This window comes from Pogoniulus pusillus, chromosome 3 (genome assembly GCF_015220805.1).
Source record: "Pogoniulus pusillus isolate bPogPus1 chromosome 3, bPogPus1.pri, whole genome shotgun sequence".
NCBI lineage: Eukaryota > Metazoa > Chordata > Aves > Piciformes > Lybiidae > Pogoniulus > Pogoniulus pusillus.
Window position 1 is genome coordinate 22552066 of NC_087266.1, and position 72089 is coordinate 22624154.

Consider the following 72089-nt stretch of genomic DNA (forward strand, 5'->3'; position numbering starts at 1 on the left):
AGCCTCTCCTCGTAGGGCTGTGCTCAAGGCCTCTCCCCAGCCTCGTCGCCCTTCTCTGGACACGCTCAAGCATCTCAATGTCCCTCCTAAACTGAGGGGCCCAGAACTGAACACAGTACTCAAGGTGTGGTCTAACCAGTGCAGAGTACAGGGGCAGAATGACCTCCCTGCTCCTGCTGACCACACCATTCCTGATGCAGGCCAGGATGCCACTGGCTCTCTTGGCCACCTGGGCACACTGCTGGCTCATGTTCAGGCGGGTATCAATCAGCACCCCCAGATCCCTCTCTGTCTGGCTGCTCTCCAGCCACTCCGACCCCAGCCTGTATCTCTGCATGGGGTTGTTGTGGCCAAAGTGCAGCACCCTGCACCCGAAGTCTTCATCCTACCTGCAGATTAGAACGTGTGGTGTGCTCATCTCTGCCTGGATTAATACCAGACAATTAGCACATCCCCGCAGTAACTCTGCAGAGGCACCAGCTGGAGGGATAAATTACAGCCTGGGAGCTGACTTCCCAAACAAGCCATGGCAGGCACGGAGCCCAGGCTGGGGCTGGAGCCCAGCCAAGCGAGGAAGCGGCGCTGCTGCCCGTGGCTGTGGGGAAATAACAAGTGCCATTCTCAGTAACTGTTTATGAAAAAAGACAGCAATATGTTTTCATGTTTCAGTGCAATTGGAATGAGTCCTCTTGACTTTGCCAGAGACTGTTCTTAGATGTGTAACAGCTTAAAGTGAATGGCTTTGGCCATAACTTTATGTGATTATAACTGAATGTCACTTTATTTATTCATCAAGGGGGATTTGTCGGTGGAGGAATACCACATTTTGAATTCTCATTGGAGAGAGAGGTGCTGACAACTGTGCTCAGGTTTTTAGCACCTAATTTGCAGCCTGCTGGAGCTGCACCTGCTCTCATTACTCCTGATTGCAGCCTCGCCCTGCTTTCTAAAGACGTAGCACAATGTTTATAAACCCCTTCCTTGAGAGTTTGCTTCTGAGATTTTTTATGTTGCTGCCAAGCTGTTCACCTCCCCTCGGAGGACAAGAGTGGATATTTTGACCAGGAAAAAGGAGATGGGGGATGCTGAGGAGCCGTTTCCTCCGAGGAGGTGGTTAGCAGCCCTGGGGGAGCCATCGAGGCAGCTGTCGTCTGTGGCAGGAGCAGCAGCATCCTGTGAGCAACCGCTGCTCAGCAAGTGACTGGAAGACTCCACCTCTCTTCACCAAATACCAGTGTGTCAAAGTGGAGTGTTGTTTGGATGGATGGTAACAACTCCCTGTCAGAAACACGAACGTACAACTTTCCAGGGGTCCATTGGTAGAAAACTGGAAATTCTCAGCACTGGCTGTGCACTCTTCATTAGGCAGAAAGCATTCCTCTAGCAAGCTCGGTTTGTTATTGCAGGAGAGATGAGATAGGCCTGCTGTTAGACCCAGTGGTAAGACAGCTGTATACAGAAAAGCAGCTGCAGCACACGCTTTGTTTTGCTTTTCCTCCTAGCTTTGCCCAGCGTCTGCTAGGTTTCATGGGTGATGCCGTTTGGGCAAGCTGCTCTGTGCTAAAGCCATGGGTCATGGCAGGGTGGCTGAGTGATGCACTCTGTGACTGCCTCCCTGGAACTAACCCCCACCTTCCACCAGCATGGCTTATGTACAGAAACAGGAGACCCCAATATGCCCACTAAGCAGTACAGACTACTGAAATAGAGATGCATTACATGGAGTTGAGAATGAGGAATCTCATGGCTATGCTGGATGTTAGGAGGAAGTTCTTCCCAGAGAGAGTGATTTCCCATTGGAATGGGCTGCCCAGGGAGGTGGTGGAGGCACCGTCCCTGGAGGTGTTCAAGAAAAGCCTGATGAGGCACTTAGTGCCATGGTCTAGTTGATTGGTTAGGGCTGGGTGCTAGGTTGGACTGGATGATCTTGGAGGTCTCTTCCAACCTGGCCGATTCTATGATTCTATGGCAGATGGAAACCACCATACACCAAAGGAGGAGGAAAGAAAAGGAGAATTAAAGATAGTACTGAACTGATTTTACCACTGTTGGAACCATAAAAAAATGGAAAAATACCAAGCCCAGTGTTGATGATCACAGAAATATTCTGGCTGGAAAAGAACCTCAGGATCACCAAGTCCAACCAATAACCCTACTCTCTAAGGTTCACCCTAAACCATATCCCTAAGCACTACATCCAAATGGCTTTTAAACACATCCAGGGTTGGTGACTCAACCACCTCTCTGGGCAGCCCACTTCAATGCCTGAACACTCTTGCTGGAAAAATATTTTTCCTAATATCCAGTCTAAACCTACCCAGTCACAGCTTGAGGCCATTCCCTCTTGTTCTATCACTATTTACCTCTGAGAAGAGACCAGTACCAACCTCTCCACAATGTCCTTGCAGGTAGCTGTAGACAGCAATGAGGTCTTCCCTCAGTCTTCTCTTTTTCAAATTAAACAGCTCCAGCTCCCTCAATCACTTCTCATATTTTCCAGGCCCTTTACCAGCTTCGTTGCCCTCCTCTGGCAAGAAGAGAGTAGCTGGAAGAGCTAGTGCTGGAAGCTGGAAGAGAATAGATTTAGACAGAATTAGGAAGAAATTCTTTCCAGTGAGGGTGGTGAGATGCTGGAACAGCTTGCTCAGGGAGGTTGTAAATGCCCCATACCTAGAGGGGAGCCAGGTTGGCTGAGACCTTGAGCAACCTGAACTTGAGGTCCCTTCCAAACCAAGTTATCATTCTATGACTCATGCTGTATAAACAGGTGGCAATAACCACATCCCCTCTACAATATCAGGCTAACACAGTAACTCACTAGGAGATATAAATGGATATCAGCAATGCAAACTTAAAATAAGAAAATGAGGAAAATGATGATATTATTAGCAGCAGCTACAGTACATCAGATGACTTTACAGGTGAGTTTCAAGGATGATTTTGCTTAGGAAGGAGATAATGAAGTGATCCTGCCAACGCCGTTAGTTTACAAGTTGCTAAATGTTAAGCAGGGCACTCTTATTACACATGAATGAAGAAAAAGGGAAAAGCTATTGTGACTTTGCTAGGAAAATGAAGCTTATATGATTGTCCAAGTCAATGTGCAGATAGAGATGAGGAACAGACCACTGACAGGTAGGAAGTGTTGAAACTTAAGCATGTGGCTTTTGTACAGTACAACAGAAACACAGCACAGGAGAGAGGATTTCCAGGCTGAAAACGGTTACTGGTAGCATCTTCTCTGGCAGGTAGTATTGCTCAGGACTTGGAGAAAGGTAACCCCCTGTTACATGGACTACCTTGAGCTGGTGAATCTGCAGCTCTCAATGGTGGAACTCAGGAGTCACAAATCATATGATGGCGCTGGGGGTCAGACTTGAACCTGCAACAGAAACAACCTGCTGCTGAGCTCAGGCAGGAAGAGGGCAAGTACTTCTAGTCTGAATACAAAGGGCACAAGTCTCAGATTCACTCCAGAGGAGGAGAGACAGCAAGAGGAGAGCAAGACTGAAGATGTTAGGATGAGTTGAAGAGTAGAATTTGATGGATGCAGGCATCTGCTGTGAGATGGAGGTAGAGTTTGAAGTGGGGGAACAAGTCATATGGAAAATGAGACTCAACACACATACAGAAATTCAGCCAGAGTTGGAGACATCAAGGTGAAGGGAAACATGGTGAAGGAGACACTAGTCAGATGGTTGGGGAGGGAACTGCTGTTTCAGAATTAGAGGTGATCTGCAGGAGTAGCTGGGTGAAATTTATGTCTCTGTGGTACAGAGAAGTCACATTAAGTAATAATAGTGATTTAGTTTTAAAACACAGAGAACGGAGGCCAGGCTGTTCTCTGTGGTACATGGTGGGAAGATTCAGAGATGATCATCAAAAATTGGAGAGGGAAGTTTAGACTCACAAGGAGAAACTTCCACAGCAAGGACAGCCAAGCAGTGGTACAGGCTGCCCAGAGAGTCTGTAGTCTCTGCCTTTGGTATTTGCAGGACTCAAATGGAAAGAGCCCTGAGCACCCAGGTCTGACCACAGACAGTGTCTGAATGCGGCTTTGGGAAGGAAATAGTTCCTGCTCTTTCATTAACCAACTGTTTAATCGCCCAGAATTAAAAGTAAACAAGAGGATGGCATGAGAAAACAATTAAATCAACTTGCCATGGGCATGGGACAATGGGTGATTGAGTGGGAAACGATCTCCTCCAGCCTAGGGAGTCAGCAGCTTACTCCAAGGTTCTTGTAAAAAACTCTCTGTGATACCCACTTGCTATCTCATACAACTCATTTCATAACAAAGTGTTCAGAACACAACCATCTTATCTCATGCTCTGTTAGCTCAAATGCCAGGTTTTTAGATCAATCCAAAGTTTCCAGTCCTTCTAGATACTGGTAAATTATCAGCACAAAAAAAAACCCCACCTCTGCTTCTCCTTCACATTAAAATCCAGACAGCTACAAACAAGCCCTGAAGAATGTTATGAAGTTTGTGAAACCAAGGGCACAAAGGAGAGAAATGAGATGAAGGCAATTTTAGTCCAACCTTCTAGTGCACACACGGTGACACTTAGACTGAAGCCACTGTAGCCTGTGGGGAACTTAACAATCACATCAGCCTCAAGATATTTCATAGTCATAGTCATTTATTTATGTTGTCTTAAACCCTGTATCCTGGTGGGCTAAGGGCTCCACCAGGTGGGATCTCCTGCCACTAAAGAGCAAAGTTATGTTAGCATAGTAAAGTTATGCTCAAGCCCTAAAATCAGAGCTCCTCATAAAACTGTCTGCTGAGCTGTCAGGCAAGTAAATGGATTGCTCTCTGTGCTCTGCAGCAGTTTCACCACGAGCTGGTGAGTTAGTCCCACAAAACATTTCAGCTTTCACTGGTCTTTGGTTTCTAACAAAGTGATCTTTGCCGGAAGATTTCTGTTCAGTTGTAGCTCTGAAGTCACAAGTGCACAAACAGGAGCTGACCCTTGTCAGAGGCAAGAGCCATACCCCATTAGTGGATTTTACCACTGCCTTTCATGCTTTGGTGACCTTCATTCTGTTTAATCAAAGAGGAGGATGAGATTTGAGAAAATTGAGGCTCATTCCATTGGTGTTCTGAAGACCAGGAGTAGCAGGATGGATTTGAGCCAATGTCCTACGGGAAATTAGCACAGGGCTCAGAGTGCCAGGGTGTTATGTTTACTGTGATGAGTGCTGCTTGGTAGGTGGCCCACTGCATACTTAACAAGCTGGAACTCCTTCAAAGCTCCCTCGTGTAACCACGTAGTTTGCCCAAGCAATTTGCTGGATTTCATTTTTGACAGGGAAAGAGAAACATGTTTCAACAGCACTAAACTCCCTTTTCTCACAATGCCATTCTTGCAGCCCTGCTTGTAAAAGTGTGTTAGCACTGACACCAGGGCAAGTTTTCTCCTCACAACAGCACTCTAAATAAAAAAAAATCCTTAGTACACCATTCGTCATCAGTGACATTCCTAGTGACAATCTGATACTTTACAGATACTGTATGTGGTGCTACCCTGCCAGGACTGGTCTAATAAGCCCAGGTACAGGGTGTACTCTTAATCATAGAATCATAGAACCAACCAGGTTGGAATAGACCTCCAAGATCATGCAGTCCAACCTGGCACCCAGCCCTACCCAATCAACTAGACCATGGCACTAAGTGCCTCATCCAGTCTTTTCTTGAACACCTCCAGGGACAGCGACTCCACCACCTCCCTGGGCAGCCCATTCCAATGGCAAATCACTCTCTCTGCAAAGAACTTCATCCTAACATCGAGCCCATACATCCTCTGGCACAGCTTGAGACTGTGTCCCCTTGTTCTGTTGCTGGTTGCCTGGGAGAAGAGACCAACCCCCACCTGGCTACAGCCTCCCTTCAGGGAGGGTCTCTTAATGGGACCACCTACTCTCTGCAGTCAGTATCACAGTATCACAGTATCATCAGGATTGGAAGAGACCTCACAGATCATCAAGTCCAACCCTTTACCACAGAGCTCAAGGCTAGACCATGGCACCAAGTGCCACATCCAACTTTGCCTTGAACTGCCCCAGGGACGGCGACTCCACCACCTCCCCGGGCAGCCCATTCCAGTGTCCAATGACTCTCTCAGGGAAGAACTTTCTCCTCACCTCCAGCCTAAATTTCCCCTGGCGCAGCCTGAGGCTGTGTCCTCTCGTTCTGGTGCTGGCCACCTGAGAGAAGAGAGCAACCTCCTCCTGGCCACAACCACCCTTCAAGTAGTTGTAGACAGCAATAAGGTCACCCCTGAGCCTCCTCTTCTCCAGGCTAAACAATCCCAGCTCCCTCAGCCTCTCCTCGTAGGGCTGTGCTCAAGGCCTCTCACCAGCCTCGTTGCCCTTCTCTGGACACGCTCAAGCATCTCAATGTCCCTCCTAAACTGGGGGGCCCAGAACTGAACACAGTACTCAAGGTGTGGTCTAAGCAGTGCAGAGTACAGGGGCAGAATGACCTCCCTGCTCCTGCTGACCACACCATTCCTGATGCAGGCCAGGATGCCACTGGCTCTCTTGGCCACCTGGGCACACTGCTGGCTCATGTTCAGGCAGGTATCAATCAGCACCCCCAGATCCCTCTCTGTCTGGCTGCTCTCCAGCCACTCCGACCCCAGCTTGTAGAAAGTCAGTCCCAGGGTGAATCCTCAATTGCTTTTTTATGAACTCATGGATTTTGATGAATCTGTTCCATAACCATAATGTTCAGTTTACCTTGTTCATGAGTATTGTAGTGGAGAGTGGCACAGGCCCCAAATGGCCGTGTTTACAAATCTATTCATGCCCTGACGTGCTGTCCCCCTGAAAGGTGCTGCCCTGCCTAAGCTTGGGGAAAACATATCAAGGGGGACAAAAGAAGCACGGTAGCCCTGGTGCCTTCGAGTCTGGGTTGCCTGCTTGAAGGTTGAAGTAAACACATTATGTAAGCTCACATGCCTAGGGTGGGGATCTGCCTGAGCCCTCTCCATATTTGGGGGTACTGGACCCGTGGACTTCACCTTATTGGGTATGTTTTGGCCTGCTGCCAAGCCCTTATTGGACAGAATTGTGGCTAAGAACCACAATCTCGGGGTCATACCTCATAAAAAGACAATTCAGTGTTCCTGCCTCCTCTCTCCTCTCCTCTACCACCCACCGCTCCTGGCCGCTTCCAGCCACTTTTGGGGCCACTGCTGCTGCATGATTCCAGCCCACGGCACCTCGCACCAGCCCAGGGAACTGACCAAGGTGCTCCTGGCCAGCCGCCGCCCCAGCCCTTTGTAACCAGCTTGGCTGTGCCTGTGGAATCCTCAGACAGCGCGCCCCAATCATCCCTGACCTGAACTATTCAAACCCACGAGGGTTAGCAACGTGGCTTTGCTGCACATATTGGGACCATCGGGACTGACTCCAGCCAGTGAGTAACTGAGCAAACTCGATTTAAACCAGCACAGACTCCCAGTAATTTTACCAGTGGCACTTTCCTGCCACAGACTCTCTTCCTAAATCCTTTCAAACCTCTGCTAAATTCCCAATTTTGCTGTATATAGACATTCTGTAATATAATTTCGGAACCACATACAAAGAACTTGTGTGGGGTAGCTGTAAATAAATTTGGGGAAGGGGGGATTCCTTGTGTATAGAATATTAAATTATTTAAACCCTTTTAAATTCAGCCTCATATTTCATTCCCCCATATTTCATTCCCCCAAAACCCAGACAAACCCCTTCACAACAGTATGTATGGGGCACGTCCTCTATGGGACCACTTGCTCTCTCCAGCCAGCATCGCTTGGGAGCCACTTGGAGGTCAGTTCCAGGGCAAATCTTCAGTTGCCTTCTCATGAACTCATGGATTTTGATAAATCTGTTCCATAATGTGATGGTTTGGGCATTAACCCACCCCCCCACACTTTGTAGGTACCCAGCTAACTCAGATGGGCCTCCAGGAATATAAATGAAGCTATTTATTTACAGCAGCAAATATACAAGCAGCTATTTACTATATATACAGTTATATACAGAAATATACAAAGGATAAATAATACAAAAGCACAACTCCCCTCCCAGAAACCTGAGTCCCCAGGAGGGGTTCTCAAACCACCCCAACACCTCCCCCTGCCCTCCCAACCTTACCCCAGTTCTCAGGAAGAAGAGAGGTGCAGCCAAGAGGTTAGGGAGCAAGGTTAGTGGCAGCGAGGTTAATGAGATGCAGCTTCGTCAAAGCCCAGAAGCAAAGTGAGACACAAAATGGAGAATGTTATCTAATGTTTACTTCTTCTTCCCAGACTTCTCAGTGTGACTGTGAGAGAAGGAGACACAATTGTTTTCATTTCACTGCCCATTATCTATTTCTTTTCACCAAAACATTCCAGCTTGCTTCAAACTAGCACACATAAGCATAGTATTTTGGTTTGCCTTGCTCTCATGGGACAGCACTGATCACGGTTTATATGAAGCTGAGTACACATGCTGTGTACAGTGGCCAGTATCCCTCTTTGCTTACCAGTCCTAACCCATCAACAGGAACACCAGATTTACCTTTGATTCTCAAGGCTGTTTGACAAGAGCAGAGGAGATGCATTAGGGAGAGGCCAGTATTTACATCTGGCAACCAAAGCATGATTTACAAAACAAAACCCCCCAAACCAGTCAGCTGGCCAGTCTGCAGCTCCGAATTTTACTTCATTAACAAACATCATCAATGTTTATGTCAGTATTTTATGAGAGGCATACACAGTTTCACAGGACTGTATGCATGTGTTTATATCTAGTTTATTACATGCCATAGAAGGGGGCTCTCCCTCTCAAATAGCATGTGTGATTATCAAACAAAAAAAACCACCTAAGCTATATAGGCTAAGAAAATAGAGTAAGCACAGTTAAAGAATCATAGAGTGGTTTGGGTTGGAAGGCACCTTAAAGATTATCCAGCCTCACCCCCTCTGCTGTGGGCAGGGACACCTTCCACCAGATCAAGTTGTTCAAGGCCTTGTCCAACCTGAACACACCCAGGGAGGGGGCACTCACAGTCTCTCTGGGCAACCTGCTCTGGTCTTTCACCATCCTCACTGATTCTATATGTAACAACAGAGCTACCAAGTGAGCTGTGAGCGAACTAATCATATCCACATTAGGCTGCATTTTTCACCTCGGGTTTCATTTGCAACTCATTCATCTTAATTTATAAAGGCATCCAAATTTATTGTGAATGTTTTCTGCAAGCTTGAGATACCCAACGGCATCTGAAGGAGACCAGATTAAATTCTTGTGAAAGATCTGTGCAATTAACTGAGCACAGTGAAGTTATGGGCAAAGGCTGTTTTCAAAAGACTATTTAAAGAAGATAGAACTTACCTTCCACACATATTACATGAAAGCTCTTCCTGTTTGTTAGTATTTTTGTATGAATGGCATTAAGCATCCTGAAGCACAAGTCTGTGCTCACATAGGCATGAATATGCTATGCTGTGATGCCACACTTGAATGTTCCCAATGTTTTGACCGTTGCTACTACCAGCTCCAGTGATTTTAAAGAAAAATTAGGATTTAAGAATGTAAAAAATCCTTTTCAGTTATATGGGACTGTAGCATTTCATCATCACCATTATGCATGAGATGGATTCTTTACCTTATGTGAAGCTACTGAAAACTTATGTTACTAAATTAGGCTGAAATTGTCAACTCTGTGTAAAAGGTTAGGCTTCTAGCTCTGTATTAAGCATCTATGCTATAGTGACCTGTTCAAAGACGTGTTGCTCATTGACATTTCAAGAGGCTTTCACTATTAACAACAAAAAGTATTAAGAGTTCAGAAGACAAGTAGAATTTTCATCCATATTGAGACAATTAGCTTCAGGCAGTTGCACTTCAGAAGCATTTGTTTTTAAATGCATAGCCTGTTTTCCAGTATAAAAGTAGCATTTTGAAAACATCTATTTTTAGATACTGAAGTTTAAGCATTTGCATGCCTGCATTCAGCTTACATTTGCACAAACATGTGAAAATGTTTGGGGCTTTTTTTAGTTCCTCCTGCTGTTTTAGTAGAAACATTCAAGAACTGACAAATTCACAGCAGAAAATCCCTCAAGTTTGCCATTAGCAAGAGTCAGTGATTTACAAATCATTATCTTGACATCCACAACATACCCATTTGCCAGTTAAATGGAATGCTAATGTGACAGCTGACTTCTAATCTCCACATCTTCCTTACTGTATTAAAAAAATAACAGCAGCAATGGGAAACCAGCATTGACACAAGAACTGTGTTTAGTTCTGGGCCCCTCAGTTTAGGAGGGACATTGAGATGCTTGAGCGTGTCCAGAGAAGGGCGATGAGGCTGGTGAGAGGCCTTGAGCACAGCCCTACGAGGAGAGGCTGAGGGAGCTGGGATTGGTTAGCCTGGAGAAGAGGAGGCTCAGGGGTGACCTTATTGTTGTCTACAACTACCTGAGGGGTGGTTGTGGCCAGGAGGAGGTTGCTCTCTTCTCTCAGGTGGCCAGCACCAGAACAAGAGGACACAGCCTCAGGCTGCGCCAGGGGAAATTTAGGCTTGAGGTGAGGAGAAAGTTCTTCACTGAGAGAGTCATTGGACACTGGAATGGGCTGCCCGGGGAGGTGGTGGAGTCGCCGTCCCTGGGGCTGTTCAAGGCAGGATTGGACGTGGCACTTGGTGCCATGGTCTGGCCTTGAGCTCTGTGGTAAAGGGTTGGACTTGATGATCTGTGAGGTCTCTTCCAACCCTGATGATACTGTGATACTGTGAACTTTAAATCACCACACTTAATCACCTATAAGAATTATTAATCACAAAACATCAAACCTAATTTCAATGAAAAACATCTCCAGTCTCAAAAATTCATGTAGACCTTGCTCAGCAAATGGGATTTTTACCAGTAAGTCATCTTCATTGCATCAGCATCTCCAAGACAATGCTTGGGGAAGAGATGTTGCTTTTTGAGGGTCCCTATGCTCTTATGGAACATTTGAAAGGTTTATTCTCTCAGATATTCAGGACCATAAATCTTCAGCACTCCTTGCTTCTGCAGGAATCACTACAACTCTTGCACCTGTGGTCCTTATTGATAAAGTATTTAAAATACATAACTCTGATTCAATTTCATAATTGAGTGGATGTTTGTCATCTCCCTGCATGCTGACCCCTACAATATCACCCTCAACCAGACAGTGTAATGCTACTCTTAATACATAAACAGCCATGAAGCATCAGGAAGTGATTTCCATCCACTCTGCCAGCAATGTAAACTGCGGTTGGACCACGGTTTAATGACACAATCTCCATGAGCAGATGCTAAGTGTTCCTCAGTTAGAAACCACCAAACAAGAGCAAGTCAGATCAGAGATGACATGAATATAACACCGCCACAGATACACATAACATCTAGGAGCTGCTGTACCTGTTGCACGTAAGTGGAAGCGCGGGTGACCAGCTTATCCAGCCTCCTAGCCAGTCACGGAATCATAGAATCAGCCAGGTCGGAAGATCATCCAGGCCAACCTAGCACCCAGCCCTAGCCAGTCAACCAGACCATGGCACTAAATGCCTCAGCCAGGCTTTTCTTGAAGACCTCAAGGGACGGTGCCTCCACCACCTCCCTGGGCAGCCCATTCCAATGGCAAATCACTCTCCCTGGGAAGAACTTTCTCCTAATATCCAGCCTATACCTCCCCCGGCACAGCTTGAGACTGTGTCCCCTTATTCTATTGCTGGTTGCCTGGGAGAAGAGGCCAACCCCCACCTGGCTACAACCTCCCTTCAGGTAGTTGTAGACAGCAACATACCCATTACTTCTAACATTGCAAGGAATGCTTTGTAAGATAGACTTTTATGTGCACTTCCTGCAGATGGCTGTAACAGCAGACTACAGCTGACTCAGTGGCAGGTAGGCAGGCTAGGGTCTCCCAGAGATTTGAAACATGCTTTCTCAAAGGCAAACATCAAAGTGGGACTGGGCCATTCAGGACTGCGGAGAACGACTCTGTATCCCCCAAAACCTACTATTTCTCTTTTTAGGGGACACATGACAGTGGGGTTTTCACATTTTCTTTCCCACTTTCCACAAACTGAAGTTGCCATTTGTGCAGTTAGACAAATATTCATGAGCTGTAACTATGTGCATTACTTATGGGAGCCTGCCATTGAATAAAGAACGGTGTCTTCTGATGCGTGTAGACGTATCCATCATACAGCACAAACTGCAGAAGATACCATTTTGAGGGCATGCAAGCTCAGACTGCCTCTATCAGCCTGCACTATCTACTTTTAAATTTTTTTTTTTCTTTTCTTTTGAGACTGGCAGGCTGGTCATTACTTTCAGAAGATTTCAAGGCTCTGGGGCTTTTTTTTTTTCTCATCTCATATCATTCTTATTGAGCTTTCAGTATGATGTTGCTTTAAAAAGTTACCAAATTAGGCCAAAAGCAGTGTTTGATTGCTTTGTATTCTTTAACAATTATTATTATTCACTGAAGCACAAAATTACCATGGATTGTATTTTTTAGTGCCCAAGTTCTATTTTAACCTTCCCCCCCCACCCCCCAATTAAAAAAAAAAAAAAAAAAAAGGAAGCATTATCATGCACAAAATCCCATAATGAAGAAAGAAGGACAATTTAGGAACTATTGTCATTTTTTGTCTCATTCCTTATCTGACTTTTTTTCCCCTATGTACAATATATAGGAAAAAGAGAAGCTAATTTGTGGTGTGATATATGCGTGGAACATACATCTTGATCTCAGCCTGTAATCCCTCCCCCTAATGCTTGCAATTCAGAGAAGGTTACCAGAATAGCTCCAAGTGCAGGGTGCTGCACTTTGGCCACAACAACCCCATGGAGAGATACAGGCTGGGGTCGGAGTGGCTGGAGAGCAGCCAGACAGAGAGGGATCTGGGGGTGCTGATTGATACCCGCCTGAACATGAGCCAGCAGTGTGCCCAGGTGGCCAAGAGAGCCAGTGGCATCCTGGCCTGCATCAGGAATGGTGTGGTCAGCAAGAGCAGGGAGGTCATTCTGCCCCTGTACTCTGCACTGGTTAGACCACACCTTGAGTCCTGTGTTCAGTTCTGGGCCCCCCAGTTTAAGAGGGACATTGAGATGCTTGAGCGTGTCCAGAGAAGGGCGACGAGGCTGGTGAGAGGCCTTGAGCACAGCCCTACGAGGAGAGGCTGAGGGAGCTGGGATTGTTTAGCCTGGAGAAGAGGAGGCTCAGGGGTGACCTTATTGCTGTCTACAACTACCTGAGGGGAGGTTGTGGCCAGGAGGAGGTTGCTCTCTTCTCTCAGGTGGCCAGCACCAGAACGAGAGGACACAGCCTTAGGCTGCGTCAGGGGAGATTTAGGCTCGAGGTGAGGAGAAAGTTCTTCCCTGAGAGAGTCATTGGACACTGGAATGGGCTGCCCGGGGAGGTGGTGGAGTCGCTGTCCCTGGAGCTGTTCAAGGCAGGATTGGATGTGGCACTTGGTGCCATGGTCTAGCCTTGAGCTCTGTGGTAAAGGGTTGGACTTGATGATCTGTGAGGTCTCTTCCAACCTTGGTGATACTGTGATACTGTAATTTTCTAACAAACAAACAAGTGACTGAATACCTAGCCTACACATGGCAAAATCAGATCCAGAAAACGTTCTCAATCCTATCCAGAAAAAAGGAATGGCCAAGCTTGTTGCCTTCCATACGCTTAAGCCAGTGCAGTCCCGCTGAAAGCAGTGTTTCGTGTGATTCACTGAAGGCTCTCGGCAGCTGCTCCACAAGATTTGTTGCCTAGCTAGAATACACTGTCTTTAGCAAACAGAGAGATACCTTCTTGGTATTTACTTCCCAACAGGTACCTGCTACTTGTTCTGTTAGATCTCTGTGCAATATCATGTGTCTGCACTGAACTCCAAGCAAACTCAAAACTAATCTGTAGGGCATCTTTTCACAGAACTGATGTTTCCATTTTCAAAGATACTTCTACTTCTGTAACAATCTTAGGGGGAAATGTTGAATGCCTTTCAGAAGCTCCTTAAAAAAAAAAAAAAAGAAGAAGAAGAAGAAAAGGGAATACTAAAGGTTGAGTCTGTTCAATTCTACGACTCCAAGGAAGTTATTTATAGTTGTGCTGGGTTAGAGTGGATCCCTCCCCCCGGAAAAGTAAATTCACTACGACTCAGAATTTTGGAGAGTCAGAGAAAATATGAAGTTGTATTTTTGTACAATTTAAACTAACAGTATGAGAAGAATAAACTACTACAGAAATATCATAACCTTAAGGAAGTTAAGAAAGGGGTCAAGTGACAGCGAAGCAATAAAGCAGCAGCCAAAACAGCAGTGGGGAAAGATAGCAGCAGGTGCAGCAGAAGCAGCAAGGGGAAAGGTACAAGCTGTGCTTCCAGAGATACAGCTCTTGATGCTCCAATGAAATTATATTAGCTTATCCATTGTTGCCATTATATAGCCTATCCCTAGAACATTCACCTCTCCACTCAGAGCTTCCACTTCTACATTTCTGTTCCAAATTTTTTTTATGTCTGAGCTGGAAATCTAGCTCAAATGGCCACAATATTGAAGAGTACTTTCATCAGAGAGGCACAAGGAGTAAAAGACAGAAGAGCTCCACGCGTTTTCAGTACAAAAATCTTAAACATTGATTTTGCCTCTGAAATACAGTTCAGTAAATTTAGCAAACATTGCCTGTTGCTGTCTTCCTTGAGATGAAAGCTGCAGAGAGGAGAGTGACACGACGTAACATTAGGATAATCAGCTTCGAGAAACACAAATGAGCACACATGAAAGGATGGAAGTAGAGCTGCAAGTTGCTAGCACATCTCATGAGAGCTGATTAAAGCAGCCATCACAATAAAGCAACATTTAGCGAAATAGAGTGAAGTAACAATCACAGCTCAAAGCAGTTGATGCGTTAAGATGTGATGAAAATGAAGTTCTGAACACCCATGAGATTTTTAGTCATCCATGGATATTGACTCAGTTAATAATACAGCATGCTAGTAACTATTTGGAGATCTTCAGGGTTTTCCTTTTCCTAACAAAATCAGCAAGAGAAAATGTGAAAATGAATCCTGGTGAACAAATGAAGCTGCTTTGTAGATCAGATTACTAATAGATTATATTCCAGTTGATTCACATAGATGCATAAGTTGTTTCTGGAGAAGCACTCATTAATACAATTATATCAACCTAGCAAATTCTTGTGCAGACGGACATTTCAAATGTAGGCTTAAGTAGCAAATTAAACACAAACACAGAGGCAGGACTTTTTATGAAACAACAGAAGCCTGGAATGACAGCAGCCTTTAAAACCCCAAACACTAGAAATCAGCATGAAATCTGTGTTTTGGGGAAACACTGCTTTTACATGTACCTGTTAGTAAATAATGGCAAAGCTACTTCTCCCTGCTACAGACCTCGCTGTGCATTTTCTCTCCTGGATTATACAACCTGCAGAACACAGATCAAGCCTGTTAGTAAATAATGGCAAAGGTACTTCTCCCTGCTACAGACCTCGCTGTGCATTTTCTCTCCTGGATTGTACAACCTGCAGAACACAGATCAAGGACACGACTGGTGATCCTTCTGTAATTAAAGCTTTCAAATGCTGCCAGCGCGAGTCCCATGCAAAGAACTAGGTAGAAAGTGCTTTGCCCTTTTCCTGAGCCCTCACAACCTCTTAGGCAGGCAGCAATCACAAGCCATTAGAGAGAAAGAATGCATGTAATTTATTTGTGCTTCTGTGAAGAAGTGGAAATTGTTACTTGGTTCATTTCAAAACTGGCGATGTCTGTAAACAATCCTCCTTTTTATATCTGACATATTCTTACACAATTTCTCCCACAGGTATTCACCAACCTATGACTCTGGGATTTAGCCTAAAAATTATCTCACTTAAAAATACAAATCATAGAATCATAGAATCAACCAGGTTGGAAGAGACCTCCAAGATCATCCACTCCAACCTATTCCCCAGCCCTATCCAGTCAACTAGACCATGGCACTAAGTGCCTCATCCAGGCTTTTCTTGAAGACCCCCAGGGACGGTGCCTCCACCACCTCCCTGGGCAGCCCATTCCAATGGGAAATCACTCTCTCTGGGAAGAACTTCTTCCTAATATCCAGCCTATACCTCCCCTGGCACAACTTGAGACTGTGTCCCCTTGTTCTATTGCTGGTTGCCTGGGAGAAGAGGTCACCCCCCACCTGGCTACAATGCCCCTTCAGGTAGTTGTAGACAGTAATAAGATCACCCCTGAGCCTCCTCTTCTCCAGGCTAAACACCCCCAGCTCCCTCAACCTCTCCTCATAGGATCTGTGCTCCAGGCCCCTCACCAGCTTTGTTGCCCTTCTCTGGACATGTTCCAGCACCTCAACATCCTTCTTGAATTGAGGGGCCCAGAACTGGACACAGTACTCAAGGTGTGGCCTGACCAGCGCTGAGTACAGGGGAAGAATAATCTCCCTTGTCCTACTGGCCACACTGTTCCTGATGCAGGCCAGGATGCCATTGGCTCTCTTGGCCACCTGGGCACACTGCTGGCTCATCTTCAGCCTACTATCTATCAGTACCCCCAGGTCCCTTTCCTCCTGGCTGCTCTCCAGCCACTCAGTCCCCAGCCTATAGCGCTGCTTGGGGTTGTTGTGGCCAAAGTGCAGAACCCTGCACTTGGCCTTGTTAAATCTCATCCCATTGGCTGACAATTCTGGACATTTTTAAACATACTCCAGTTTATTTCTGCCTTAGCACAGTCTATCATTAAAACAAGATTTCAGAGATCTTTGTATTTAAAAGATGAACCTTTTGTTTGTTTGCAAGGCAGCTGACTTGCATAGTTCAATTATAACAGGCAGTGGCAAAGCTACTGCAAAATGAACAACCCTTGAATACAGATTACACAGAATATTAATTTCAGTAATAATTATTTGGAAGCTTGCCTGTAAAGAGCCTAATGTATTATACATCTCACGTTGTGCTGTGAGAGGTTAGAGGACTTTGAAGCCTTATGAGACAGACACCATATAATGTGCATACTGCATTATCAAGAGGGAACACAAAGACAGGATTTCCTAAGACAAGCAAATTTAACATCAACCCAGGGAAAGGTGGAGAGTTTGGACTGTAAACACACTCTGAGAGCAAAGAAGTCATATGTGGATTATTTCATCTTCTAGGAAAAAAAAAGAAAACCCACAGAAGTATCTGCAATGTAATACTGCAGCCCACAGTAGGCTAGCATGTACTGAAAGGAAGTGTTTTGCTCTTACACACAAAGGTAACTGAAGAGACACACCTGCTGCTGCTTTCATCTATAAATACAGATTGTTGTTCTCAGGCAACTTTTCAGTTTCTTTTCAAAGAAACCAAACATCCCAAACCCCCAGAAGAAAATTAAAGAAACAAACAACCAGCCCTCCCCCTCCCCAAACCCTAACCCAATCAATCAACCCATCACTCAACCCCTTCTGGCATCCTCAGTTGTTGGTGTGTTTTTCAACAAACACTTTCTGAAAGTCACTACTCAGTTTTTCAGCTCAAGCTCAATTCTGTCAATGGCAGCAGTGAAAAGGATACAAAAATGTCACCTCTTCACCTGCGTAAGCAAAGTGTGTGCAAGAAAACCCACTGTCATTCTACATTCCATGCTGTGGAGGGATGTGTATGCAAAGGGACAACTTCTAATTTTGAATGAAAATTTAACAGGGACTTTACACAGAAAGAGGTAGGAAAAACATAACGAAGTTTTGGTAGATGAAGACTGAAGATTTAACCTATCGAAAGTCTTTTAGTTACAAGGATGTGCTTAATGATAACACTGCACATGACCATCTTAAACATACAGCTGAGAGACTGCACCAAATAACACCTTGAGTGCTGTGTCCAGTTCTGGGCCCCTCAATTCAAGAAAGATGTTGAGGTGCTGGAACATGTCCAGAGAAGGGCACAAAGCTGGTGAGGGGCCTGGAGCACAAATCCTATGAGAGGCTGAGGGAGCTGGGGGTGTTTAGCCTGGAGAAGAGGAGGCTCAGGGGTGATCTTATTACTGTCTACAACTACCTGAAGGGGCATTGTAGCCAGGTGGGGGTTGGCCTCTTCTCCCAGGTAACCAGCAACAGAACAAGGGGACACAGTCTCAAGTTGTGCCAGAGTAGGTATAGGCTGGATATTAGGAAGAAGTTCTTCCCAGAGAGAGTGATTTCCCATTGGAATGGGCTGCCCAGGGAGGTGGTGGAGGCATCGTCCCTGGGGGTCTTCAAGAAAAGCCTGGATGAGGCACTTAGTGCCATGGTCTAGTTGACTGGCTAGGGCTGGGTGCTAGGTTGGACTGGATGATCTTGGAGGTCGATTGGATAGGGCTGGGTGCTAGGTTGGACTGGATGCTCTTGGAGGTCTCTTCCAACCTGGTTGATTCTATGATTCTAAGATCAAGTTCCTTTAACTTTAATATGAAAATTATGGAAGTAACTAGAGGCCTCAAGTACTCCAGGTTTAAAAGTCTACAAACATCACCACAATAGTAGTAACTGATCAGGAAGACCTCCATCTGTGTATGATCCAAATAATGCAGTAATGTAATAGTGCTTGTGGAAACACCAAGACAGACACAGGAACAAGCCAGGATGTTGTATCTAGCCTCAACCTGCTGCTCCAGAAGTATGCAGTCATACCTGCCAGTCCCATGCAGATGTCAAAGGGTATTGCAGAAAACTTGAAGCTCTGCTGAATCCCATTGTGCTATGCCACCTAAAGATAAGCAATCTGATTTAGGACTATCTTCTGAAAACACAACCCAATTTAAGCATTTATACAAGCTCCTGAACACCTGCAAGTCATCCATGCCATGAAAGGCTGTGAGGTTGTCACAACTGTAAGCATGGCAGGGTATGAACTGTTTGTAACACCATAAATACATGCATTGATTACCAACAGTATACTGCACACACTCCAAGTAAAGAATGACTTGATATCAAACCATACATGGGCATTGTAACCAGCTGCATCTTCTTCTGTTGCTGGATTCCTATTTTTTGGTCAGCCTCTCTTACATGTTAGTGCTATAAACACTCCTATTTTAATTTCTGTTTCTCCTCCCAGAAGGTGGTGTTCCAACAAATCCTTTGGGTAACTCTGATGCATATTCTATAGCAAGGTATAAATTCTGTTGAACAAATGGAAGAGTGTTTCAAATTACACCTCTCTCCTCTACATCAGAAACCGAAGATGTACTTCAAAGTTAATTCTAGAAAAGTGTATCACCAAGAGCACAGGTTGCACCAAACTATTTTCCACATGAATGCATCCTGAAAGATACATATTCGTAGAATCACAGAAGGCACTAGGTTGGAAGGAACCTCTACAGGTCATCTAGTTCAACCTCCCCGCAGTAAGCAGGGACATCCCCAAATGCAGCAGACTGCTGAGAAACCCATCAAGCCTGACCTTGGATGTCTCCAGGGATGATGCCTCCACCGCCTCCCTGGGCAACCTGCTCCAGTGTTCCACCATCCTCACAGTAAAGAACTTAACCAATGCAGCAGCATATTTCAACAGGTTCCTCCCTCCACGGTTCAGGGCAGTTAGCTACATACAGGAAATTCCAGACACTTTTTAGGTTTAAAAGGCAGCTGGCTGACCACTCAGGCTCCACAAAGGATACAATACCTACCTTTAAAGAACATACTTTATTTAATAGAAGGTTTTTGCTCCAATATACAAAATAAGGGACTGTAGTCCCAACTGACATTTACACAGCAAATAATTTCCACCATTTACAACAACTGACAACTTTCCCACACTCCCCACTCTATTACAGCCAAGAAAAAAATCCTATAGTATTTTATATACCCATTAGTTATATCTTGTTCTTCCCTGACTCCTTTTAAATTTGTAATTTCTGATATCAATTTAATTAGGAATTTACATTTATTTCAGCTGCACTAAAAGAAAAATGAAATATATAACTTGGAATACTATCTGGAAAATTCTATACAAATAAATGTTGGTATCTTATAAAAATACACAGCAGGAATATAACCAGTGAAACAACAAAAAAAGTTTTTCATTTTATTAGGGTAAAAAATATTTAGCAACTAGCCTCAGCTTTTAACTACACAAAAAAAAAAGACAAAAAGGTCAAATAGTTTCAATTAGCAAAAAGTAATGTGACAGTTCTTTGACAATACTGTACCTTTAGTATGCAAAGGACTTCATCCTTCTAACATGCACCCTTTTACAACTGATTAATCTGGTAGCCTTTTTTGAATTAAAGCTGAAAAAAGGTTTTAAAAGTACTTGAATTCTTCAAGAAAAATCCAATCGTATTTTCTGCATCTCCCACAATGTTTATGCTTTTCTTTACAACGCTGGTAGTTTAATCATTGTACAGAATTTTCTATAAAAGAATTCTAGCCAAACCGAGGCTTAAGAAACTTTGCATTTTACAAAAGCAATTTGTTACAGTGTGACAGTTGCTAAATAGTCCAATTTATTTAGTGACCCTGTTAAAGATTTGTTGAACTGAGAGAATAGGTGAAGTCATTTCCTGAGCTAAAAGATACAGGTAAGTAAATAGTCAGTTATAGCAGCAGACAGGAGACATTCTTTTTAAAAGTTGTAACAGTGTCAAGAAAATAACCTTAGAAAATTACAATAATGTAAAACCCATTAGCTGAAGAGGGAGTGACACAGACATCCCAGACCTGATTGCCATCATCTGGAATGCACATCCCCAGGACTTTCCAGAAATTACATTCAGCTACTGTCAGACTATGTACTGGTAAATGAAACAACGCCAAATCACAACAGTTCACATTTCTCACAGAACAGGTGTTTTGTCAGGATTTAATTCTTAATGCTGTTTCATAAACCTAAAGCAAGGTAAACTGTCTGGTTTTGGAAATTTTCACTATACACAACTTAAGTATTATTACTTTTAAAGGAATGTGGTATCCTTCAGACTCATGGAATCCCAAGCCTATTTCTCCTTATTACTAAGATTTAATTTAAACCTTGACTGGGTTTTGAGATAATCACCCATGCCATTGGGAGTGGAAGTGGATCCATTTTTACAAAAGGGAATAACGTTCTTCAAAATGGTTTATATTGATCCAAATCATTCTAATTTGCTTTGAGTGTGAACCATTAACAAAGTATTAAAGAACTACAGACCAGTATGCCATCACTGCATCATCCTTTTCTTATCGTATGCATTCTTACCATCTACTATGTCATATTTTGGTCACTTCCCTCCCCCCCCCCCCCCCCCCCACTCATTAATGGAAAGAGGATATTGTAATTTAATTCAATATAGTACTTCAATAGCAGTTCCTCCAGAAGGAAATCTCTCCTCTGTACTATTCATTTTTTACAGATATGGTAAGCATTATTTTTAGAATTCATATTGGTGCTTCTTCTTTAACTTTTAGACATCTGTTTTCATCCAAATTAATATATAACATTTCCAATACTTGTTAGAATAAAGGACAATACAGAAGTTACAATAATTTATAAATAAAAATAAACTACTACAAACCAAATCTTTCCCCATACGGAGATTAAAAGCCATAATCTTGACTGATTGTTCCCGATCACACATTATATATAACGTAAGCTTCTTCAGAGAAGCAAAACATACTTGCCTCCCTGACACCAGTTTATTATCTTCAGTTAAACTACTACCATCAAGAAGGCAATTGTGTTGAGCCCAGATCTTCTTGCTAACATGGTAACCCTCCCAACTTTGTTCTTTTAAACTCGAGCACAGGAAACTAAGTTCACAGAGTCCTTCACCTTTTATACACAAAGTCTGTATAAAATACAGATTTCTAATGCTCTCGTTGCACCAATCTGACAGTGCAGTTAGAACCTGGCTGAAATTCCACTGAAGTCCATATAAGGTTCTCCAGTGACTTGAATGGGCTTTGAATTAGGACCATAGAGATAGCATTACCTAACAGAAAGCTCCTGCAAGAATGGCTGGTATCTCTCTTTTTGCTTATGGGATGGAATAGAGATGCACAGTCAGCATGAAACCTGAGCAAATAAAATTAAAATGATACAAAGGTTTTAAGAATCTCAAACTCTTTGCTTAGTTGTGTGCAAATTATGCTACTGCCCCGGGAGCTCTCTGCTTTCCTTTCGTTCAGTGCTTGCTCCAATCCAAGATAGAGAAGATGTGTGGGGCATAAAATTCTCTCTTCACTAGCAGCTCCTCCTCAATCCCGAGACTGATAGAAGAGGATGTAACCAGATTCAGAATTCTTTGAGATGTCTGACGTCAACCCGTAGAATTCTTCAATAGCTTGTGCATCAATTTTCTGTATGTAAAAAACCCAAAATTTAAAGTAAGCAAACCTTGAATATAGGTGACATTAAATCCCACTCCAAAAACTGTGGCAAAAATAACTGTCACATAATTACACACAGTAATAAAATCCAGATGATTCTCACACATCTTATGTTTCCCCTCTGTCATGAACTGCACAGAAGGTAGTGGCTATAGATATGAATTTTAAGTACTGCATGAACCTGCTACTGAGTGCAATCTTTTGTGCACTGCTTACTCAAATTTCACACAGAAAGTTTTAAATACAATGCTACCTCACTGAGACTTAAGAAGAACTCCCCTGTTGGTGAGTTCACTGATCAGATGAGGACAGACTCATGCTCAATGCCATGGAGTCAGCTATAAATACTATGGCCGAAGAAATAAAGGACGGTGTGAAACAACTCAAGGAGGAATTAAAAACCTCTATATCCCAGTTGGAGAAGGACAATGACCTTTCCCCTTTGCCATCTGAGTGGGTACATGTCTCAGCCATCAAAGACAGGCGTCCTCCCAGAAGACCAATTCAAGCTAACTCCATTAGAAAGAGACAACAGCCACGTGGGTCTCTTTGGATAATCTTATGTGACCAATTTGGTGAAAACATGGGTAAGTGGGATGGGAAGCCTACCCCACTTCTGAAAAGAGCGAGAGAGCTGCAAAATGACAAAACCAGAAGAGTAGTTGCCTCAGTTTCCCCAAGTGAATCAAACAGTTCTAGCAATGAGTGCTGGTTTGAGGCTAATTGGAGTATTTTACTAAGAGAAATTAAATTCTTAGCTGTGAGAAGAAAGAACTCATTCTTCTGCTGAGAGAAGCAAGTAGTCAAAATACAAGGCACTCACTTCTCACACTTCTGAGTTAATTCTCGGTTCTCCTCTGTCGGTCTGAGTGGTTGCATCTGCCTTAGCTCTTTAATCCAATCTAACCTTTACCCTCTAACCTCCTTGTCTTTTTCTGACATCTCACCTCGGATCTCTGCAGATTTATCACATGAGATATACAGGGACTGATGTGGCTATTTCTGAGGGGAGGGAAAGAAGAGGAAGGGAGGAGGTTTGGGTCTGGAGCCTCCTGGGCAGTCTGACTGTTTTGGGAGAGATTCTGTGTTTCTGTATTACTTTTAACTTGTATATAACTGTAAATAACCATGTATATTGCATACCTGTATGCTTGTATATTGTGCTAAGCTGTGAATATAAAGCCGAATTCCTTAACTTCCAACTAGCTGAGTCTAGTCTGTGTGAATTCATTGTGTGTGGGGGTGGGTAACTCCCAAAACATCACACTATGATTCAGATAATAGCATTAAACACTGTGCCAATTGTATGTGCAATGGTCAGCTTTGGGGGGGGGGGGGGGGGGGGTGTGTGCCTCTTACTAAGCAGAGGACAGGGACCAGGAAGATAACAGAAATACACTGGAACATATGTATTAGGTGGCCTAGTACCTTGAAAATTCAGAAATATAGGACTCTACTTGACACAGGTGCTCAATGTACATTGATGCTCTCAAATCATAAAGGAGTGGAATCTGCTACTACTTCTGGAATTACAGGAGGGTCTCAAGAACTGACAAGGTTGGAGGCAGAAATAAGTTAATTGGGAGTGACTGGCAAAGGCAGGCCATCGTAACAGGTCCAAATGCACCTCCCATTCTGGGAACTGACTTTCTGAGAGAAGGGTGCTTCAAAGATCCCAAAGGTTATAAATGGACCTTTAGAAGCTGTTGGAGACAGACTGAAGTTATCTGTTAGGCCTGAGCTCTCAGAGGAGTCTGCATTTGTTAGACAACATAATATAGAGGATGTGGAGCTGCCAATTGCCACTCAAACCATACATCACAGGCAATATAGAACAAACAGTGACTCTTTGGCATGTTGGTATGAGAGAAAAGTCCAGGGCTACATAAAACTTACCTCAACAATATCATCATCAAAAAGTAACCAAAAATCATGACTCTTCACTATTGCAATATAATGTCCTCTGTTAGGCCCACTGTAAAATAAAGTTAGAAAAGAATAGAGAAAGTAACACACACATATATAGAAATGTGTTTCATTAAATTGTGCTTTTTGCCTTATAGAAAAGCAATACTTAACAGCAATTAAAATGGCTACCACCATCCTCACTTCAAGAAAGACAATGAGTTGCAGGAGCATGCAGAGAAGGGCAACAAAGCTGGTGAAGGGTCTGTAGAATATGTCTTATGAGGAGCAGCTGAGGAACTGAGCTTGCTCAGACTGAAGGAAAGAAGACTGAGGGGAGAGCTTCTCACTCCCTACAACTACACAAAAGGAGGTAGTAGTAAGGTGAGTATTGGTCTCTTTTTGCTAGTAACAGAAAGGAAATGGCCTCATGCTGAACCAGGAGAGATTTAGATTGGATATTATAGAAATGTCTTCTCTGAAACTGTTATCAAAATCTGGAACAGGCTCCCCAGGGAGGTGGCTGAATCATCATCCCCAAGGTGTTTAAAAGATGAATGGATATGGTGCTAAAGGACATGGTTTAGCACCAGACTTGGCAGAGTTAGATAATGGTTGGACTTGATGGCCTCAAAGGCCTTTTTTATACCTAGATGATTCTATGATTATGGAAAAAAAAATCTTTTTGTGTAAGTGTTATTACCTTCCACAATGAACTACCACAGCCACAAGGTCATACATTCTGTCAGGATTGGTGGCATCTCCTGAGGTGTTAAATAACCGAAGCTCTAAAGGAAAAACTACTCTATAAGAGAGTTTTGTGTATCGATGCAGCTGATCCATGTATTTAAACCTCTTCAAATGGAGAGCTAGAATCATAGGCAGCTTTTTTACTTTCATCCTGAAAAAAATAAACCAGAAAACCAACAGTATTTCCCACATCCATCCAAAACATTCAGCTGAACACCTGCCTTACTGAAGTCTTAAAAAAAAATCTACAAGTATTAAAAAGAACAGCCATGATGAATCCCCATAATAATTTAGACATAATGACTGCATTTATAGAATTCAATTTTAAAACATAACTACATACAGCTTTTCTGAGTTCTCAAAAACTAGATCCTACTTGGTAAACAGTGGAAGTATAGCAACAAAGTTGTTCCAGAGATCCTATTCCAATAGAATTTTTCAGCATACGAGCCAAGACAAACAAACCTTGTTACATATGTATTAGTCCAAGTTTCCATATTAAGCCATTCATTTAACATTGCCAAGGGATACAAATAGCCTACTTTTATTCACCTTACCTCATGCTACTCAAACAAGACAATGCTGTGCTTTAGTACAGTAATTTTGTACAAATGTTGCAGCATTACTCAATGACAGTCAAAGCCAGAAAGCGATAATCTAGTTTTACTGAGGGCTCACTGGCCATTTTCCCTAGTCTGAGGTATTAAGATCTTGCATCAACAGCTACAAATCCTCATCAGCCAACCATAGCTGACCTGGCACAAAGCACAGACTTCCACTTTCTGGTCAATAAATTTGCCTGTACTAACAGAGCAACCAAACTAGAGTGCTCTGCTTCTTGGCACAGGTAATTGCCTTAGATCAGCACTGTGCTGAATTTTTCAGACTGCCTTCAGACTTAAAAGGCATCTCAAAAGTCTCGACAATACAGCCCAGGTTTCAGATGCATCTACTGAGATTGTATTTTCAAAGTGTTGGGAAACAGGTTTGTAGAAGACAACCCTTTTCCAAAAGATGGGGAGCTGGGTATAAAATCCTTGAAAACTCACCTTCCTTTCCCTTTTCTCATTACATTTAGTCTGATAAGAACCTGTAGGAAAGCCTACTAGAATAAAAATTTTCTTCATGGCCTACAAGAGAACCAGGAAATGAAAAAAAAAACAGGAGAAGAGCAGAAACATGACAGAAGCAATTATTTTCAGGAAGAGTTAAATTTTTATTATGTTACTGAGATATAGATACAGTTTCTGCTCTATTTTTTCCCCAGAATTAAGTCCTCTTCTCATAATACAGGTATGTTTGATAATAAGAGCTGTTTCACTGGTGAAAAAATTCATCACACCACTTTCACAAATTGAATAGCCACTATCACAGATAAAGTACATGTTAGAGAGATGGAAGAGACCAAGTGCCCAAGTCCTGCACCTGGGTCAGGGCAATGACAAGCACCAATGTAGGCTGGGCAGCAACTGGCTTGAGAGCAGTCTTGAGGAGAGGGACTTGAGGGTGCTGGTGGACGAGAAGCTCAACATGAGCCACCAGTGCGCACTTGCACCTCAGAAAGCCAACTGTATCCTGGGCTGCATCAAAAGAAGCATGGCCAGCAGGGAGGTGATTTTCCCCTTCTACTCCACTCTGGTGAGACCTCACCTGGAGTACCACATCCAGTTCTGGGGCCCCTATTACAGGAAAGATATGGACATGCTGGAACATGTCCAGAGAAGGATGATCAGAGGGCTGGAGCTCCTGTCCTACAAAGACAGACTGAGGGAGTTTGGGCTGTTCACTATGGAGAAGAGAAGGGTCCGAGGAGACCTTATTGGGGCCTTCAGGAAAGCTGCTGAGGGACTTTTTAGGATGTCAGGTAGTGATAGGACCAGAGAGAATGGAGCACAACTAGAAGAGGGTAGATTCAGACTAGATGTTAAGAAGAATTTCATCACCATGAGGGTGGTGAGACACTGGAACAGGTTGCCCAGGGAGGTGGTGGAAGCCCCATTCCTGGAGGTCTTTAAGGCCAGGCTTGATGGGGCTGTGAGAAACCTGATCTAGTGTAAGGTGTCCCTGCCCATGGGAGGGGGCTTGGAACTAGATGATCCTTGAGGTCCCTTCCAGGCCTCTACAATTCTATGATTCTAAGAAAATTATTGACCAGTGAAACTGGAGTTCCACATGGCAAGTAAAATATAAACAATAAAAGGTACCTTTTTATAATATGGTAGTGCCTCTAGTACACGTTTAAGTCAACACAGCTTACATTGGCCAAGGATCACATTACCTCCCACACAGAAGAACAGCTAAGGCAACACAAAACAACAGGACAGACCTGGCTTTGCAACCCTCTAATACATGCCAATTAGTAAGCTTAAGCAATGTGTGAAGACAGGTTTTGCAGATGAGATATGCCAAAAGCCATGTGCTGAATCTATAGTAAACCACACAAACAGAATCAGTGATACAACCAGTAGAGCACGTCAGTGTCCCCACCCCTCCCCAACAAATACTTTCTCAGATAATAAATACCACATGGTACACAAAATCTGAGATTTTCAGAGGTGTAAACAAGACTAGAAAAAAATATGGGGCAAACCAGAACTGGTTTTAAACATAGTGAGTTTCAGGCTTCTGCAGAGCTTCTGATGCTTTTCAGGAGCACTGTCAAGCAAAAGTTTAGCACAATTAACTGCACTCTTTGAAGAAATCAGAAACTTAGTTAACAAAGAAAGCTACAAACCTCATTCTCAGTGAATCAGAAACAAATCTATCTTTAAAATTTTACAGCAATTGGAAAAAGTATTGTATCATCAAGATAAAACCAAGTTTAACAAGTCATATGAAACCAGTGATTTTTCATTATTACCCATATCCATTGATTAGTCTCTGGCAGTTTGTTTTCATTTGTATTTTTAACTTTATTTTGGACTAAAGACCATTCTCTTCCTCATTTGTAAAATAAATAATGATCGAGGGAGTCCCAGAATGCATTACATGGATTCTCTTCACTCATGAAAACACACTCATTGAATTCAAGCAAGAGGAATGAAACTAAGTTACTCTGAAGTAGAAGAAGAGTAAGAAATGTTAAAATGAACATTATCCCTCTGCCTCATGCACATATACAAGGAAACACAAGAACACGTGGAAATACAAGAATATTTTAATGAAATGCATAGGTTATTTTTTCCCTCCCTGAGCCTGATGTACCTTTTATGTGCTTCTTGTTTACTGCGACATTCTTCACAGTAATATTTGTATTCACTGCACAGAGTTTCTGTATTGCTGAAACCCCTGAATAGAAAATAAAAAATATAAAGAACAAATGCTATAGATACTAGCTTCTTATCTGAAATACACACATAAACATGTACAACATAAATAAAATCAGATACTCTTAAATCCGCATAAGCTAGAATTTACTGAGCTTTTGAGATTTTAGTTTTGCTTCCTGCTTTCTAGCTAACAGATGAAAGACAAAACAAAACTAGGAAAAAATCAATTTTTTCACCTACCTTAAACAATGAGTGATTGAAGTATTCTGCTCCACATCAACTGAAAGGTCTAAGAAGTCTTCATCTTTGCTGCTTATCTGCCATAACAGATTATAGTTAAACCAAGTTACACTAATTTACTTCTCTGTTTCAGTGCTGTTTTCTAGTCACGCAGAGCATTTTTTACCTTGCACCAGGCTTCTTAAATGTTGTTACAAGTGGCTTTTCTGTTTCAGAGCCTTCCTAGATGCCTGTTTCTGATTTTGCTCAGGAAGAAGGAAGTGCGTATGTGTGGGTGGATATAATGCCAGTTGTCATTATGCTGTGATTTCAGCTCAACAATACTAATGCCAAGTTCCTTTAACACCTCACTCTTTTGAAAAGAATACAATCACTAGGGTTCTTCTATGTAATCATAGAATGCTTTGGAAGGGTCCTTTAAAGGTCAGCTAGTCCAAGCTCCCTGCAGTGAGCAGGAACATTTTCAACTAGAGCAGATCGCTCAGAACTCTGTTCAACCTGACCTTGAATGTTTCCAGGGATGGAGCAACCACAACCTCTCTGGGCAACCTGTTCCAGTGTTTCACCACCCTCACTGAAAAAAATGTCTTACTTACATCTAATCTGAACCTCCCATCTTTTAGTTTAAAACAATTACTCCTTGTTCTCTCACAGCCTGAACTCTAAAAAGACTATCCCCATCTTTCTTATAGGTCCTCTTTAAGTACTGAGAGGCCACAATAAGATCTCCTCAGAACCTTCTCTTTTCCAGATTTAACAAAATAAACTCTCAATCTTTCTTCACAGAAGAGGTGTTCCAGACATTGGATCATTTTTGTGGCCCTCCTCTGGACCTGCTTCAACAGATTCACATCCTCATGCTGTGGACTCCAGAGCCAGACAGTACTCCAGGTGAGGTCTTATCAGAGTGGAGCAGAGCAGCAGAATCACCTTCCTCAACCCGCTGGCCATGCTGTCACCTCTGTTCTTCCTCTACAGTTCCCTCCAACTGAAAAGTTATCTATTTGCATATCATAATGCTCCTAATAAACAGCACAAACATTTATAAGCCTCTTTGTGGCTAGATTCATACTCTTAAACGAGCTGCACACAGCAAAATTTTTGTAAACAACAGCTTGAGTCTTTATCTGACAGGGAGAACAGTGCATAGCCATTGCTTAGAAAACTATAAGAATAACAAAGTAAAACCAGAAAATCCTAGAAGTGGAGAATAAATTCTATCACAAATCCTGAAAAATGGTGCAGGAGGATGACTTTTAATATTTTTTTTATTTAAAACTGCATGAGTTAATGTTGGAAAAAAAGAGTATTGTTCAAATACTAACAGTTAAAAAATCTTAACAGTTACGAATAGCAATTTCTAAATGCTGAACATAAATGGAAAAAAACTACTTGGCTCTTCTTCCAATAAAGCCTTTAATGGTTCCTCATGATCCATAGTGCACAATGGACTGGTTAATTTGAGGGAGGTTCTTTAAAGCAGTATTATCACTAATAGTAGAAGAATTCCTTTTGCCAACATCTAGGTTCAGTACCAATCCCTTTTTAACCAAGTGTACCACATCCATTTCCTCTTCTCTGTCCTCTTTGCACCCGTCTGTATGGGGTAAATCCGCCTGTAAAATCATTATTATTTGTTGGAATTTTTTTTATTAGACCAAGAGAGGAAGAATTATCTAATCCCATGTCTGAGCAACACTGATCACATGACTCCTTCAGCTGTCCTTGCTGAAGAGTGCAGCAATTCTCTAGAACTTATTTTTTTTTCTCTGAGCCATTCTTAATCCCTAGGCTAAGATGATTTCCACCAGTGTTCTTAGTATTATTAACTCAAGTCTGATAATTCCAAAAGTGGTTTGCAATGGGATATTTTTAAGAACTGTCCATACACCTAAAGCATGGTACAGCCCTGAGTTTATGTACATTGAGTAGTTTTGGCTAGTTAGGAGAAAACATTCTCATTTAGAGCAAAGATATATTATGCTTTACATTTTTAAGTATGCATTGAATTCCAAATTTAAATTGAAAATTTACTATAGTTTTTTGTCTCAGCATTAAGAATCACTAATTCATCTACTACTGCTGTGTAATCTTCATAAGCTATATGCAAATATGTCTGACATTTTAAGTTACATTTCTAAACACAGAAAGACTCTAGATGCCAACAGTAGTATTCCAATCATCATATATGCTCATATTTCAAAACACTTTTTCCAAGATGTTATTCACAGCCATATTACAGATTTAACATGTCAAAATGTACTTATAAGTGATTATTTTCACATGACTATGTTTTAATTAGACACAAGATGATACACTGAGTAAACAGAAGCTAATAAAATAGCTTCCAGATAATTTGGGCTTGGAAAACAAAGGCCCTGAAGTACTAATAATCAATGTGTGTTACAATATTGAATTTAGAATTCAACTGTCTAAGGAGGCACAGTGGCAAACTGACATGGCACATCCTGTTCAGCAATAGCTAACAGAGAAAGAGCCAAGCAATGTTAGTAAAACCCTCAAAATTGCGATAGGCCTAATAACTAATAAAATATGCTGAGCATATCAGCATTTTGTTCCAGAGTACTCCAAATTCCTTTCTTCTCCCCCAACGTGGATTTGAATTTGGAGGAGAAGGCAGCACCAAAACTGCTTTTCCCCTGCCGCCCTACAGGCTTAATAAACGTGTGGAGGCCCATGCTGGAGTCGGGCTGGTGGTTGGCTGGGTTTTCGTGGCCAGTATAAAATGGCAAGTGGACACCTTGTCTAGGAAAGCATAAATAGAGCAAGGGAGAAAGCAAGGTGGTTCCTGCTTTGAAAGAATTCCCACCTTGCAAAGCTCCCGACAGGACAGGCTCCTGCTGTGACTGAATTCCCATTCTGGACCATCCCACTTTTGGACAGCTCCTTCCATTTTACACGGCTCTCAGTTTTACACCGTCCCTACCTTTGGATGGTTCTCCCCACTTCTGCACCGTTCTGTGCAAACTTGCAAGCTTGGCAAGTTTTGGGGTCCTTTTGAGAGAGCTGCCAGCAGCATCAGGACCCGGCTAATCTTGGCTGCCTTCCAGACTGGGCGATCCAAGCTGTTTGGCTCTCCCCTGTTGCTGCTGAGGTACCATCACTTCCATGAATCCCTGTCTTGTGGCAGCTGTGTCTTGAGACATTTGTGAGTTTGGCAGCTTTGCCATTTGCCTTGGGCTTCTGCTGCCTGGATCCAGACTACTGGATATTGCTTGCAGCTCAGAAGGCAGCCGAGCCGCAGAGGCATCCAGCAAGGGATCATCTCCAATTTCCTATCTCACCTCTGTGAGTAAAGCCTGCTGTTCCCTTAAATCTCTGCTCAGTCTGATGGATAGTGGGGAAAAGCTGTGTTTATAGGTGAGCCTTTTCCACTTCCTGACTCCCTAAATCTCTAAATTTGGCCGTAATATCATTTGAATAATTCCTGATCAAATTAAAATCTGTAAATAAACCTAAACTAGTTTTGTATATAGTTTAGGGGTGGAGTTTTCAGGAAAATAAAATAATTCTATATTCATTAACTCCTGACTTGGCCACATTAATGCTCTGCCTCCACAACACATTTAAAAACTGGATTTAAGACTTTTACTTAGATCAAACTCCTGGCAATAATAATGCACTGTGCCAAAGTGGGGAAAGATAACAATGTTGGTCATGTTGGTCTGTTGGAGAAGGTCCAGCAGATGGCTACGAGGATAATTAGGGGACTGGAGGGCATGGCTTATGAGAAGAGGCTGAGAGACTTGGGACTTTTTAGTCTAGAAAAGAGAAGAGTTAGAGGGGATTTGATAAATGCTTGTAAGCATCTGAAGGCTGGCCAGGAGGGAGGGGACAGGCTCTTCTCACTTGCTCTCACTTGCTCCCTGGGACAGGACAAGGAGTAATGGGTGTAAAATGCAGCAAAAGAGGTTCCACCTCAACACAAGGGGGGATTTCTTTACTGTAAGGGTCACAGAGCACTGGAACAGGTTCCCCAGAGAGGTTGTGGGGTCTCCTTCTCTGGATACTTTCAAGGCCTGTCTGGATGTGTTCCTCTGTGATCTGTGTTAGATAGCATTGTCCTGCTCTGGTGGGGGGGTTGCACTCAATCTCCTTGGGTCCCTTCCAACCCCTAACATCCTGTAAGCCTGTGATGTTCAAAGACTAAGCTGAACTCAAGTTTCAAGAAACAAAAATATCAGCTCAAGAACTAAAAGAGAAGCAATTGACAGTTGCCATGAAATAGTATCTAGGGAGCGGAAAATCTACCAGGAAAGAAAATACAGTAGCTAGAAATCAGCACCTAAATTACTCAAAATATCATAATCTACTGAAGTCTAGAAACTTCTTTTCTTTGAAACGAAATAGAGGAAGGTATTTTCTTGAAGAGAGAAAATTACAGGTGAAAAGATAGGCTTAATCTGATTATTTCCTCCTTTCCAACATCATGCTGAAATATGTGCATTATCTAATCAAAGACAATAGGTATGAAAAAAACAGTAATTTAGTTGTTTTACAGTATCTAAGACATGGATCATGACAGAATTACTGAATTTTTAAAACTGTGCTGCTTTTTCTCTTTCTCTAGCAGACAGATTCAATTGTAAGTTTTTCTAAAAATTATGCTTTGTCTTATTGTAGAACTATAAAAAATATTAGCTTAGTCAAAGAAAGAGCTTATTTCTCAGAGTGCAGTATTAGATGAATTCCTGACAGACATCTAGGAAAGGAATACCTTTACTGAACAGTAAGTTATGCTCTTTGAAAATCTCAGCCTACTGTCCCACTGCTGTCTTGGGTTCAAATGCAGGTTCCCAGAGACTCTTATAAATTTAATAGACCCAATGACAATTTATAGAATTTATAGAGTGCCCTCCCCTCTTCCCCCTCCTTTTTTCCCAAAAGACAGGCAGAGAGAAAAGTAGGGACACCCAAATAAATCAATCTCACTCGATTTGGAAGTTAAAAAGGAAAAGTTTAACAATAACTTAGAAAAAGGTATTGGAGGTAGCGGAGTTTACAAAGGATAAGGAAGGGAAAACAGCAAAATACAAACAGGGATGGATACAACCCGAGTAGTGTGATGGTGTCTCTGCCTCGTGGATGCCACGTGGTGTGCTGGTATGCAGTGTGGGTGTGTGTGGTCATGAGTGAACGCAGGAAAAGAGAATGAGGAGCAGGAAGTGCTCCTCTTTTATACCGCAGGAAGTGGGGGGAGTGGGCTAACCATCACCTAGAGTGTGGCCCACCCCTGGGGAGGGGCCAAGACCCCTAGGGTCAGGTTCAGGGTTACTCCCCCAGGAGTGTTAACCCTATACAACTGCCAAAAGTCAATCACAGTATATTGATTTCATTTGCTTTAAATTTCAGAACTAGCAATCAGAGGAAATAGATTCAGAATATTTACTTATGGAATGTATCACTAACTATGACCTAAGTTAAGACATTGAATTTGAAAAGAAATCCACATCCCCAAGGATTTGTATTAGGAATACATCAACTGATAAAAGATGCAGATAAATGAACTATCAAACATGAAGTTCTGCAACACTGAAGAATTAATTTCACAAAGTATATAGAGACTTACAGTTTCACATGTAAGACATCTGGTTTCATTAGTTAATGTTCCCTGAAAGATTTCATGAACCCAGGTTGGGTCTGGTGGGCTGTTATTTTCATTGTCAACATTGCCATTGGGTAGGCGACCATTTTGCTTCTCCTGTTTTCTTTCCTCTTGCAAGATATCCGCCACTGTATTTAATAGATAGTTTAAGAATTCGTGTGCATCTTGCTGCATGTAGTTATCAAAAAGCTCTACGAGATAAAACAATGGATATTTTTTCATTAATCATTTAGTGCTAGACTACAAAAAGGTTTTAAAAGAAGTCAACTTTCAAAACCAGTGTTTATTTCATGTCTTAAAGCGTTCATGACAATATATGTAACACACCAATCCAAAAACACATATTCCATAAACTCAGCCAAAAATATAGGGGGTGAGAAGAGAGGAGGGCAAGTCAGCTTACATTCACAGAAATCTCTCAGCTGATCAAAATTAATAGGAGTGAACCATTCTGAAAGAAAACCATGGCATGATTGAACTATCTATACACAGAGTGCCAGCTTGAAATGTTATAGCTGCTACTGTCCAGCCTCCAGATGCCAATCCACAATGATTTGGATCTCCTACAGAGGCAATGCTATCTCTGCCAAGCTTCTGTCAATATCTTGGACAACACAGGGCATCTCAAATGGCATTAGATGTTGGCATTTTCCAGAACTGAACTGAGAGTTTATGATAGGAAATGTTTCATTTGCTGCATGTTCTATTACAAGAAGAACATGAACAATAAATGGTCAAAACACTGTTTTAATTTATTTTCACTTTTAGGATTTTAAGCCCACTACTTCTGTCATAAACACAATGTCATCAATACTAGCAATGAAAACAAACTGAAAACTTAAAGATACTGCTTTTATGAAACAACCTATTTTCTTTCTCAAGGTTCTTTAAGTAAGGTAGCATTTGCAGAAGCCGTGTTGACTTACCCTAAAGTTCTAGGCACAGCAGGAGCAAACAGGTTTCAAATGAAGGCTTTAAGTACTAAACAGATTTGTCTTTCAATATCTGGAGATTGGTTCTGGAGACTGGTATATATATGGCACCTTTATTACTGGTGGACTTGGATAGAAAATAATGGATGTACTATGGTTTTTGCTTTGTGTCCTCTGTCAACATCTCTAAGCATAATAGTTTTAGGATTAATTCAGTGCAAAGGGAATAGTTTCTCTGACAGATTTACGATGTACAGCAATGATACAGATTAAAGCATAAAGTTGGATACTTTTCTATATAAGTCTACTTTCTTATTTATGTTAATTTTTTATCATCCTGAAAACATAATTTATTGCAGTCTCTTGGATATCAACCTGAAAAACCTTCTACTGCTACAAAAACTCACACTAGGAATAGGAAATGTAAGGAAAACGTAAAGACATTGAATTGGATTTATTAATAGTTCTTTCTCTGACTAGGAATTGTTACAATTTAAAAAGCATTCTATATCACTGGCTAATACCATACAAGCATTTTAATGTGCAATTATTTCAATTAACTATAACCAGCAATTTGCTTGTAGTCCAAGAACATACAAAGAGACTGGCCTTCAGTGGAAGGATAGCTCTCATGACTGGAAAAATGAATGAAAATGATACTCAGTGAAGCTTAAGTTTTAAAGTGCACATAGGGACTACATGAAAGCTTTCCTATCATTCACTTGATGGCATCCAGGAATAAATTTCAAACAGGAAGAAACAAGAAAAGAAAAAAAAAAAAAGGGTTGTTAGCAAAGTAGGGTGAATTTGACATTAATCTAGATCATTTGGAAAGGTTAAGTAGTGCATTAGGTCAGCCAAGAGTATGAACCAAGTAATTTATTTAATGAACTACTACACTGTTTTGAGAATAGTAAGTTCAACTCTGAACAGAACAACTGTAAGGTCTTTATTTAAACAAGTAAATCAAGGCTGAACAAGAACTACAAGTCTTGAGGTAAAACACTTCAGAGGTTCTTCACGTCATTCCGTCACACCCCTCTCAGGGCTACATGCCCAGTCAGTAAATTAGCATGACGCACAACAGAATAAAAGCCATACATTGTTCATTTTATAATTAGAATAAATTTAAGCAAACACAGCAGTATAGCTTCAGATGACTTCCAGTCAGAAGCTGCTTCTCAGACAGTTAAGCTTTAAGGTTATTATAGATAATACATGTATGTTTTATTCAGACACTGAGAATAAAGTTAAGAATAGCAACACTGCAGATTGGACTATGTCACGATTGTTTTCAGTCACCACCCTTGTATAGCTAGATACTGAAGGGAACAGATTCTAGATTGGTGTTGCACACCTACCTGACTCTTTAACTAACTCTTCTCTAAAGCTCAAAATTACATACCTTTGCAATAAGTGCTTAATAGCAAGCTCATGTAATTGCTGCTTGACCACACAGCCATTTATTTGTAGAAAAGGTGAGAATATCATCATTGGAAGAGACCAAAAAAGCCAACAAGAGTTCAGCTTTCACATCCAGCTTCTCTAGCAAAGACTCTCCAATTGCCTTCTGCTTACAATTTTAGTGTCATGGTGTAATTAAGCATTTAAAAGAACATATTCCAAAAAGAACTTAATGGCTCCTGTGGTTTATTTCCTGCTTTCCATTTGAACCATTTCCCACATTTTAGCTAACATTCACTGACATAATGAACTGTATCAAAATACAAGCACATGTGCTCTTCCCAAAGAACTGAATGACGTTTTTTCTTCTGCACAAGTAAGAAACTGCATTACCTTCAATAAATTATGAGCCAGCAGTGGGCCCAAGTGGCCAGGAAAGCCAATGGCATTCTGGCCTGTATCAGGAACAGTGTGGCCAATAGGACAAGGGAGGTTATTCTTCCCCTGTACTCAACACTGGTCAGGCTACACCTTGAGTACTGTGTCCAGTTCTGGGCTCCTCAATTCAAGAGAGGTGTTGAGGTGCTGGAATGTGTCCAGAGAAGGGCAACAAAGCTGGTGAGAGGCCTGGAGCACAAGCCCTGTGAGGAGAGGCTGAGGGAGCTGGGATTGTTTAGCCTGGAGGAGGCTCAGGAGTGACCTCATTGATGCCTGCGACTACCTGAAAGGAGGCTGTAGCCAAGTGGGTGTTAGTCTCTCCTCCCCAGCAATCTGCAACAGAACAAGGGGACACAGTCTCATGTTGTGCTGGGGGAGGTATAGGCTGGATGTTAGGAGGAAGTTCTTCACAGAGAGATTGATTTGCCATTGGAATGGGCTGCCCAGGGAAGTGGTGGAATCGCTGTCCCTGGAGGTGTTCAAGAAAAGCCTGGATGAGGCACTTAGTGCCATGGTCTAGCTGACTGGATAGGGCTGGGGGATAGGTTGGCCTGGATGATCTTAGAAGTCTCTTCCAACTTGTTTGATTCTATGATTCTATCATACCTGAAAGCTTTTCGTCATACAATATTATGATAACTCATGGTATGTATTTGCTGGGGGGGATCACTTCAAATTAGGAATGCCATGATTTTATTTCTTGTTTTTACTACAGAGATGGACATCATAACATTTAAACACTTTTTTAAGTCTTGGAGATATTACAAGAATATGAACATATCTACTTCAGCAGTGTTAAATATGGCTGGAGGTTCAACTTGATGATCTCTTTGGGCCCCTTCCAACCCCTGATATCCTGTGATGGTATCTCATAGCTTATTTAAATCTAGGGGCTATTTTAAAAGAAAAATTTTATGTTTTTATAAAAGTGTATCCAAATTTAGTAGCGGACCAGTTTCTAATTTGTCTTGTAACTGCAAATTATTTTTTAAAACATTCTGACCAATTAAAACTATAAGAACAAGAAACATGAAAAATCTCTGGAAATCTCAATTACACTTTAAAAAAGGAGCCAAAACTACTTGGTAATTTTAAAATTCATTAATCCTTTAAAAGGTAGGTGAAGCTAAATACTGCTTAAATTCTAAATTGATTTTAAAATGTGTGTTATTTTTAAGCCAGACTCTGTCAGGAACAGTCTTAACATCCTTTCTACACACTCAGTTTAGGAGACTAATCCTGCACTCAGAGGCTAATGTTTTTTAAACAGAGAACAAAAGTTTTACAGTGAAAAATACAATTCATAGAGAGGTAAAATTAGCAAGCAATGTCATAAACAACCACTGAAAACATACTAAATTCCACATTAAGAGAGACAGACAGGTGTTCTCTCCCCAAATAGCTCTAAGGTTACACCCTTACTGTGGGGTCACCTCTCTGCACTGCAGCACAACTGTGTAACAAATATGTAGGTATTCCACCATGTCGACCTCAAAGTAAATCATATTGATGTTATTATGCAAAAAAAAATGATAGAAAATTACCATTTTCCTTTCGTAATCTTGTTATAAATTTCTTGGGAGGTATTACTCCAACTTTTTTCTTCTGAGTGGCTATACTGTGGAAGAGATCAGCTAAGCATGTGAGCAGATTTTCTTTTTTTCTTGGTTGACTCTTGTATGCTAAGACTTTGTCTCGAAACGGTCGACAAAAGTAAAGTGCCTGAAGAACTGAATTGCAGTAGCATGTATTCCCGAACTACAAAACAAGAGAAAGATCTATGAGCTTGCATTTTATTACTGTAGAAAGGCAAAATTAAATCTAAAGTAGAACAGAATGAATAAACAGGTAAATTTTCTCCAAGTAATTTCTTCCTGACTTTAAGATAGTGAAGCATTATTTCTGTTTTGCAAAGGATTCATAGGTATATTGTATGCAGATGCAAGAAAAAAATAGGTAAATTTGAACAACAGTATATAATTGTGTTCCATTTATGAAATCTAATTTATTAGTAATATTTTGCATTTACTGAGATCAAAGTGTTCAATAAACACCACTAACTTCACAGCTCCCAAGTAAAAATATCTATCTAGCAGAAGTCAACCAAAACGGGCACAGTGTAACCTTGTACTGTGAAGAAACTCAGTTGTAAATCGAGAGCTTCTCACATAGTTCAGAAATCGAATTCTCCAAAACTTACAAGTTGTGATCAAAGTTAGAAATAACTGCTTTAATCTGCTCCTGAAGTTCTGTTCTTATGTTAAAGATGCAGGATTAGCATTCAGGAGTTTTCTTAATACTAAAACATGTCTTGTTTAGGTACAGTGGATAGTTTCACATCAAGACCGAAAGGAAAAGAATGCACAATCTGAACATGCACAATATGAACAAGGCAGTTAGAAAAGCATCCATAGCACCTCTTTGTACCAGGACACTGAGATGCTCCCTCTTTCCTGGATTCCTTCCAGCCCCTAAGCAAGACCCCTAGGGTCTTGTAATCACTGACCCTGTCTCCAGCTCACTCCAACATGGCAAACAAATATAAACTGTGTACAGAGTGGGTTGAGAGCATCCCTGAAGAGAAGGACTTTGGAGCGTTGATAGATGAGAAGCTCAACATGAGCTAGCAGTGCACTCATGCAGCCCCACAGATCAAGAGAAGTGATTCTCTTCTTTTGCTTTTGTGAAACTCCACCTTGAATACTGTATCCAGTCCTGGTGTCCTCATCATAAGAGGAGCACATATCTGTTGGAACAAGTGCAGGGGACGGCCACAAAGATGATCCATGGGCTGGAACACCTCTGCTCTAAGGATAGGCTAAGGGAGATGGGATAGTTCAGCCTGGACAAGACATCAGGAGGACCTGCCTTCCAATACCTGAAGGGAACCTACAGGAAGGCTGGAAAGGAACTTTTTACAAGAGCGTCCAATGATAAGACAAGGGGAAATGGATTTAAATTGAATCAGAAAAGGTTTAGACTGGCTCTCAGGAAGACATTCGTCACTACAAGGGTGACAAGACTTGAAAGTGATAATCCAAAGCAAGACTTGACAGGGCTCTGGGCAGCCTGATCTAGTTGATAATAACCCTGCTTACTGCAGAGGGGGTTGGGCTAGATGACCTTCAGACCACTCTATGATTCTACGATTCACAGAGGTTGTGGATGCACCCTCCCTGGAGATGTTCAAGGACAGGTTGCATAGGGCCTTGAGTAACCTGGTCTAGTTGAGAGGTGTTTCTGCTCACAGTAGGGAGGTTGGATTAGATGATCTTTAAGGTCTCTTCCAGCCTAGGTCATTCTATGATTCCTTCCCCATCACCTCGGTGAAGGCATCATGAGCCGTCAGTGGATATAGTCACTCTTCATTTTATGCTGCTCTCCTTCAGTGAAACCTATTATCTACCACTGCAAGTGTGAGAAAAATCTTCATAAGGTCTCTAACAAGCAATCCAACCTTGCAGCTGCTGTAATTCACCCTGCAAACAGAGCACATACCCATACCCACTACATATATTCTGTATAATGTGAAAATAACGTTCATATCTATTTTCTATAAAAAGGCAGTAGCATCTATGAGTAACAAATTGTAAGACTAACGTGATGAGGAGAATGTTACACAGGAAAAAGAGATATACAGCATTTAGAGAAGTCTGTCACAGAATAAGGGTAGAAGATGGTAAGAAAAATCAATCATTTGGAATTTTGTATCTTAAAACTGTCAGCCAGGACAGCTGCCACAAAACCACCACACACTAAGGCTGGGTTGTTGAACCACAGATCCACAAAAATTAACAAGAGATCTGCAAAAACTTAGATCTGCTTAGAACACTGACTTCATGCAGCACTGGAGTTCTCCCAGCTCAAATGAACTGGCAGCTCTGACAACTTTTATTTCTTGCAATGTCACACCAGGATTTCTCTAAAACACACAGATCCATTGCAAGAGATTAAACAGCCAAACTTGCTCCTTTAGAAGTCTGGTAAACTGCTGAAGAGCTACCAGAATAGCTCTTAACAAAATTTAAATTGTTCATTATTTCATACTCATTAGACAAAATCACCACTTTATTTTGTGAAGCACGTAGATACGAATTGTTTGCACTACTGCACTCTAGAGGGAAAGAATGAGTCAGATTTGCTGTTCCTGATTGTTCATGGGACTATACCATATTACTATCATTTTCATCTTACCACATATTTTAACTATTTCCTGCTGATTTAGTGAATGGCATTTCCTTTCAAGTCTGAGCTGAATTTTCCATTTAGAGCTTTTATTGACAGAATCAAACATCCTATCAACCATCTGGTCTTCCGTATGCTTTCCATAATTGTCCTTTTTAGATTCCTCTACCCCTCAATGTTTTCAGCATATCCTTTGAACAATTCCTAGATTCCACTGCAAAGATGGCAACAAGGTAAGATCCCACTTCTACTGCCTTTTAGAGTACCTCTGGATAAACTCCACATTTACCATTGACAGAGCTCTATTTCAGAATTGTCACCTTCCTGTAAAATCCTGTCCTGCATTTCAGGCACATCAAATGGTTAGCTATCATGCAGTGTGAAAAGAGCTATCGATTTCCACATTATCTCCATTTTTTCCATTACTCTGGACAAAGTTAGAAGAAATAAAATCAATAAACAAACTAGAAAAAAAATAGCAGTAAATGTTAATGAACCTCTAAGGCCTTCACCTCTTTTAATTGCTATAAAACAAAGAAAGAAATCAATGAAGGGAAATTTTGTGATTTCTATGACTTCTTGGTATAACAGCAACCTTAATTTATTATCTAATCATCTATTTTTTTAAATTATCATAAGCTCTGTTGCTCTTTCTCAATAGCCACTGGCTACAGTTTGCTAATGAAGAGGTCACTATTTTCCTTTCCCTCACAGATTTAAATTCTGCAAACTTACTACACATCCAAGGCATACAGATACTGTGTTAGTAAAAAACATCTGCAGAACAAATCTGAAACCCATTCACGCTACAACAGGACTCAATTTCCTTAGCTAACCACTGTACCTGAAATACACAGTACCAGCATGCCATAGTAAATGGATTCCATTACATCTATTCACTACATCTCAAAGAATTTTGGTCCATAAAACTTTATTTTTTAAAGCCAAATTAAGCAACATTCCTGTACTACACAGAAAGGTAAAAGCACTCTGAGGTACCTTAGCCGCCTTACTCTTATGTGTATGGTTTGAGGGCAGTGACTTAAAAAACAATCTCCCCTCAAATCTCCCTATCCTTCTGGACTACAGAAAGCCAGAATTTGTTGATACTCATTGTACATTTGGGAAGACTGTCCTTTATTGAAACCTTTCTTAATGGTACAAAATATGTAAAACTTCATGATTAGGTGTACAAAACAATTTTACTGTTAAATCTTAAATTATCCTTGGACTTAGCCAAGAAATTAGGGAAACAAGTTATCTGTGAACAGAGCAACAGATTTGAGAAAAGAACAGCTTTGAAGGAAAACATAAGCTCTGCTACAGTATTAACAAACATTCACAGTTAAATTACAGTATTTCCTTTTTCCAGACGAAAAAATGTACTGTTTTGAAGGTATTTAAACTTCCATGAGATAGGAAAAACTTTACTAAGTCTAAGTTATGGCATTTGAGATGCATGTAAGTCAGTTTATTAGTAAGAGTGTTAACTGACTACACAGTCTATACTTGGACTGCAGACTCTTGAACCATGTCAGATGCTAAGAACCTAGAGGCAGAGACATATGTTATAGTAGCAGACCAGCTTTACAAGTTATTAATTTCATCAAGAAAAGCAAGACAAAAACTCCTGTTAAACCACCTTGGTTTAAAGATGTGTTTTCTGAAGCCCAAATAAAGAAAATAATTTAATAATTAATTTCAGAACAGTGCCATTTCTAACAACAGACTTTTTGTGGGTAATACCAGATATTAAAATTTAAGTAATTCCACTACTTTTAAGGAATTAAACTATTCAATGTATTCTTCCCACCATTGTTTACTCTTTGGAATCAGTATTTTTAAAAATCCTAATGCAAATAGCAGGTGTGAACATATCATTAGAGTAATTCAGATTTTTTTTTCCCTTTTACTGTATTTATTCACTTAGATTGACATATTGTGATGGTTTGGGGAGTTACCTCCCCCCCTTATGAAATCACCCAGACTAGGCTCAGCCATCTGGAAGTTAAGGAATGAAGCTATATTTAGAGCTTAGCACAATATGTAAGCATATATAACTGTAAACATTCGTGTATGTACAAGTTAAAAGTAATACAGAAACACAAGACCTCTCCCAGAAATCAGAGTCCCCAGGAGGGCTCCCAACCCAAACCTCCTCCCCTCTCCCTCTTTCTCTCCCTCCAGAAAGAACCAGATCAATCCCTGTATATCTCACATGATAAATCTGGAGATCTGAGGTGAGATGTCAAAAAAGACAAGGAGGTTAGAGGAAAAAGGGTTAGGTTGGATTAGAGAGTTAAGGCAGATACAGCCACAGAGACCAGACCACCAGAAAGAAGGAACAGAACAGATCTGAGAGCTGAGAAATGTGTGAGAAGTGAGCGTCTTATTTGTATTTTGATTAGTTGCATTTCTCAGCAGAAGAACGGGTGATACAGGGTACTGTTGCCTTTTTTTTTCCTTCTCACAGACAAGGATTTTATTTCTCTCAGTAAAATACTCAAATTAACCTAAACCCAACACATATATGAAAAACAAGCTACATATTTTAAACAGCTTATTTTTAAATTTATATTTTAACAGTGGGAAAGTTATTTTTTAAATGCCCTGTAATTATTAAAATGAAATCAAGTGTTAAGCAAACAGTTCCTTTTTAACAATTATTTCAGAAGCATACTTCAACAAATACACTGAATACTGAAACACATTTCACTAAGTTTTTATATTCAGTACTACAGCTTTCAGTGTTTTAGTTGTTCATTCACTCACAGTCTTGTGATTTAGAGCAATGAAGACATAGACTGAAACTTACATTAACCAAACCAAAGTAGTGCTCATTGACTGGAAATTGTTCTGGACCAATTTCTTTCTCCAAAGCAGAGGCATTGGCGCCCTATCAAAAAATGAAAGCAGTAAAGTATTAGTGTTGTAATTCTTTACACACTGGAGATTAAAATATGTCAATTTTTTTTTGCAAGGAAAAATTACCAAAATCAACCATAAACTTGGTTTTCTAAACTTACATGCACTGAAGCACATTCTAGTCAGGAGGGAGGAAAACAAAACTAAATAACAGACTAAATACTGAAAAAAGGAAACACTTTCTTGTCTGTATCCTGGAGCAGGGGAGAAAGTGGAGTTTGTAACACAGCTCAACAATAATACAAGGTGCGTTATCCAAACTTGTTTAGTTAGTCTATTGCTTAATGCAAAGACAAGCTTGCAGGTAGGATAGTATTAGTCATGAATGCAGAAATATCAGTCCATTAAGTTCTAGGTTTATTTGCACTATCAGGATGTTTAGATCATCCACAAAAAGCGTTTCATGCAGGTCTTAAAGCAAAAAACAAGTCTTCTGCACCATCACTTAATGCTTACATACTTATACTAAAGGATCTAACACTCTTCCACCGTGTCATGGGTTTAGCCAATTGAAGCTGCATATGTATATTCAATACCATGTTGACATCACGCCAGTTCTAAAGTGAAAAGTGCTCGCTAGAGCAAAGTATCATGGAGCTTATAGTTCAGATTGTAACAGGAGAGGCTTCCTCTTTCTGGTTTCTGCTTTTGGGGGTTTTTCACTGGCCTGGCTGCACATTTTGCTGGGGGGAAGGGAAGGAGGGTATCATTTTATTCCTGGCTTCTGATGCTGTTTCTGCCTTTGCTGTGCCTTTCTGTAAATAGGCTAAGCTAACTCCTTATCTCTTTGCATTACTTTTCCTCCTGATCTTTGGAGGGGGGGGCTTGATTGTGAGAGCAGACTGTCTTAAACCATCACACACAAGAAAATTCTTTCAACAAAATCCAAAGTACCTTAGATATATACGTTTCAAATACATTAAAAATTTTCACATATTTTCATGAAATTACACCTTTTTAACATTCTGTATTTATTATTTTCACAGTGGATCTGCACCAAGATGTGTAAAACTGAAAAAAAACCTCTGGTATATGGTATCTGCTGTGACATGATTGTGGTATTGCAGAACTTAGGAGTCGTTACACAATCTAGCATAGTAGTTCTGAAACTGAAAAGACACAAAAGCCCATTACGAGGTAGCGATTTTAACTGGAATAGAGCAAAAGAGAGCACAACTCCACACTTGAGACAGTGTAGCTCCGCTCTACGCACAACACAGCCCCAGCTGCTTTTTCATCAGTCATCTCCCCTGCCATTATCCAGTATGATAAAGCCTCTTTCCTTGACCTTGGCTGCAGGTTTTACCGCTTCAGAAACTGTTCTCAAATGGTGATGGTGGTGGTAAGGAAAAGGGGTATAAACCCTCATATAAGATAAAAGCACTCCATGACTCATGAATATTTAGTTTTATAGCCCTATTAAATACACACACAAGCTCTGGAAAGGTGGATGTTATATTTATAAACAAAAAAGGAGAAAAGGAACCATGGAAGCCTTTTATCCTATTGTTAAAATCCCAACTTCTTTAAAAACAAATAAATCCAAAAGCAGGCTTTTAGGAAATTGTTTCTTATTTGGAAGCTAGAGTAGAGTAGCTGTTTTATTTTCTCTTTGTAAGGAAGAATATTATGGTATAAACTTTGATGTTTCTGTTTTTTTCTAGCACAATAAAGACTCTGACTTGGCAATAAGAAAGACATGCTAAGATACTCCAATACTGTTATGATTTTCTGATTATTCAAGGCTGTTTCATTGAAGGCTTAGACTATCAAATGATTTCAAAGCACAGCACTATCTATGTTTCAATGGAGTTGTTTATGAACGTTTCATTACTACAAACCAGCACGGATGTTTTACACCAATATAAAAACCCTTGAGCTACTTAAGACTTCCCACTACAGCTCTCTTTTTGCCTGTCACAAAGCATGTTATTTCTCCTCCTAAAGTAAGCATTTATACTGTGCACAGTATGTTGGTTGCATCGAGCAAAAATATAGTATGCAGTGGGGGCTTGAAGGAGTATGCTAAAATTCATGTTTACATCTGATCTATAAAAGCTATTTTAAAACCTAAATATCCCTCACTGCAAAGTTTCCCATTCATTATTACTGTACATATCAAAAGCTCCATCTGCCTCTTCCATCATGCAAATACAGATGCAGAAGAGAAGCACTATGACAACAACAGCTATTATGGTACCATATTACCTTCTGGACAAGAAGACAGCAGATATTTAAGGCAGAAGTTGAGGCTTGACTTTCCATAAGCCAAAAGAGACTTGCTGGGCATGGAATCTAGACTTGGGAGATTTTAGTCTGTGTTATATGTTGTAGAGTATGGAATTTCTTCCTCTACCACTTAACCAGGATATGGGAAGATCCCCAAATTAATCTCTCTTTTTTTAGGGCTCACCTGAACAATCTATACAATAGGTGCTCAGTTCTCCCACAGCAACTTGACTAACATTGTGCAGGGGACAGAAAATAACATCATCAATTTGCGTTTGTTATCCACCTCTAGTTCTCCCAATCCTTCTAAGCACAAGCACACAAGGTAAATACCCAATAGTGGGAAGGAACAGAGACACAAGTCCAAAAAACCTAATACTGCAGTAGTACTGGCAGTCATTATTTTTTGCATTTTGTTAATATAAAACCTATACATCACCAAACACTGCTACACCCCTTCCAGCACAGACGTAATTATACACAGGCATACAGAATCACTAAGGCTGCAAAAGACCCTTAAGATCATTGAATGCAAATGTATCTCAACTACCATGTCCATGAAACCATATCCTTAAGTGCCACATCTACACACTTCTGTAACACCTCCACAGGGATGGCAACTCCACCACTTCCCTGAGCAACCCACCCCAATGCTTCAACACTCTCTCAGTAAATAAGTTTTCCCTAATATCCAATCTAAACCTCCCCTGGCACAACTTAGGCTCATTTCTTTTGTAATAAACTGCTCTAGTCTCAGAACTATAGATGAAGTACTTGTCATTGAAAAAAAATCTATTGGCTAACTAAGTGGGAAAGAAGTTGAGCAGCTAAGGTGTAAATAGCAGAACACAACATGAAAACAAAATTTAACTTTTATTTGTGATTGAAAATGATCCTGGAAACAAAGTTATAGTGTCAAAAATAATAAATTAATGTAATTACATATCATGAAAGTTAAGTATAAAGCTGAACTACTGTACACTTCATTCTGTGTTTACACCGATATGAGATAAATAGTGAATAATCTTTGAAGCCAATTTGTAAAGTAAATCGGTTGGTGCTTACAATCTGATGTACACACTTTGAGTTTCAGAGGGCTTTTTTCATATTATTTATGGACTGGCTCTGTGACTGAACACCCAGCTGTAGCTGGACTACGTTGCTCAATTTAGTGTCTTCCAAAAGGAATCCAGTTTGTGTCGCTTTAAGACCATCCCAAGGTGCAAACTAAAGTAAATTGGGATGCCTGGGAGAACCATTTCAGAACTGCACATACCCTACCTGAACTAAAACACTAAGGAAGAACTACCTGGCACTCATTTAAAGAAAAAACAAAACAAAACAAAACAAAACAAAATAATTAAAAAAAAAAAACATATTAACAATACAGTTTAAAACAGAGTCAGCAGCAGGCAAAGAACTGCAGTTTTGGTGTCCTACCTTTCTGTTATCATTAAAGCTAGCAGGCAGGATTCATAACAAACCTAATGCACTTGGAAGATTACACTGGTATTACTCTTACAGGAGTGACATAAGTGTGTTAAATCTATCCCTTTCTAGAATAAACATCAGTTGATAAGTTCTTGGATCATCTTTTCAGTAGTTAGTTGTAACAGCATTATTGAGTTGTACATTTTCTGACTAAAACAAAAATGCCACCTTTAATACAAATTTACCTTACAACTTGTCAAAATTCTGAAGAACCATTTCTTCCTTCACATACGCACTATACTAGATCCTTCCCTACAATGTTCTCCACCTCCCTCACGCAACAATAGACTCACATAACTCAACCATGTTACATAGGTATATGTAAGACTAATCCTTAAAATATGACCTCAGCTATAGGCAGCTGAAAACAATAAAAGCCAAAACAGAACTTCTCTTCTTCCTAGTGACAGAACACTACATAAGTAGTAAAATGGACACCTAGTAATGAGGAACAGCAACGTTTTCCTGAACAAATAAACAGAAAGATTATGAGTGTAAAATTAATTGTTCATGAATTGCAAAAATAAAGCTCAGTATAGATGTATACATTTACTAGTGCTTTCACTTCCATTCTTTTTGCCATGTAATACAGGTCTCATCCTTGTCTGTGCCTCTAGTGAAATTAATTGATGCACTGTGAGTGATGGAACCTTCTATTAATGAAGAAATACATAATTCTATTATCCTAGTTATGATTTCTCTGATTATGCAAATTCATATTTTTTCATATATTTATATGAATCAGGATTAAGAGCACACAGAATAGCTATATTAAATTAGTTTATGCTAATTGTTTTGCATGCAACCAAGACAAAAAAGTATTTACATTGATACTTTTTCTAGCCCAGGAAGCAGAAGTGAAATATACTGAGTGGGATCCAATAATCCTCCTTCATTTTTTTGCAAAAAAACACAAATTAGTTATATGCAACTTGATAACCCAACTATGAAATATTTGAATAGTTTCACTTCATATTTTTAAAATACTTACAATCAGTATTATTTTCTTAACCAACTAGTTTAAGACATAGACATATTCTAAGCACATACAGCTAAGACAAAACAGTTACTATTGAGTACAAAGTAAAATCTTCTCTGACAGGGTAAGGAAAATTATATGATTTAGTAGGTTATGCTTACCAAACCCATCTTTTTCAAACCTACTGAGCTTACACAACTTATTTTCCTTCACAGCAACTAGATACAGTCATACTTCCTTCTGCTTTTAATATTGACATCAAAATAAGTTACTCTCACATATGAAGCTGCGACTGAGAATTAGGGCTCTAGGCTTGACTCTTTCACAGAATAGATCTTTAAAACATGAAAAGATGTAATGTTGCTACAATTTCTCCCCAGTTGCTGCCATATGTGAAATGGCCTTTGTCTACTACACCTGATACAGAATGCAAGCATATTGCTAAAAAAAAAACCCACTACCAACAGTCTAAGTCATATATAGTTACAATGTGTAATTCCAAAAATTCCTGGGGCAATGTTGTTTGTGGTATCATGTGCCTTTGCTTTAACTTCCTTCAATCAGATGGATTTTTAACAGCATCAGTGCAACACATCCATAATAACAGTTATTAAGCGGGAACCCAAAAGACCTAAACTATTATCTTCGAAGACTTTTAGTTAAAGGTTGAATTGCACTAGCAGACAAGACAGGAATTCTGACGTATATTTAACAGAGGATCTGTAGTGACCTTAGAAATCTTTCACTGCCTTAAAAGTACTGATAGTTACAAGCATTATAGTAATCTTTTACAAAAATCAGACTTAATCATATCATCCAAAATACGGAGGGGGCAGAACATGTTTGCTTGATTGCTTTTGTTGATAAACTGCACATTATGGTGTTTTCTACATGCCTTTTTTAATCCATAGAATTTCTTTTTCATAAAAACAAGCATGTGGCTTTTATAATTTCTCATTTTCATGAAATTATAAACAGAATTTGTTTATTAAAAATGGTTGTTTGTTTTTTTTAATTCTAGTCTACTTAATACACCATTCTGGTTCTCAGCGACAAAAAGATTGAGACAATTCTTCTTTTCCTTCACTGAAAGGTCATATAAAATAAGTGATTTGTTAAAAAGCGTTTAATAAAGTCTAACTTTAGCAAACTTCCTAAGATAGGGAAACAAAAGGTACTCCTTATACAGAGCTTTTATATCCTCGTGAAAGAACCTTTCAATGAATTTGAAAGAGAAACCTAAACATGATCACTTAATGGACAAACCCTTTAACTACATTTTTACAATCATTCCTAGAAGTGTTAACACAAATTAGCTATTTCAGTTATACAATGACTACATAAATGACCAATCTAAATGTTCAAGCTTTGTCTATCAATAGGATCAGTTATTCCCACTGACACATGTGAAAAAAAAAAAAATCTGTCAGCACAGTTAAGAGTCTGAGACGAATATACAGATACATATAGACACATAATGGAAATAAGGGTGAGGAAATAATTATATAATTGAAATTATCCAAGTAAGCAATATATCAACTAAATATTTCTCTGTGTTGGTATAAATACTGCTTTACAGCTATATCACTTCACAATTTTTGTTCATGTTTCTGATATTTGTTTTAAATCAGAATTAAATTAATATTTTGATGTAAACTGATAAGTTTTTTTCTAAATCAGTACAGCAAGCAGTAGCATAAAGCCAGCCTTTTAAAGAGCAAAATGTATAGGCTTGTCTTTTATTACCATATTGTAGTATGTTATATCTAGAAAAATGATGATGACAAACACCAAGCTCATGTTTGAATCTTAGTGTCGTATTTATCAATAAATATTTTCCTGATAAGAACTCCAGCAGATGAGTGAACCTCCCTACTGTGGTTTAAGCTCTTACTGCAACAGTCTAAACAAATACCTCGACAAAATTTGATGTACTTGCAACAAAACTATCACAACACAACATGTGCCTGAACACTCTAGTCCACTGATAAGGCAGATTCAGGTCATGGTGCCAGAAAGAAATGCAGTGGGTGAGTGATAGCACATGTTTCTTCTTGCCAACCTTGCTACATGAACAAGTCAGACAGCAGGACAAAGGAATACCACAACACTGCCATTTTCTCTATGTTATTTTTGTCCTCCTCTTCTACTCTTTTTTCTGCCACCTATTCACTTTGACAGTCTTTTTTTCCCACAAATTTTCTTGCTGCTTTCTTTCTTCTTGCTGTAACCTTTAATTCTCACTTGTTTCAGCATGAGTCTTCTGTACACTTCCCTGTGGAATCTTTTAGCCCGATCATCAATTAATGTTTAAGTATGATAATCTGTGCTTCAGAGGAGACAGTGCAATTAAAAGGAACAGGCGTGAGTACATCATAGCCATTTCTGGCTGGCTGCAGTCTGGAAAACATCAATTTACCTTAAGTGCAGATTTCACAATCAGGTTTGAAAACTCTATTATAAACAAGTAATTCCTTAAGCAGTAATGAAGTCCATATTGTGTACCTACCTCACAGTTAGTTATAAATTTTTCCTGCATCTGTTTTTATACAATCTCCCTGCTACACCACCTGAAGTAGGTGCACTGCAACCTTCCCTCAGCTGGGCACTTCCAGGGTCTGTTTCCCCTAAGTTGCCTTACATGCTGCCCTCATGCTTGCTTGAATTTAAAGTACTTCCATGACCATATCACCCTTGTCAAATGTGACTGAAAATGGGCAAAAGGGTACTGATGACAGAAGACTGGAAGGAAAAGGACAACAGCAAACCATTCAGTGTGGCTTTGCAAGTTTTCTTTCAAAAAAAACCCTAAACTTTGACTTCTAAGATATGCAAACTTGTCATGACATAGCATGGTGTTACATCATACAATCAACAGATAGCTACAAATTATTATTTTATTTCAGTGCTGGGGTGTATATTGACCACTGATGACATCAGGTGTTACTGACCCTGTAATTAAGATGCTAAACTGGCAGAGAGAGAAGGGAACACCCAGACAAATCTCTGAAATATGAAGAAAATACTTTTACGTCTAATGTTACAGCTTCTAGATTAGCACAGTTTTTAAATTTCCAGGTTTTGCTAACATAATCTAACAGTTCCTAGAAGAAATGATGAAAAACAAGTACTACTACCATTACAACTTCTTTTTGTGTAGGAAGTACAAAGACTGACATTTTTGTACCTTTTATAGCTTTTAAGCTATAAAAATATTTTTTTATCTCCTCTTTCCTTTAGATACTATGAGATTTGATACCTTTCAAATGGTGGCAAGTGTTTGCTGGATGCTAGACAACAGAAGTGAGCCAGCAGTATCAGATTCAATCTGTATTTCATGATGAGTATAGCTTGGGGCACATCTTCATTGCAGTTAGCACAGGTTACCACTTTTCAGCCATGCATAAAAAGCCCATATAGTTCAGTCAAGTAAGACTGTGACTGCAGTTTAATGCACAGATGAGGATAAGAACAAGAGACCAAATGATATGTGTTTAAACAAGTTGTGCAGGGGTTAGGTATAGGCTGAATGTTGGGAGGAAGTTCTTTACAGAGAGAGTGATTTCCCATTGGAATGGGCTGCCCGGGGAGGTGGTGGAGGCACCGTCCCTTGAGGTATTCAAGAAAAGACTGGATGAGGCACTTAGTGCCATGGTCTAGTTGACTGGATAGGGCTGGGTGCTAGGTTGGACTGGATGATCTTGGAGGTCTCTTCCAACCTGGTTGATTCTATGATTCTATATGACTCTCATTAAAATTAAAAAGATCTGTCCCACCATAACCACATTGTTCAAAACAACTCCACAGTAAACACCAAGTGCTTGCACTATTTTTAATGAAATATTTTTATGCACAATCTTTGATTATCTGTTAAGCATCAAAAAAATATTTACAGCAGGTATCCTAAACCAGGCATCCCATCTCACAGTATGACTGAACTCATGCATTAGAAAGGCAAGGGAAAAATCTTATGTCTGGAGTTTATCCACCCCAGTGCACACAATTACAATTCAGCCGATAATAGCTAACTGTCTTCAGAATTTCAGCTTCATGGATATAGACACTTTGGTTAATCATAAGAAGATTTATAGTTGAAAAAAAAAATCAGGATTGACCTAAATGTCAGTGACATAACGTCATTTCTAACAAGTACACATACAGAATAATCTTGAACTAGCTGCCTGGCCAGTCCAGACCTTCAGCTTCTTTGCTGTCCAGAAGCTGAAGCAAGATCCCATACCAGACCTAAATCAAAAGGCCAGCACTGCATTTATGTTCACACAAAGGACAGTGGTCAACTGCAGGTGAAAGATGTTAGCTAGAATTGCAATAAAATGAGATTGTCCCAGTTCAGGATCAATCACACTGACTCCTCAATGGTCTAAACCTAAAATTTAACTACTTCAGAGAATGAAAGCCACTGAAATAATCCCGGCCCATGACATTTGGCCATATAAAGCTCTTAGTATACAGCTCATGAATTCAAGAAGACAGAATTTCCAAGTTGAAATAAAAAGATACAGTCTCCTACATCACAGAAAAATCCATCTGATCAACAGCCATTTGAGCAGTCTCACCCTATGAGCCTACAGATATTCATTTGATATTCTCACAGGCCAGCTCCAAAATGTGTGTTTGAGACATGAAAGCCTCCCTGCAGCAAGATCTATGAAAATCATAAATCAGTTTCCAATAATATACAATAATACACATTTCCCACTGTTTGGTGTTATGCGGGATTACAATCCCAATTCAGCAAATTCACAAACTAGTTGTCAAAGTGCATTTTTTTCCCTTAACCATCTCTTCCCTTCCTCTGGGAAACATACGAGAACAAGAACTTTAATTCGGCCATGAAATAGATAGAAAAGAGCCTAAATGAAAGATCTTCAGCCACAAACCATCAGCACATCTCGTTCATGTCAAGTATTCTACCGACTAAGGGTTATTTTCTTCCTTAAATTCAGCATTTTTCCATCAGCGATTCTACCGAGCCCCTCACCCCTTTATAAGCAAACCCCAGAGAGCATTAACACATCTGTGCATCTGCTTATAGCTGTAATTTATCAAGAGAGAAATAAAAAACCAATCACTGGAAGAAGCCTCGTATCAGAACCCGGATCGATGCAATTAAGTCAAATTACATGCCAACGCGCGGAGCGGGCTTGGCTGAGCAGATCACGAGGGATGCTAACACTTTTCCGGGTAACCAGAGGAGCAGCCGACCGCCAACAGGCAAGGCAACCACAGCCCCGCCACCCGAGTCAAGTATTCGGAGAGCTGGGGACAATTACCAACTGCATCGGGATGAGGAGGGCGATTCTAGAAACCCTGTCCTACAAACAGCACACCTGCAACAAGCAACCCCCAACTCGAGGCAATATCCTAAAGCTCTTCCTCCCAGCCTTCGGCACGCTTCGGGGAAGCCCTGTGTTCCGTAACCCCGTACTTCTATCCCGTTCACAGTCCGGATTCTCCCCTCGCCCCTAGCCCAACCCAACTCAATCACATCAGCGTTTGCATCAAGGTTGAGTCTTCCAAAGCCGATTAAGCTGATTCCCACCCACGGCAGTGCTCCCAAGCCAGGGACGCCTCCCCGCCACCCCGTCCCCCCGCCGCCGAACCACCCACCACCGGGCGCTACACAAATCCAGCCTCCCCTGCCGCCCGTCCTTCGCACGACTTCCCACAGCTTCTTCCACTGACCCGCGCCCCCACTCCCGGGGAGTCGGCGGGGCTGGAGAGGGCTGCCCTGGCCCGACCCCTGCCCCTCACTCACCATGGTACAGATAGAGGCGATTTTGGAGACTGTCATTAGGATTTCCATCCGCCCAGCGCCATCTTCCGCCCAATCACAGCGCCGAGCGGAGCGGAGCCGGGCCGGGCCGGGCGGGAGTAGGTGGGGAAGGGACGGAAGGGCAGGCGACGGGGACAGCCCCTACCGCCCCCGCCAGCGCCCGGCCGCGGGGCGCGCGCCCCCTGCAACGGTCGGGCGCGCGACTCCCAGCCGGCGCCACAGGCTGCCCGGCTCAGCCCCGCCGCTCCGCGCGCCGCCCGCCAGCCCGCGCCGCTCCCGCCCCGCCTGGCTCCGCCCGGCGCCGCCGGGTCACCGGCCCGCGCCCCGCCCCGCCCCTCGGCCCGCGCCGCGCCCCGCCCCTCGGCCCGCGCCGCTCCCGCCCTGGCTCCGCCCCGCCGCCGCCGCCCGCCGCCCAGCGGCCATGCGCGGCACCGAGGGGCGGAGCGGGGGTGCGCACTAGGGCGCTCAGCGCTCTGGGCGGCATGGCACTGCGTGGGGGGTTTTGGGGTGCTGGCCCTGGGTGTGAGAGGCTCTCCCCGCGCAGGTTTTGGTTTTTAATCTTTCCTTGTGCGTCCCTAGAGTTGAAATCCAAAGGGCGGTCGGTGGGTGCGCGCTGGTGTCGAAATTTCGAGTGTGGCGCCGAGAGTTGGGATGTTCCCTTAGTGCAAGTGGTGAGCGGCCACGAAAGGTTCGGGGAGTAGGAATAACACCAAACGGGAACAGGCAGTTGAAAAACAGAACTAAGAAAACTTTTGCCTCCTATCAATTTAATTGCTCTAACGCCAAGCTAACTTCAAAGCGACTTCACGCATCTGAAGCAATAGTTGTCAAAGCCATTCCCTCCCAGGACGAGTGGGAAGTGGAGAAACAGGCACCTATGGATTCCTCCTTTCCTTCCTCCGTCTCTAGATCACCAACTCTTTGGGTTTGCTAAGTGTGGGATTTGCGTGCCTCAGCCATAATGGAAAATAAAGCTGATCTGTACAGCAGTCATTTATATCGACTACCTACAGTGTCTACTTGGGAACAAGATGAATCACCTGGATGTGCCTGTTTGCCTGCAGACTAGAACAGAAATATGGATGACTTACTCAAGATGTTGATGTCTGCATTAAAGAAGCCTAAAGCTAGCCGTGTCCCACCTTTTTTTTTTTTCTCATAGATGGGAAACATCTAACAGATTGAGATGCTTTGTTACTAAGAATAATGCCTATGCACGGAGGGACTAGATCATAAATGCATGCTTTCACTGTAAAAAAGAAAAGATACTTTAATATCTATAATACTGAATCAGGACACTTCCTATGATGTTCACAGTAAACATTCTTTATCTATTAAATTAATGGAAATAGTTTTCCTTCAACTAAAAGAATACAACCTTAGGAAAAAAAATAACCAATCCCTTTATTGCAACCTGAAACATGCTCAAGCAATTCTTTTAAATAATATCTGTGGTCTCAAAGCACATATTTCAAAAGTATAGTATTTGAGAAAATGAATACCTCTTGGATGACTACATTCAGAAACTGTTGCCACAGAAACCATGGAGGAGGATAGCACTGGGGAATGGGAAAGAATAGAAACAAAAGATGTAGATTGGCCATTTGGGTGCAAAAAAGCACAAACTGCTATTTGGCCACTTAGAAGTGTTCAACTTTCAGCTACCCAGCAGTTCATCTGCTGAAATACAAAGCTGCAAGATACATCTGCCGCATGCTTCCTTGCAGTGTTAATCAGACATGCTACAAGATAACATCTGTATAATCCAAAGTGGATGAAGTATTCACAAAATGGCACAAGGAAAATATGATAGCATGCTGTCTCCTTGGAGCAAAACCACAAAAAGCAATTGCAGTATTGCAGAAGCTTATAAGATTATCTTGAAGATAATTCTGTTTTGAACCAATTAAGTGGCACCAAGTACAGGCCATAGAAACTGCAAGACTCTTGAAAGGTACCCAAACAGAAAATCAGAGATTGCCTCAAAGTTTCTTCTGCCTGTAAATTGGAAAATGTACGCAATGTGATGTGCTCCTGCTGTCCGTAGTTCCAATGGAAAATGCAGATGTGGAGTACAGGGCTGCATGTCAAACAGAATTGCATCCGACAGGTGAGGGCTAATTCTGGCTGCAGACTAAGCAGAGGAGCTAGGAAGATGCTAAATTAAAATATTTAGTCTGTCTCTATGTTGCTAAGTGCCACATAAACTGAGGTGCTATGTTATTAGCAAACTGAACTCATGCTACATAGAATGAGGGGTATACAGAGACACTTGTTATACTGTGCACTGTTAAAATGAGGTAAAATATGAGAAAATATATAAAAGAACTGGAAATTATCACTTAAATGCCATCATTAAGTGCAAGTTAAGTATGCCTGGTATTTGACCAGATAAAGAAAACCGAGGTGGGTACAGCAGGATTGTGCAAGCATTTGTGTATGCTTGAGGAAACAGAGCTGTAAGAACAGTTACAGAGCAACTGTAGTGCATATAGATCAATGTGGTAACTAACCCTGTCTGTGAACAGATCAGCCTTATCTTGTATCACTGGAGACAGAAGATCCACCTGACAAAATGTGATGAGCATCTTCATCAACCAGCCAATCAACCTGCTGGGGAGAACTTTAACAAGGAAGTCTTTTGATCACAGACCCTGGTTATGGGTGAAATTTAGGCTGCTCTCAACATCTGCTACAAACACCACACATCAGAATACAAGAAGTCAATGGGGTTTCTGAAGGGCATCAAAGATAATTTCTTGATACTGGCCGGGCCAACAATGGGTGATTCACAGCTGAATCTGCTCTTCACTAACAAGAAAGAACTGGGGATATGGTAATCTATGCTTTGGTTAGCAAAGCTTTGGCTTTCAGAAGTGACAGAAGAGTGGAGTTCATAATCCTGTGGGGACTGAGGAAGGAGAGCAGCAGGCTACAGACCCTGGATTTAGGGGAACAGACTAGTTTATTTCAGTAAACTGGTAGATGTGATCCACTGAGCAGCAGCCCCAAAGAGTAAAGTTGCTCTGGAAAGCTGAGAGGACAGCATATGGAGAAAATACGGGGGGAAAAAAATAGACATATTAGTATTTTCAGCAATGAGAACGGAGAACTGAAGTGCTGTGAAGAGAAAGAGAGGGGCTAAATGGGATATTAAATGAGGCTGGGGTTATAGTAAGATCTGTATTGTTTGGTAAACTCCTCCTGTTCACATATAGCATATTTTAATATAGGCACAAGTACAGTTACCTTTAAGTAAGAGTGAGAAGGTCACATCTGTAGAGATAAGGAGCTGTCTTGTGGAGAGCAGTGAAGAGAAATTAAGAGTTGACAGTGGCCACAAGAGCAAAAATTAATTTCTAGTCTAATGGTATAAGTAAATAATGTAATCTTTGACTATATAACCAGAGATGTGGCCAAGAGACATTATTTGCCTTCTACATATGGCATTGGGAATAATATTCTGGCAATACTGCAGTATCCTCTGGTGGTCTTGTCAAAAGAATGCTGAGAAATTATTGGAGGCTGGAGAAAAATCATTGTGTGGAGAGACATAAAGATCATAATCTGTTTGGCTTATCAAAAAGAAGACTGGAAGGTGGCTACAGTGAGAGGCATGACAAGAAAAACACCTATAAACTAAAATAAAACTTGTTTTAGAAATTATGCTCATTTTTAGCAGTGGAAGACATTAATGCTTGGAAAATGCTGCCAAGTGAAATAGCACATCCACCAGTATCTCCTCAGGACTTCAGTTAAAAAATAGATGCTTTTCTCACACAAGTGCATTAGTTGAACAGATAAAATTATTTCCCTGTTTTGAAGTCTCTTGGAGCATGTAGCTGTTATTGCATAGTGTTTGAATTACCATAACACCTAGAAACACAAGCAGAAGTCAGAGCACTTTGTCTCTTTAGTCAAGACATCAGACATGAAGAGAAAACCCTATTCTATCTTTGGAAGAATTTATGCTCCAAATGTAGAAGCATCAACAGACACAGAGGAGCAAACAGAAGATAGAACAAGTGTAAATTGTTGCTTCTCCTCATCCTATGCCTCGTTTCATAATCTTGTGGTCTGGCAGGTGCCCAGCTTACTGTGGGGTGTGCAGGTTGGTTGGCTTCAGAAAGTGAGGAGTAGGCATGGTACAGGTATGTTTTGCCTGGATCATCTATCTGTGACTACAGACAGTTTGGCTGAGTCTCGAGCAAGTCAGGTTTTTATTAATGTTGCTTGACAACAGGATTGGGTCCCTGAATCTGTTCACCCTTTCACTACCTAGTCAAACCACCAGCTGGTCATACTGTTGCTGCAGTATCCAAATGACTGCAAGATTGTAACATCATAGGGTAACTCAGGTTGGATGGGACCTCTGCAGGTCTCTAGTCTAGGCCTCTGCTTCCAACAGAGTTGGATCTCAGGTCAAAACAGGTTGCTTTGTGTACATCTACCACTATGCTTGTTCTGGAAACTCTTAAATTTGGATCCAGATATAACAGGGAGGAGGGGTTGGTTCTTGAAATAAAACCATATGTATTCACCATCTGCATTTATATTGACATGCAGCTCAGTGAAGGTCATCTGCCAATCTCATGATAGATTAATCAGCCTTGCTATGGAAATGCACTTTTCTTTGTAGGCAATGGGTGTTGCAGGATTTGTGCTATGAGGTAATAGAGAGTAAGACATAAAAAAATATTTCTCCAACTTGAATTTCCTAATTCCAAGAAAACCTGAAGCTGCATCAAATTATACAGAGCTGCAATCTTAAGACATTATGTGAGTGAAATTGGATCCTTCTGGGGAACAGAAGAGAGAAAATTGAAAGTACATTCGGAAAGTCATGTTCTGTTCAAACAATCTTGTACTGACTGGCAGGTGTTAAACATCTGTATTAGCACATTAATCTTTACAAATTATACTGATGTTACATTTCAGAAAAGACAGCTATTTCCCTAACAGTTGTACATGCTCCCTGAGAGCCATGACTGGGGGGTGATGGTAGACTAATTTGACAAGGGAGGATTTGAGCAAGCAGTTAGACAAGTGTTACATTCTATTGATAGGTTCAAAAGAATAAATCCAATCTTATTTGTAATCACAAGCAAGACAGAAATTATTACCAAAGAAAACTGTAAAAACCATAAAAATGACAATACCAAAACTGTACAATAAGTAAATATTATTTGATTCCTTAGCACTTTTTATCAGTAAATCTCATGGTATTTTACAAAGAGGTGCGAGAAATAATAATGATGAGACCACATCCATACACTGAATAAATTAGGTGAGAGTTCTCTGACAGATTAAAATTTGCTCATTATGATTTCCCCCTTCTATGCATTTTGGAAGACTGACACTTTCCTCAGTAACAGTGTTGGGTTTTGTTGGGGTTTTTTTAAAGCAGAGGGCAACATTTGTTTCTTAAAGAGTTCACACATGGGGATATTTTGATACTTTAATTTTCACAGCTCTGTTTATACTTTGCATCTTGCCAAACAACCTGTAATTAAACAAGGGATTACCAGTGTCTGAAAAGCTAAAAGAGAAAATAAAGAATTCCATGCTACTAAACTGAAGACAAATTTCTAGCAATAGCCCTTAAAACATACATCATTTAAGAGGGAGACCCAGTAACACTAGAAGAATTTAGCTGTATTGAAAATAACAGTGTATTTCTAAACTGTTGTTATTATTTGAATCTTTAGCCTTCTAAAAGCAGCTGAAACTGTAACTGAAAATAAAATTACAGTTTTTAGAAACAGCTCATTATAAAATGGTAGCTCTTTTGAAAGATGTCTCACCAACCTGATCTCCTTTTATGATCAGGTTACCCGCCTGGTGAATGTGGGGCAGGCTGTGGATGTAGTCTACCTGGACTTCAGCAAAGCCTTTGACACTGTCTGCCACAAGAAGCTCCTAGCTGGCAGCTCATGGTTTGGACAGATTCACTCTGTGCTGGATCAAGAACTGGCTGGATGGCAGAGCCCAGAGAGTGGTGGTGAATGGTGCCACATCCAATTGGCAGCTGTCACTAGTGGTGTTCCCCAAGGATCAGTGCTGGGCCCAGTCCTGTTCAATATCTTTATTGATGATCTGGATGAGGGGATCGAGTCCAGCATCAGTAAGTTTGCAGATGACACCAAGCTAAGAGCAGGTGTTGATCTGTTGGAAGGTAGGAGAGCCCTGCAGAGGGACGTGGACAGGCTGGATGGGTGGGCAGAGTCCAACGGGATGAGATTTAACAAGGCCAAGTGCAGGGTTCTGCACTTTGGCCACAACAACCCCAAGCAGTGCTACAGGCTGGGGACAGAGTGGCTGGAGAGCAGCCAGGAAGAAAGGGACCTGGGGGTACTGGTAGAGAGTAGGCTGAAGTGTGCCCAGGTGGCCAAGAGAGCCAATGGCATCCTGGCCTGGATCAGGAACAGTGTGGCCAGTAGGACAAGGGAGGTTATTCTGCCCCTGTACTCAGCACTGGTCAGGCCACACCTTGAGTGCTGTGTCCAGTTCTGGGCCCCTCAATTCAAGAGAGATGTTGAGGTGCTGCAACGTGTCCAGAGAAGGGCAACAAAGCTGGTGAAAGGCCTGGAACACAAACCCTATGAGGAGAGGCTGAGGGAGCTGGGGTTGTTTAGCCTGGAGAAGAGGAGGCTCAGGGGGGACCTCATTGCTGTCTACAACTACCTGAAGGGAGGATGTAGCCAGGTGGGGGGTGGCCTCTTCTCCCAGGCAACCAGCAACAGAACAAGGGGACACAGTCTCATGTTGTGCCGAGGGAAGTACAGGCTGGATGTTAGGAGGAAGTTCTTGCCAGAGAGAGTGATTGGCATTGGAATGGGCTGCCCAGGGAGGTGGTGGAGGCACTGTCCCTTGAGGTGTTCAAGAAAAGACTGGATGAGGCACTTAGTGCCATGGTCTAGTTGACTGGATAGGGCTGGGGGATAGGCTGGACTGGATGATCTTGGAGTTCTCTTCCAACCTGGTTGATTCTATGATTCTATGATCCTATGCCATTGTATTCTACAAGATGAATGGAGAAATGCGTATAGTTATAGTGAAATACTTCAAATAATAGAAACTTTTCTTAAAAAAATAATAGCTTTTATTCTTGACACAGGCACTAGGGAAGCTGATGTCTCAGTATCTCCACTTTCTCCTTAGTATGACAATCTCAGGGGTCAGTGACAGCGCTCTAACACTGCCTTGGAAAATCCATTACTAGAGGTGAGAAGTGCAAGATGCTTCTTCATTCTCTGTATTCTCTACCAGAACACCAAGCAAAGCTTCTCACTGCAGTCAGCAAGACAGTATTTTTGTGATCTTTGCAGCAGTTCTCCCAAAGCAAGATTAACTGTCATGCAATAACAGTGACGCACAATGTGACAACAGCCTCCAGGTGAAGAGTCTTTGTATCATTACAGTCTCCCACACTAATCAGTTCTCTGCAGTACCAAGATATAAAAGAAGCTGAGCAGGAATATGTAAACCAGCATGCAGATAGCCACACAGTGGGGAAAAAACACCAATAAGAGGTAGAAAAAAAATCCTGGAAACAGCTTTGTGGAGATAATAAAACTGTTAATAGCCTGTGTTTTTCATGACACTAATGGGTGGCTATTTTTGTTTTAATTGAAACATATGTCACAATTTGCAATATTTTGTGCTTCCGCTGATCTGAATCTATTGTTCAAGTGCATGTTGCAATCAGTTCTCAAACAACGCTCTCTTTGTCAGCAATACAGAAGTAGAATGATTTTGATTTCTTCTCCTGGAAGATTTATACCCTGGAAAACCCACAGTTCCCCTCTGTACTTGCAGCTGGTCATTTAAATACTCCCATCTGGTTATACTTGGTTTTTCTCTGGCTACACTTATTTTTTTCCTAAAAAAAACAACCAACCCAACCCACCCAACCACATTACTGCATGAGCAAAAGGACTAATCATGCTCAATTCCAAATGGATTTGTGCTCTCTGTCTTTATACTGCAGTAACCCAGGCATCACCTCTTCATCCTCCATGGCCTCATTTCCTCCTCCTATTTCCCCTGCAATTTAATTTCTTTTCCCCCTGCAGCACTTCTTCTTGCCACTTGCCCTCTTTTTGTTTTCCCGTTTTACCCCTCTACCTGCACTGCTTCACTCTCTCTTGGTTAAGCTGTGGTTGCCTTGGAGCAGGGTATATGCTAATTAACTCACATTCCTATTTTACATATTTCATGAGGACTCCACAGCATTTAAAAAATATTAGTGAACTCTTTAACAATAACCCTGCTCCACAAATATGCTCTATTTATTAATCCTATTATACATATGGAAAAGTTGGTCCAGTTTGTCCTTGGTTGTAGCTTGGTCAAGTTTAGCCTTTGCTAATTCTCCATTTCACTTCTCCCTCACTGACTATTAATTTGCTCTTTTCTGGCTGTAGTGTTCACTCTGAGCAGCTGTTGTTTCATTGACAGGAGCTGTCAGAGCATAGTCACCTCTCATTATTTTATTGCAAGCCCTGTGATACCCGATAGTTCCCTCGCAACCACCGTTTCTGGGTTCAGGTGATGAGGATTACTTTGAGAAATTCACCTTTTGGATATTATAACAAGTTCATAGCTCAAGAAGCTTGAAAACTGAAAAAAAAAAAGTCAGGATTGAAAATGTTCAAAATAATGAAAATAAAAGCTCATGTTTGTTTGTTTTTCTTAATACAACTGTATTGTATGTTATGGTTATTGTGATGTTATGGTGTCTTACCTTAGGGTCATCATTTTAAGATACTAGCATGTGTAAGACTACAAAAGCTACAGACCACTTTCCATTTTGAAAAGGAGGCTGGCCTGCAAAAAACCAAATCACTCAGTGAAGGCTGACATTCTCTGACCACAAATTCAATCTGTGCTAAAGCACCTGAGAAAGAATATATAATTGCAATTATAATCGCATGTGAAGTACTTTATTGTAGAAAACAGTGTGCTTTTTACTCCCCAAGTTTCTGCATTCGATTATTGCTTCATTTTCTCTCAAAAGGAGGCTTTGAATTCAGGGTAGGATTTTCTTTTAGCATTTAGAAGACGTGGGTCTAGAGTAAGACAATAATGTTTACTTCACTTTGCAGAAATTGTGGTTACTTTATGAATTATTAAGAAGATCAATATTTAGCACTGTTAAAATCATAAACATTATACTTTGTTTTTGTGTATTCATACAGAAAAGCAAACTTATTTTGGCATAGTTTGTAGATAAATTTAAATTTGTGCTTCACTGGAATTCATCTAACACATTCCTTTACTTGAAACAAGAACAGCAATATTGTATATAGTCCTTCCCTTCCAATCAAGGTTCTTTGGCATTTTATATTGTGCTAGTTTGAAGCAGGCTAGAATGTTTTGGTGAGAAGAACTAGATTACAGGCTGTGAAAGGAAAACAATGGTCATGTTTGCTTCCCCCACAGTCTCCCTGAGATGTATGGGAACAAGAAAGAAGAACATTAGATAGCACTCTCGCCATTTTTCCTCACTCTCACTTGAGCTGCTGGCTGAGCAACATCCTACTCTCTAACCTCACCTTCCATTTGGACTAAGGCACTTGCTTCTTAACCTCTGGCTGACCCTCAATTCTTCCTTGGGACTGGGGTAAGGTTTAGAGGGGTAGGGGCAAGGTGAAGGGGTAGTTGAGAGCCCCTCCTGGGGACTCAGGTTTCTGGGAGGGGAGTTGTGTTTCTGTATTACCTTTTACCTTGTCTATTTCTGTATATAACTGTATATACTGTAAATATCTGCCTGTATATTGTGCCAGCTGTGAATAATAAGCTTCATTCATATTTCCAGAGCCGGCTGAGTCTAGTCTGGGTGATTTGTAAAGTGTGGGGGGGGCGGGGAACACCCAAACCATCACACATATATAATTTAAACCATTTATGTTAATGGCTTTGATTGGAAGAAATGCAAATGGCTACCTCAATGCCAATATTTTAATACAATCATAGATTATTTATAGAATAATAAAAATATTCCACCCATATTTTTACTTCATGCGCTTGTATCCATCAGGTATGCTGCTTTTTTAACTACAGCACCCGATGATGACAAGCTAGAAGCATCAAAGACTCAAACCAATCTCTGTAACCTATGGAGGTCTTTAGTCCAATCTTCTGCTCAAAGCAGGTCTTTAAGGCCATGCTGAGTTTTAAAGAGCTCCAAGAATATCTATTCCACCACCTCTCTGAGCAACCTGGTTGAGTGACCACCTTTACATTAGAAACATTTTAATTATCTTGAGTCAGAAATTTCCTGTGTTCTAACTTCTGTGCATTGCCTCTTGTCTTTGTACTGTGCACACCTGCAAGGTGTCTGTCTCAGTCTTCTCTGCATGCTCCCAAGAGGCAGCAGAAGAGAGAAAAGAGATTTTGTTCTCTGCCAGTTGAGTGTACTAGTTTATTTCAGGTTCTTCTCAAGTGTCTCTGTGCTTCAGCCCCACAACCATCCTTGGGCTTGCTCCAGTATATCCTTGTCTTTTGTGTCCTGGGAAACTCAGAACAGGATGCATACTGCATATAGGATCTTATAAGTGCCAAATGGAGAGGAAGAATCATTTGCCCTGCTGTCTAACGTCATGGTTAATACAATCCTGAATGTAGCTGACACTGTGGTACAAGCATATTGCTGTTGTCCACAAGGATCCTCAAGTGCTTTTTAGCAAAGCCCCTTTCCATATAGCCTGCCTTCAGCATGTTCTGTTGCATGTGGCTGGTCCTACCCAAGTGGAGACTTGATGCTTGCCTGTCCCGAACTTCGAGTTTCCTGTCAGCCCATTTCTTCAGCCTGTCTCTGTCCCTCTCAATGGCAGCCCTGCCCTCCAGTGATTTGACCACTTCCAACAATTAGCATCTGCAAACTCACCTGAGAATAAGCGCCAAAAAATAGTTTTGCAATAGTTTCAGTGAGATTTCATGTGAGTTCAAACTCAGTGTGCCATTACTATAAATTATTCTTACATACTTTACATTGGGCATTACATTTCAGCAGCAAAGCTCATCTTCAGATCTACTCAGTCTCTTTGTCCCCCAAAGTTAAGCCTGTCTTGGACAATTGCAATAGATTGAGCTTCTGTTAAAATTATACTCACAGTGAATAAAATAGTCACATGCTATAAATCAGATAAGGAAAAGGTCAATTAAGTCTGCCACTTGCCAGATTGCAAGTTTTCCAAGAGTATTTGTTTTGCTTAGACCAATATACTTTAAAGTTATTAAAGACCTATTCTGTCTTGCTTATTCCTTATAGACAAAAGTTTTTTGAAGACAGAAAATTTTGCCTGAGCAAAATCATCAAGACTGACTTTGTAACGCTGAAATCACTGAGATTGCATGAGTGTAAGATTAAAAGTTTGTCTTCTAGTTCCTGGCTGGCAGTTTATGGACACACACTGAAACATTTACAGCAGGGGGGGTGGGAACAAAAAAAAAACAAACCACAAAACCCCCACCAAAACCCAACACAACAACAAAACCAAAAACAACCTCAGGAGCTTAATGGTTTGTGATCATCTTCATTAATAAGAGGAAGTATCTCTGAAATAATTGGTGCATGGTAAATAAGCTAACAGGGACTGCTGCATACAAATCCGATCACTGATACTCAAGAAAGAAGTATGGGAATGGGGGCAAATATACAGAGCCTGCTACATGCCTGGAAGCACCAAGAGCCTGGAATATTTAGCTTGATAAAATGAAGGTGTAAAGAAGATATCCCTTTGCATAAAGAATGACAGAAAAAGGGCAAGCATTGTTGCTCCTCCAGCTACTTAGAAGCTCTCATAAGATCAGACATAAACAAATAAGGACAAAATAGCAGTCTGTGCCTAATCATGAAGCCACTTATTTATTACATGACAGTTAAGAGCTCCCAAGAGGGCTAGTGAAGGGCTTAAGGGAGATTATGAAAGATCAGATTTTAAAAACTATATTTTAGCATAAATTCCATACTTATATTCAACATGTTGTCAAAAAGAAAATCCCCACAAAAATCCCCACATGAAGATTTACTGCTGTCAGAAGCTCAGGTCCTCTATGACAAAGAAGTAGGAAGTGTCTGTAATTACCAGCTGTGTTAGCCAGCAAGTGGCTAATCACCTTTTGTCAAAACAACCAAATACACAGAGAAGCTGATGCTGACAATATGAGGAGTTGCTTGTTCCTGGTTAGATGGGTTGGACTCAGGGAAGATAACACAGAGACAGATGACCTGGAAGGAGTAGTAATGCTCCTAAGAAGTTTGAGAAAGCATTGCATTAATGAAACCAGTTTCCTGAGAAGCCACTCCATTAGTAAGGGAGGAAATAGACATCAATTGCTTTTGAAATGACATTTGATAAACAGATCATATTATTTGGTACCCATGAGAAAGTGGTCACAGTCACAGAAGAGCTTCCTTGGAAGATCCTGATAGTTTCACTATGGTCACTAACGCAGCTTTCACTGATATGCACACACAAGTAGAGCACCATGGTATTTAAGTAAGCAGTTGCACAACAGAAGTTTTTCACTATTTCAGATTGGATCTAGCAGTTGAGATAATGATGGAAAAAAGGCCATTTGTTTGGCTTCAGTATCAACCTAGCTGTATCTAGTAAGATTTTAAATTAGCAATTATAGTAGAAGTAACATTAGTGTAATGAAACCTTTCACACCTCTGTGACATACTGGGCCCCATCACAATTCTTTTCCCCTTCATTTGTCTTAATGGCACACTGTCATTATTTTCCATTCCTCTCTCCATGGAACTGGCAATGCAGCTCAGTGCAGCCACCTGTACTGGCACTTCTGGGATTCCCCAGCGAGCCCATTCAAGAGTTTGTACAGTCACTTCTAGAAAGTTACTGGTTGCTCAGCCACAATCTTTATTAACTCCCATGAAACTAGCCTCAGGCTTATATTTACAGAATAGGTTTTGTGGATGTGGATTTGAACTACTAGAAATAAAATGTCAGTGCTAGAAACATCAGGAAGCCAGAGACTGTTAAAGGAGATAGAAACATGACTCTGAGATGCCACATAACACGATCTTTCTGGAAGGAGTGAACATTCCTGCATCAGGAATGATGTGGTCAGCAGGAGCAGGGAGGTCATTCTGCCCCTGTACTCTGCACTGGTTAGACCACACCTTAAGTACTGTGTTCAGTTCTGGGCCCCCAGTTTAGGAGGGACACTGAGATGCTTGAGCGTGTCCAGAGAAGGGCGACGAGGCTGGTGAGAGGCTTTGAGCACAAGCCCTACGAGGAGAGGCTGAGGGAGCTGGGATTGTTTAGCCTGGAGAAGAGGAGGCTCAGGGGTGACCTTATTGCTGTCTACAACTACCTGAAGGGTGGTTGTGGCCAGGAGGAGGTTGCTCTCTTCTCTCAGGTGGCCAGCGCCAGAACAACAGGACACAGCCTCAGGCTGTGCCAGGGGAAATTTAGGCTTGAGGTGAGGAGAAAGTTCTTCACTGAGAGAGTCATTGGACACTGGAATGGGCTGCCCGGGGAGGCGGTGGAGTCGCTGTCCCTGGGGCTGTTCAAGGCAAGATTGGACGTGGCACTTGGTGCCATGGTCTGGCCTTGAGCTCTGTGGTAAAGGGTTGGACTTGATGATCTATGAGGTCTCTTCCAACCTTGATGATACTGTGAACAATGGAACAACAGGATGAATTAGTGACACGATTACTTTGGCCAGTAACTTTTTGGTCAAAAGCAGAGAGTAGATGTTACATTTCTAGAAGGGAAGCCTACCATGGGGTAATCAATTAACTTCAGTCGTGATTTTCAATTTAGACTCTAGGTTTCACAGTGTTATCACAAGAGGAACTGCAGATTTCAACCCCTTTATTTAACACCTATTCTCTGTTAATCCTGTTAAAATTGTGCTTCAAGATGTAATCAGGTATCTTTTTCCATGTAATGAATGCATTATAGGAGAGACACAGGAGATCTACACCCTACTGAAGGGGAATATTTTTCATTTTTCACCTCAGAGCCCTTTACAAACTCTCATTAATTTAAATTCCTTCCACACCCTTGCTGAATAACCTAACACAAATGGAATTCTACGTGTATCACTTGGTCCTCTGAGATTAGGAGCAAAGCCAGATCCTACTGTGCATTAAAATTTCAGTGAAGGATTCCTGACAACTCCATGTGCAGAATCATCATAGAACGTGTATTCCTTAGAGAGCTGTTGACCAGACAGATGCTGCAGAGAAGTGTCAGAAATTAAACAGGATTCTCCCAGAGAAGATACCAGAATCCTGACTATGGGAACTTGGAGACTATGAAAGTTTGGAGGGTTTTGGTATGGTATTTTCCATTTTGAAAACCAAAGTGATATCTACCTAGTCCCTGCTGCTTTGACTTCTAATAAACCCTCCCTCTCAAGGTCCTTTCCTCAGCAACTTTTGAACTGGATCCAATTTAAACTGCTTTGCCTGTCTTGCTCTACCTCCAAGCCAGAGAGCAGGAAGGAAATAGTTTAGCATGGTGTAGTAAGATTTCTGAAGTACATTAAAGGGTGGAGCACCTGCCTGAGACCTACATGGGTTTTTATATTTTCATGTTAAACTAGGTGTTGTCACTTTGCATTCACCCCAGTCTTGAGGATGTGTTATGGTAGGCCAAAAACAGGCCTACTATGTGTTCTGGAATGTCTAGGCATGATCTTCATAAATTAGGAAATAAGCATTATGAATATTAATAAATAATATTTAACAGGACATGGTGTTTGAAGCAGAACCAGATGTGATGTTTTCTCTGCAGCTTAGGGCAAAGTGGAATCTGGATCCTACAACTACAGTTTGATCAAGGAAGAGCAGTTTGGGCTGGATTTCTAAGAGGATGAAGCAGGGCAGTACAGGGTGCACTGGCAGTCTGAAATGCACTGGTCTCCCCTATATTTGCTTTGCTGCTAGCTCACGTTTCTGGACCAGAACTCATACCGCAACTTGTGCAACTTTATCTGCTGGAAACAGCCATTATTGAGAAATCTTTCTGTGAGCAACACAAAAAGGCTCTGCAGTCCTTAAGTGCTCAGCAGGCCATGGTTTTGGAAAACCATTTATCAGATGTTGGGTATAAGGGATGGACTGATGGATTCCTGGATGAACCTCAGACGACATGTGCAGTGGGTGATTCAATGTTTCTTTGAAAAGCAGAGCTAAAGAAGGGTGTGCTAATGAAAGTAAATTTTACTAATAAAAACGTTACCAAATTTTTGAATAAACATTTCATGCCATTTATTCAGGTAAGAAATGTAGCAAGTCATGAATGTCTTACTTGGCCCAATATAAAGCAGAGTTCAATTAAGTTCACAGGTACTTCCCCCTTATGAAATACGTTTATATGCTTTATATGTGGACCTGAGTTTCAACATAGAATCAACCAGGTTGGAAGAGACTCCCAAGATCATCCAGGCCAACCTATCCCCCAGCCCTATCCAGTCAACTAGACCATGGCACTAAGTGCCTCATCCAGTCTTTTGTCAAACACCTCCAGGGGTGGTGACTTCACCATCTCCCTGGGCAGCCCATTCCAATGCCAATCACTGTCTCTGTGAAGAACTTCCTCCTGACATCCAGCCTATACCTTCCCTGGCACAACTTGAGACTGTGTCCTCTTGTTCTGTTGCTGGTTGCCTGGGAGAAGAGGCCAACCCCCACCTGGCTACAATGTCCCTTCAGGTAGTTGTAGACAGCAATGAGGTCACCCCTGAGCCTCCTCTTCTCTAGGCTAAACAACCCCAGCTCCCTCAGCCTCTCCTCATAGGGTTTGTGTTCCAGGCCCTTCACCAGCTTTGTCGCCCTTCTCTGGACACGTTGCAGCACCTCAACATCTCTCTTGAATTGAGGGGCCCAGAACTGGACACAGTACTCAAGGTGTGGCTTGACCAGTGATGAGTACAGGGGAAGAATAACCTCCCTTGTCCTACTGGCCACACTGTTGCTGATGCAGGCCAGGATGCCATTGGCTCTCTTGGCTCCCTGGGCACACTGCTGGCACATCTTCAGCCTACTATTTATTCCTTGGGGAATACCACTAGTGACTGGCTGCCAACTGAATGTGGCACCATTCACCACCACTCTCTGGGCTCTGCCATCCAGACAGTTCTTGATCCAGCACGGAGTGAATCTGTTCAAACCATGAGCTGCCAGCTAGGAGCTTCTTGTGGCAGACAGTGTCAAAGGCTTTGCTGAAGTCCAGGTAGACTACATGTGGAGTTTCTTCCCCATTCCTTCCATCTCCATGTGTATGTAAATTACTGGCAAGAGTAAATCATTCAGCTCACTGAAAATGCCCATATTCTTTATTCAATAATGCTTTTTAGGGTTTTACATCCTGTCTTTACTTTGCTTGATATCCTCCCTGAAATCTATCTGTTGCCAATATGCTTTCCCACCTAAAAGCTGTTCACTTATAACTGTCTTCACACTTGGAAAGGTTTCACGGTACCTATGCTGACTGCATATTAAATGACAGACTTTCTCTGTGTAAGTAACAGGTGCTGTAAACTCTAGATTTTTCATGGTGCAGAGCTGGAATACAGATGCATTTTTCTAAGTATATTTCACTCCAAGAGATTTCATGTAGAGACAGGGCCTCTGTCACAACATGCCATGCCAGCTAGCTTTGCAGGCAGAACCTGATACTGTATTTAATCCTCCATATCCATTCTTGTCATCCATAAATATTAAACTAGCTTTAAAATGATGATAGAAAGGGCGTTAAGTTTTGCAAGACAACCTTAAAATAACTGTGAAGTTAGTCAGAGGATCAAGTAAGTTTTTAAATGCTGGTTTAAGTTATCATCCCTCCTCTAAATTAAGTGTTTCCTTCATTCAAAACAAAAAAATCCTGCAACAGGGCAACTTCTGCTTGGACAAGTTTTGAACGGTCCCTGCATGTTTAGCTCAGGGGAGGGAGGCCCTTTTTTTGACTCACTCCTGCCTGCAATCAGCTTCCCATGATGATCCCTGTCTGTTCTAATATTGATGATGCACAAACACAATGAGTCACTCTGCCAGCTCTGGAAGCTGCTCACCAGTCTGCTTCATTTTCATGCACCACACAGCTGATGCAACCTGTAGCCATATAAAGGCTCTTTGTTGAGAATCCATACTTGATTTATCATCTTTGTGGAGACACCTGTTACACAAACTGTAGATTATGGCATAAGAAGCTTCATTACAGCAATAAGAAATCCCAGACCTGAGCAGCCTCTTTTCTTGTGCTGTTGGTTTGGCTCTCCTATCATGCTTTCCTGACTCGGACTACCTGTCAAGCAGCTGTCAACATACAGAGCGTAGTGCAAAGTTCACATTACTGCAGTTTTAAATTGTGGTGTACTTCTCTAATATCAGCAAACAACTTTTTTGTACTCTGGATTTGATCCTGGAATGTGCTTTTTGGCACCATCAACCCATTTTAAAAGCATCTGAACTAATGAAAACGAAGCATAGTGGCATTTCGTTGGACATGAGCAGTCTAGCAGAGGTTTAGTTTTCTCAGCTTTGAACAAAGCTTCTGTTGCAGTGAATAGGGTTA

The 72089-nt window shown here is 41.3% G+C and overlaps 1 protein-coding gene across 1 annotated transcript; it reads right to left on the reverse strand.

Annotated features, from left to right (window-relative positions):
* Positions 1-21284: 21284 nt before the first annotated feature.
* On the reverse strand, positions 21285-54767 carry USP12 (ubiquitin specific peptidase 12). Its single transcript, XM_064172324.1, has 9 exons — positions 54514-54767; positions 43926-44006; positions 38470-38683; positions 34116-34342; positions 28526-28602; positions 28221-28304; positions 24970-25167; positions 24258-24336; positions 21285-22331 (listed from the first exon to the last, which is right to left on the reverse strand). Exons 1-9 carry the CDS (start codon positions 54559-54561, stop codon positions 22230-22232), a joined length of 1110 nt encoding a protein of 369 aa, XP_064028394.1. The 5' UTR covers positions 54562-54767; the 3' UTR covers positions 21285-22229.
* Positions 54768-72089: the final 17322 nt, after the last annotated feature.

Excerpts from the sequence above, each read along its gene's own strand:
- USP12 (XM_064172324.1), bottom strand. The coding sequence starts at position 54,561 with ATGGAAATCCTAATGACAGTCTCCAAAATCGCCTCTATCTGTACCATG. Across the intron at positions 44,007-54,513 it reads TCGCCTCTATCTGTACCATG|GGCGCCAATGCCTCTGCTTT; the intron begins GTGAGTGAGGGG and ends ATTTTTTGATAG. Across the intron at positions 25,168-28,220 it reads AAACAAGAAGCACATAAAAG|GATGAAAGTAAAAAAGCTGC; the intron begins GTACATCAGGCT and ends TATTTTTTTCAG.